Source organism: Pinus tabuliformis, chromosome J, assembly GCF_031772625.1.
Source record: "Pinus tabuliformis cultivar Carrire ecotype Pingquan chromosome J, CPIR1, whole genome shotgun sequence".
In the NCBI taxonomy this organism is placed as follows: domain Eukaryota; kingdom Viridiplantae; phylum Streptophyta; class Pinopsida; order Pinales; family Pinaceae; genus Pinus; species Pinus tabuliformis.
In genome coordinates this window covers 893,850,602-893,922,690 of record NC_142295.1, presented here as the reverse complement: position 1 = coordinate 893,922,690, position 72,089 = coordinate 893,850,602, and positions in this window count along the sequence as shown.

Below are 72,089 nucleotides of genomic sequence, written 5' to 3'. Positions count from 1 at the left end.
TTCATTTCTATAAAATCTTCCGCTTCGCGTAGTCCCAAACATCAAGGTAGTTGCATAACCCATTTTTCGCACAACAACATTTTAATCCAAGCATTCAGAGATTTTACATTCTTACCTCATGGTTCTTTGAAAAACTCTAATGTTGGATCGAAGACCCACCATATTCCAAAAATCGATATGAGGAAGTTTGATGGCAAGGATCCTGCAACATGGATTACATATGGAGCAATTTTTCGATCTCAATAATGTACAAAACACACAAAAGGTACGTATTGCAACTTTATATTTGGAACCAAATCAATTTGTATGGTATCAATGGCTTTGCTCTCGTAAACAAATTATCACTAGGGCAATTTTTACAAAAGAATTGACATCACATTATGAGGATACAAAAAGCAACACTTTTTTTAGCCAATTGATAACTCTCAAACAAAAGGGTTCAATAATGGAGCACATTGAGGAGTTCCAAAAATTGAACATAAGGGTAAAAAATATTCCAGAGGAGCATAGGATTAATGTGTTCAAAAGAAATTTAAAGGATAATATCCAACATGATGTTCACCTTTGGGAACCTGATTCATTTGAGAAGGCATTCAGGTTAGCAAGAAAAATTGAAAGCAAAATTATGGCAACTAGGAAGCATACCACTCACAACTATAAAGATGGAAGTGTTGTTGCCCCTAGCCTTCCACAACCTATAAGGTTGACACCACAACAATTGGAAGAAAAAAGAGCAAAATGGCTTTGTTACAGTTGTGATAGCAAATACACTAAAGGTCATAAGTGTGCTGAGAAGAAATTATTCTACATAGATTGTGAAGAGGAAGAAGAAAAGGAGCAAGAAAGGTCAAAAGAAGAGGATATACTCTAGGAACAAAGCCTAGATAAAGAAGAAATGAATCCAACCATATATTGTAATGCATTGGCTGGAATTACCACTCCTCAAACCATCAAGATAGAAGGACAAATCAAGAAGAAAAAAATAATAGTGTTGATTGATTCAGGAAGTACCCACAATTTTATTCATTGTAAGATAGCAAAAGAATTGAATTGCTTCCTATATCCAGCACCAGAGTGTCAAGTGATGGTTGCAAATGTAGAAATGATAAATTTCTCCGGAAAGTGCCATAATATCAAGCTATCCATGGGAGAATATGTATTGACTAGCCCAATGCTTTCCATTCCAATGGGAGGTGTTGATGTTGTACTAGGAGTCCAATGGCTACAATCATTGGGTACAATAGCTTTTAATTTTCAAGAAATTTTCTATGGAAGGAAAGGAAGTTGAATTAAGGGGTATTGCAAGGAAACCAGGAGAGATAATTAGCTCTAGAGGTATGACAAGGCTTCTAAAAAGGAACAAAGAGGTGTAATTGCACAATTATGTTCGCTAGATGTTTCCACATCGAAATCATCTATTTCTATAGATCTCCAAAAAGTCTTGGACAATCATTCCAAGGTATTTGAGACTCCCAAATGTTTCCCACCTATTCGTGATCATGATCATGCTATTCATCTGATTCTAGGAAGTCTTCCTCCAAAACTCAGGCCGTACAGATATCCCTATGCCCAAAAGAGTGAAATTGAACGTATAGCTATAGAAATGCTAGAGGCGGGTATAATTAAACCTAGTCAAAGTTCTTTCTCTACTCCAATAGTATTGGTGCACAAGAAGGATGGATCATGGCGCATGTGTTCGGATTATAGGGAGCTCAACAAGCTCACTATTAAATATAAGTTTCCCATTCCTGTCATTGATGAATTACTGGATGAATTGCATGGATCAATTTACTTCACCAAGTTGGATCTTCGTTCAGGATATCATCAAATCAGAATGAAGACTGAAGACATTCTGAAAACAACATTTAGAACTCATGAGGGTCATTATGAATTTTGGTCATGCCTTTTGGCCTTACCAATGCACCTTCTACATTTCAAGGTTTGATGAATTCCATTTTCAAACCCACCCTTAGAAAATTTGTGTTATTATTTTTTGATGATATACTAATCTACAGCAAGTCTTGGAAGGATCATGTTGAACATGTTGACAGGGTGCTACAACTATTGGAGGAGAAACAATTATATGCAAAAAGATCCAATTGTTTCTTTAGAGTACAAGAGGTGGAATATCATGGTCATATTGTATCTCATGTAGGAGTTAAGGTAGACCCTAGCAAAATTAAAGCCATTAAGGAATGGAAAATCCCCACATCCATAAAGCATCTGCGAGGATTTCTCAGGTTGACGGGTATTATCGCAAGTTTTTTAAGAATTATGGGAGAATAATAGCACCTCTAACAACATTATTGAAGAAAGATGCATTTTCATGGACTCCAGAAGCAAGGAAGGCCTTCGAACATCTTAAAGAGGCAATGTGCCAAGCACGGGTCTTAGCTACACCGGACTTCACAAAAACCTTTATTGTGGAATCTGATGCTTCAGGAAATGGAATTGGTGTTGTTTTAATGCAAGATGAAAGACCCATTGCTTTTGAAAGTCATCCAATCAAGGGAAAGTTTTTACACAAAACTATTTATGAGAAGGAAATGTTGGCAATACTACATGCACTTAAGAAATGGCGACCCTACCTAATGGGAAGACACTTCAAGGTAAAAACGGATCATGATAGCCTTAAATAATTTTTAGAACAAAGATTATCCTTTGAAGAGCAACAAAAGTGGGTCACAAAGATGTTGGGTTATGACTTTGAAATCATCTACAAAAAAGGGAAGCAAAATGTGGTGGCAGATGCACTCTCAAGAAAGGATGAGGATGTGGAAGCATTGTTGTGTGCCATTTCTATTATCCAACCAGATTGGCTAAATGAAGCAAGGGAGGAATGGAAGAATGATGAAGAAGTGTGGGCACTTATTCGAAAGTTACAACAAGATTCCAGTACATCTGATACATTTAGCTGGCAAAATGATTCGCTATGGTACAAAGATTGCTTATACCTTTGTAAGAATTCCCAACTCAAACAAGAGATTCTTATGGAATTGCACACTTCTCCCTTAGGAGGGCACTCGGGATTTTTAAAAACTTACCACGGGTTAAGAAGGAAATTTTTTGGGATGGCCTAAAATCGGATATTCAAAAGTTTGTGGTGGAATGTTTGGTTTGCCAACAAAATAAGGTTGAAACAATTAAGACCCCGAGTCTATTACAACCTTTATCCATTCCAAGCCAACGTTGGGAGGAGGTTTCAATGGATTTTATCACAGGTTTACCCAAGTCTGAGGGAAAGAGTGTCATCATGGTGGTAGTTGACAAACTTACCAAGTATGCACACTTTTGTGCATTATCACATCCATTTAAAGCCAGTACAGTTTCTACTGCATTTATGGAAACAATTCAAAAGCTACATGGCAACCCAAAGATTATTGTAAGTGACAGAGATCCCATTTTCCCTGGAAATTTTTGGACAAAATTATTTTCTTGTCTTGGTACTCAGTTAGCTCATAGCTCATCTTATCATCCTCAATCTGATGGGCAAACTGAGATAGTAAACAAATGTTTGGAAGGATATCTTCATTGCTTTATATCTGATAAACAGACACAATGGGTCAAATGGTTGCCTCTGGTTGAATGGTGGTATAACACTTCCTTCCATACAGCAACAAAAATGACCCCATTTATGGAACTTTATGGATATCAGCCACCATCCATCACATCATATTTAAGAGAAAATTCTAAGGTTCACGCAGTGGAACATCACATCAAGCATCAACAACAATTCCTCCAACTCTTAAAGGATAACTTGTGTTGGCGCAGAATAGAATGAAACAATAGGCAGATCAACATCGCAGTGAAAGAAGTTTTGATGTAGGTGATTGGGTATTCCTACAGCTTCAACCATATAAACAAATGTCCCTCAAGCAAGCTAAGAAGGATAATAAATTATCACCAAAGTATTATGGTCCGTACAAGGTGTTACAAAATATCAGTACTATGGCATACAAATTGGATTCCCTGCAGCTTCTCGAGTGCACCCAGTTTCCATGTTTCATGTTTAAAGAAGGTTATGGGCGACAAGCTCCCAGTTCAAACAATATTGCCAGAACTTGATGAGGAAGGACAAATTATATTAGAACCGGAAGCAGTCACAGAAATAAGAACTTGACAGCTACGAAATCGATCAATTTCAGAGTATCTCATCAAGTGGAAGAACTTATCCACTGAAGATTCCACATGGGAGGATGATAATTTTATACAGAAGCATCTAGAACTACTCAAACATTGAGGACAACACTTTTTTGAAGGAGAGGGGTATGTTAGGTCCCTATAATACTAGTGATTACCCCATTACTATTGTAGTTGTATCCTTTATTAATATTGTTGTGCCCCTATTGTCCCCATATTGTTATTACTGTGCCCCATAGAATCCCTCTATTGTTATTTTTGTGTCTTTATATTATTATTGTTAGGTCGACTGGGTTATATTGTGACTCTTCAAACTCCTATATAGAAAGGAGGTTTTTCCATTTGAATCATCAAAGAATCATTCATTTGTGTAATGTAAAGGAGGTTTCCCCCTCGATGAGGCTGAATTCTAAGGTGTTGATCTATCTTTTCTATCTTTTTGTGAGCTGGTTTCATAACATCAAGTTTCCACCTTCCTTGTCTATCTGCTAGCTTTGCGATCCACTCATATAGCTCAGTAGGAAAGGAGGTGAAAAATATTTCATGGATCTCCGTACACAAGTATTAGTCCAACCATTTTTCTTTCAATAGTCACGGGTTTCTGTTTTCTTGTGTCGCGAACTCGTGGATCCTTCTGTCCAACCAACCTTCGAATTCTTTCTTAGTTGGATTCTACTAATATGATATCGCACATCTCTTATGTAGATTCTGGTCCCAGGAATGAAACCATTTGTTGGATTGTGCAGGCCTGACCTAAGTTCAGCGTTAGTTAGCCAAACAAATCTCTACACTACTGGCCCTTTCAGCATCATCCCACAGAGCACGGACTGAAGTCTCACCCAAAGCAGTATGGGGGGATGTTGGAACCAAGTTTCCGCACCCTTGAGATGGTTATGATGTCAATTTATCTCGGCTATACTTGCCTTCACACAGGTTGCTTAGCCCTCTATTCCACCCTTCAGTACCTTTGCGAAAGGGTACAATCAGCTTCCGCGCAGCCCTAACCAGGGGCTGATATACTTTTTCACTGCTAGGGCAGCGAACTGCGATATCTCCCAAACTAGGCTAAGTGCCTTTCTTATCTTATTAACAGATATTAGTTAGCTTCACATAAACAGATGTTTTTACTTGCGTTAACTTAACCGATACATTTGCATACATTCACGCATCATATAAGCATTATAAGTTAAGTTCATACCCAATATTACAGAAGCATAAATAGGAAATAAAGACACATAAATTGTAGAATACTTCTCTTTATTGATAATTCCATACAGTTACAGACTCGACCTGTCGTGTGCACTCAGCTACAAGGGTCTTTGCACTCAGCTGCAAACTTCTAGGCCTCTGTGCATTCAACTGCAAAGCCTCTACCTACGCTACGACCCAAACTTAGACTTCTACTCTAAAGCTACTGTTACACAAAAATATCGTCACCATGATTATTTGCAGTCAGTATGGGTCTATCATCACTTGTACTATCCTCCTAAGCAAGTCTCAAACCTCAGCTCTTCAATTCAAGCTTTGGAAATGACAGAAAGACATTAAAAATCAATGTAACTCTGGTTCTAAACTTTCTCTCACTCTCACCTGCGGTCCCGCACCTTCTGTGTACAAAAACTACAGACCTGCCCACTCTGTCCCTAACGATGTAGGTGCAGACCCATGTGAAAGTCAAAAGGCGCAAGTTTTATCTTAAAAAACTCACTTTGGGTTAATTCTAGAGGTTTCTAGAAGGAATTTTGACGTGGATTTTTCACTCTGAGGTGGTTCATGCATCCCAAAAGAGAAGGAGCTAATCCCTTGATGAGAGGAGCTATCCCTTTGAAGGAGGGCTTTATCCCTTTGAAGGAGGACCTAGTAATATCCCTCCATTGCACTATAAATACAGGCATTGGGCTGGTTGCTAGGGAGGTTAGAAGCTGAACATTTTTGAGGGTAAATGGTGGTGAAATCAAGACTTCCTAGTTGAGCTTAAGAGGAGAGATCACATACCTTTTTGGCTTCATTGGGGAGTGAGTGAAACTTGTCAAAGTAGTGGAGACTTCTTGCTGGACCCTGGGAGGAGCTTGTACAGCGTCAAGGCAAAGGTTGTAAAGTTCTTCTTCTTTTGAATTAATACAATCAAACTCATTTTTCTCAACAAGTATCTCATGTTATTTGTTTCATGGACTCCTTGACTTTCATGTTAAATATGTTTTATGCAATTGGCTTTTTAGGTGCTATTTAATTTGTTTGCCTTGTTTGTGTTTGCATATTCACGACAAAGGAGCTCATTTGGATCGAAGGAGCGAGGGCATCCACAAAATTGCATTGGACCTAAGGTAGGCCCTAAAAACACTTGTTTGCCATTCTTTATAAAAGAATATTTAGAGAAGGATAGTGTTTGGATGGTTTGCTTGTCATTAGGACTTCTTTAGATTCTAGGAAGGTCTATCTTGTCTGCAAGATTGACTTATTCCGTGTGACAAAATGGCGACTCCACTGGGGACTTGATTGTTTTCCTTGTTTTTACTTTGACCTGAGAAACTGTGTTTTTGTTTCTGTTTTTGGCTTGTTGTGTGTAAAATTGGGTAGAGTTTGTAGATCTAGGGTTATTTTTTGTTTTTCATAGCTTTGGGAGAGGATCGCACCCTAGCCGTTTGACATAGTGCGTACCTATCCGCATCTTGGCTTTTAGCACAGAGCGGGACCGCACCTGTGTCAACTGTGGGCCTACGAACCCTGTCAAAATTTTGAAAAACCTAAGATTTTCTCTGTTAGTCAGCTTAGTTTTTGTTTAGATGTTATTATCCCCTGCCCAGACCTGCATATAACATGTCAAAAGCTTTCCTTAGGTTAATTCCATTGGCATTCTTGTTTTAAGCTTTTATCAATTGGGTGTTTTGAGTCTCTTTTTTGAGAAATTATTAATTTGATTTCCTTTCGTCATTACTTGGAGGCTTGTCTCAGTATTTTTCACAATTTGTCTTAGTATGAGTGTTAATCGCCATTGAGTGTTTTTATTTTTGATCTTTGAAACTCTCACCCAATTTTCTCGACTTGCACTTGATTGGTTCTTAGATTACATTAGAATCATCTTGTGTATGAGAATTCTCTTGCATAGATCACATTTGCATAATTAGAATTCTCATTTTCAGAATATAAATGAAAAATGTGCATAGATTACATTTGCATACTTTTCAAGTGAATTGTGCATAGATTACAATTGCATAGTTTACATTCTGAAAAATAAATCGTAGATTTAGATCAGCTTTCTTTGATTTGAATTTACATATTTTTATGCTTGTTTTAACACACAAAAATAAAAATAAAAACTGTTTTGGAATTCGTTTGCATTAGTTTTTCTTGATGAAATTAGTGCATTAGAGAATTTGTTATAGTTTCTCTTAGTGATCAATTTTTTGCATTGTTGGAAGTGAATGGAAACTCTCTCCTTACTTTAGTTAGGATTCATCGAATTGAAAAGATTACATTATCATATTCGATTGCATTCAGTATTGAGTCGGGTCATAACACCATTGGTTTCGTATCCATTTACCCCTTTGAGTAATAACAACCTAAATAACACAGTGCTTAATTAAAATTCATCTAGTAATTTTTACATTTTTAGGGCTCTTTCCACCAATTTAGCTTAGGATAGTGTCTTGGAGTAGGAGAGTAATTAACTCTCCAAGATAGTAAAAACAAACAAGTAGTTATATCTTGTGGTAGGGAAGAAATCCAATTGTTGCATTTATGCTCTGGGAAAACTCCTCTTAAAGGATAAGCACGAGATCGTGTCCGAACCAGTGTGGGAATCAATCCTTCCTCATTGGGAACGACGCTAGATATTCACGTATTAAAAACGGTAAACCTCGAATTAACCATTGTCGAGGAGCCTGGGGTCACTTGTTGGTAAACCTTGGATTATGTCAAGGAGCCTTCAAGGGGATTGAGCTTGCTACTCTGCCCTTGCGTGCGTATCGGATCGTAGACTGTTCCCCCAGTTATATTTGTCTCAGTTGGTAACCTTAGTGGCCATATTCTTTAGGACTCTTCCTGAGGTGACAGTGGTGGGAAGATCCCACTGTACCTGGAGCAGACATCGGCTAGACTCACTTGGATTTTCTGGGGGGTTCACTTCACTTGAGACGGTTAAGTGGAGGAACTTGTGCCAGTCTATTCATTAAGCAGGTTGCCGGGGTAACTGTTCCAACCGCCATTTCTGTATTGAACTCTGTGACGTTGGATTTCATCACCAACTAGTGTTTTCAGTACGAAAAGTTACTGTTTGTGTGTGGTTTGACTCCTAGATTTGATAGTGCGTGTTAATTTCTTTGTTTTTACTTTTAGAGACCATAGGTGTGAATTGTGAATTTTAATTGTTAGGTGTGAATTGTGAATTTTAGTTTTAAATTGTTAATAAAATTCATTGAAGTTGAATATAATGGAAAATGTTCCGGAATTTACCAACCAAGGAACCCCTCTTAACGAGGATCCTAGTACTTTTCCTTTCTTTGGAAATGTTGGTCCTCCTTATATGGCTACTTTGTCATTACCTGGATTTACAATAGGTTTACCGATATGGTTATTTTCAACTTCGTTGGCCCCAAATACTCCAATTGTTCCACCTCAACAAAGTTCACCATCTCAACATCACCAACCTTCTATTGACCCTTTACCTTCTTCACCTAATTTTTCTTCCTCCATTTCTTCCTCTTTGCTTGGTAAAAGCCTTGATGCTAGTAACCAGATAGCTAAGAAGAAGAAGAAAGGGAAGAAGAAGAAGCAAGATAAGAAAGAAGTCAACCAACCAACCATGGTTGTAAGTGTTAGTGGTGTTGAGGAAAACTCCAACATGCATCGTAAACCCAAGTACCCTTGCAGGCTTTGTAAGGGTGACCACTTCCTTATCAATTGTCCTGGTATTCCAAAGGTCTTGGAAGTATGGTCAGAAAAATCTCATCAACTTTCCATTGATCCATCAACCAGTGATAGTCAGGTTCCTGGGAAAAAGGGTAAAGTTAAGTTTCCTTGTAAGTTATGCAAAGGGAGTCATCAAACTCACATTTTCCCTCACATGGATGAAGCCTCAAAATTGTTGGAAAACCTTACTGTTCCACAGCAAGAATTTCCAACTGGTTACCGTAAACTTTCTCCCAACCTACCGTCAACTGATGGAGTGATTGATCTAATTTCAAGTATAGTTGATCACACTCTTCCATTGGAGAGTGAAACTCATGTCACTCAGGTTGATGATCCATTAGTTGATCAAGTGGTCGATTCAATTTCACATTCGGTTGATCCCACTTTCCCTTTAGAGAGTGAACTTCATACCGCTCAGGTTCTTTTTGTTACATCAGATTCTTCTATGTCGGGGGGCATTTCACCTGTTTCTATAGAACCCCCTCCAAGTACTGAGGTATTTTCCTTTAATTGGAATAGATTGACAGAACCTTGTCTTCCCTCCTCCATCCCTTTTCAAATCATTGTCAATGCTGATGGTAGGGACATACACCGCACACAGGTAGATGAAGGTGCTTCTGTTAGTATTTTATCCTCAACTGCTTGGAAAGCTTTGGGTTCCCCTCAGCTTGCGCCTATTACGCAGAATCTGAAAGCCTTTAACAGAACCATTAGTGAACCTTTAGGGATCCTTCCTAAGTTTTCTATTACCTTGGAAGATAAAACTATTTATATTGATCTTATGGTAGTTCGAGGTCCCTTGGATTTCAATTTACTCCTTTGACGAGACTATGTTTATGCAATGAAAGCTGTCGTATCGACACTCTTTTGCGTGATGTCTTTCCCTCACAATGGAAATATTGTGACTGTAGACCAGCTTTCATTCCCTAGTCTTGTTTCAACTACAAATAATATGACACCACTAAATGTTCCTGATTCTAAAGTGGTATCTACCCTGCCACGGGTTAATTATGTGGCAACTGATCCCATGTTTTCAGTTACCGATGTAAGTGAGCCTCTCACTGTTTGCTCATCTTCCTTTGATTTAGATCTGGTAATTGACATGGAAAACTCTATGGGATTACTTGAATGCAATGTTCTTATCCCTTTTGAGTCCCTTGACATGTGTTCTTTCCAGAGAACTATTCTTCCTTCTGATGAAGACCTATTGGAAGCCATGATTAAGGTGTGTCCATTGTCATGTCTTTCTTCCAGTTGGAAGCCATGATCAGTGAGTCATGAGGACAGTTTTTTCCTGTATCAACCTCGTTAAAAAATGAAATAGGCTGTCATGAGGACAGTTTTTTCCTATATCAACCTCGTTAAAAAATGAAACAGGCTAGTATGAGGACAGTTCTTTTCCTGTGTCAACCTCGTTAAAAAATGAATCAGTTGGTCAGAGGAAAGTTCCTGTTACTGATTCAACCTCGTTAAAAAATGAATCAGGTATGAGGATAGTTCTTTTCTTGTGTTAACCTCCTTAAAAAATGAAACAACTCCCTTTTCAAGTTAAATCTTGAAAGTAAACCTTCATTTCATCCACCTGGTTGAATGCAATGAAGCTTGGGGGGCATGTACCTCGCTTTGCATCATTATGTTGTGGGCATGCAAACTTCTGGAGCATAGTTCCTTGTCTTGTGTCAAGCTCATTAAAAAATGAAACAAGGAGTCATGAGGAAAGTTCTTGTTACTGAGTCAACCTCGTTAAAAATGAATCAAGTATGAGGATAGTTCTTTTCTTGTGTCAACCTCCTTAAAAAATGAAACAACTCCTTTTTCAAGTTAAATCTTGAAAGTAAACCTTCATTCCATCCACCTGGTTGAATGCAATGAAGCTTGGGGGGCATGTACCTCGCTTTGCATCATTATGCTGGGGGCATAATGAACTTCTGGAGCATAGTTCCTTGTCTTGTGTCAAGCTCGTTAAAAAATGAAACACGGAGTCTTGAGCATAGTTCCTTGTCTTGTGTCAAGCTCTTTAAAAAATGAAACAAGGGTAGGTTATATAGGTAGATTGTAGAGAGTAGAAGCAAGGATAGTTTTGTTCCTGTGTCAACCTCGTTAAAAAATGAGACAGGGTGTTAGAGGATAGTTCCTGTTACTGAGTCAACCTCATTAAAAAATGAATCAGGTAGATTTTAGGATATATAGGTAGATTGTAGAGAGTAGTCATGAGCATAGTTCCTTATCTTGTGTCAAGCTCGTTTAAAAAATGAAACAAGGGTTTTGAGGATAGTTCTTTTCCTGTGTCAACCTCACTAAAAAATGAAACAACTCCCACGAGTCTTTCTAAGTTTTCGAAAGTAAACCTTCATTTCATCCACTTGGTTGAATGCAATGAAGCTTGGGGGGCATGTACCTTGATTTGTGTCATTATGCTGGGGACATGCGAACTTATAACAAGCATAGTTTTTCGTTTCAATCTTGCGTAAACATGAAACCAGATCCTAGCATATTTCTTTTCCTGTGTCAAGCTCGTTAAAAAATGAAACAAATCCTCCTCTAATTGAGTCGAGAGTTTGACTAGATCTCATAAATGTTAAGTTGTATATTTAGGTTAGCTATTTCAGTTTTTTGCATAATTTTCTTACAGTTTTAGGTGGAGTCTTTCAAATGATCTCGCAACTGAACCTTCATTCCATCCAGCTATTAATTAATGTACTTAGTTGAATGAAATGAAGCTGGGGAGGCATGCGCTCTAGCAGTTATGCTTAGGGGGCATCAAGCACTGTTTTCTCTCTGTTTCAAGCTTGTGTAAAAATGAAACTACTTTGAAGCATAGTTTTTCTCTGTTTCAAGATTTTGTAAAAATGAAACCTATCTCGAGTCAATTTCAGTTATTTTCAAGACTCGTTAAACTCATGAAAATCCCGAGATTATTTTGCTATCTTTCATTCTTGTAAAACAAATGAAAATGCCGAGTTCTTTCCGTTTTTCCTGCTCGTAAATTAAATTGAAAGTCGGCCATGAGTACATTTTTATCATTTTTTCGAACTCAATAAAAATTATGAAAAAGTGAAACATTAGAGTCACCTTTAAGCTCTTTTCTGACTCCTAAAACATAAAAACATCGCCGAGTTTTTCTTTTTAAACTCGTTAAAACGGAACTAAAAAGACGGTCCACTTACAGCTCTTTTCTGACCGTAAAAACATGAAAAGATTGCCGGATTTTTGTCGTTTCAAATTCGATATTGGTTATAAAACGACGTGTCATTGATCACTTTTTTACTTTTTCAGATCAGGGGCACTAATTACGAAAAGTACTCCTTGGTCGTAAAGATCAAGCAGTTCTCTCAAGTATTATTTTATACTTTTTCGGGCTTGGGAGACACAAATTTACGAAAAAGGTCAACCCTGGAGTCTTCTTAAGTTTTTTCAGACTCTCTATAATTGAAAAACACCGAGTTTCTCCTATACTAGACTCGTTAAAATTTCACAGTAAAGGACCTGTTCAATTACAAACAGGAACGAACCACTCCTTCTTAGGGTTCAAATTTAAACTAAGTTGGACTCATCCGAAGGATGAGCTTATAATCAAGAAAATGTTATCCTCCTCAAGCTTGTCAAAAATAAAGAGGTACTTGCCAGAAATGGTGGGGGAAAAGAGAGAAAAATGAGCCTGTTTGTCATACTTTGTAAACACTCTTGAACACGACACTTTTATTCACCTGGGTTGGGAAATCCTTTGCCTAACAGTTGATCAAACCACATTGAAAGTCTTCAGCCAGTTTCTGGGTATTAACTTTGGGTCAATTGTCACCAAGCCATCTGTCATGTTGTTATGTATTCAAGAGGTCACTGCCAATAAGCCATTCATCTGCAAAATATCTGTCATCCATCTTGACCATCCCTGAGTCAGTTCTTGCAACTAAATTTCTTCAACTCAATCTATGATTTCGTGTTGTGGGCTTGCCTATGACGGATCGCTTTCTATCGACATCAGCTCATTATCTAGAAAGATGATCTAGGAATCGTCAGTACCTTGAGATTTGCATGCCTCAATGGTAGGTTTCTCACCTTTGACGATAGTTTACATCATTGACTTTCGATCAAAGGATTCTGTGACATGTTCGACATCAACACATTTATTCACATCTCATGGATTGTACTGGGTACTTTGAGAGCCATTGACATCATTGGTGTTTCTCTCACACTTGTTAACAGTTTACATCATTGACTGGTAATCAAGTGGTTTCTACCATGTTCGACATCAACACATTCATTCGCATGGATAGAATCGTACTGTTCTGGGAAGTAGAAATGAAGACCCTGGATCTAGTTCCCACAATCCAGGCTGCGAGGAATTTTGTATTCATTATATAATGGATGATTCATAAACAGATGGCTGCGTCCATACTGTGTCCACATGAGTCTATACTTGTGATGTTTTACAAGATCATTCCTGTATCAGAGCAGTAGTTATTTTTTCTAGTCAGTTTTGATCTGAGTATGGGAATTCCTACCTCAGCGATGATATGATCTCATATATATATCTTGCATTGAATTTTTTTACAGGTTCCAACCAGGCTCTCCACAAGATGATCCTAGAAATGATAAAGTACTTCACTCTTCCTAAATGATCAATGAAATCCTCATCTACTACAGAATTCGCACTTTAGGGGGCAATTTGTTACACAAAAATATCGTCACCATGATTATTTGCAGTCAGTATGGGTCTATCATCACTTGTACTGTCCTCCTAAGCAAGTCTCAGACCTCAGCTCTTCAAGTCAAGCTTTGGAAATGAGAGAAAGACATTAAAAATCAATGTAACTCTGGTTCCGCACTTTCTCTCACTGTCACCTGCGGTCCCGCACCTTCTATGTACAAAAAATGCGGACCTGCCTGCTCTGTCCCTAACGGTGTACGTGCGGACCACTGTGAAAGTCAAAAGGCACAAGTTTTATCTTAAAAAACTCACTTTGGGTTAATTCTAGAGGTTTATAGAAGGAATTTTGATGTGGATTGTTTGCTCTGAGGTGGTTCATGCATCCCAAAAGAGAAGGAGCTAATCCCTTGATGAGAGGAGCTATCCCTTTGAAGGAGGACCTAGTAACCTCCCTCCATTGCACTATAAATATAGGCATTGGGATGGTTGCTAGGGAGGTTAGAAGCTGAACATTTTTTAGGGTAAATGTTGGTGAAATCAAGACTTCCTAGTTGAGCTTAAGAGGAGAGATCACATACCTTTTTGGCTTCATTGGGGAGTGAGTGAAACTTGTCAAAGTAGAGGATACTTCTTGCTGGACCCTAGGAGGAGCTTGTACAGCATCAAGGCAAAGGTTGTAAAGTTCTTCTTCTTTTGAATTAATACAATCAAATTCATTTTTCTCGACAAGTATCTCATGTTATTTGTTTCATGGACTTCTTGACTTTCATGTTAAATATGTTTTATGCAATTGGCTTTTTAGGTGCTATTTAATTTGTTTGCCTTGTTTGTGTTTGCAGATTCGCGACAAAGGAGCTCATTTGGATCGAAGGAGCGAGGGCATCCACAAACTTGCATTGGACCTAAGGTAGGCCCTAAAAACACTTGTTTGCCATTGTTTATAAAAGCATATTTAGAGAAAGATAGTGTCTGGTTGGTTTGCTTGTCATTAGGTCTTCTTTAGATTCTAGGAAGGTCTATCTTGTATGCAAGATCGACTTATTCCATGTGACAGCTATGACTCAGTCCTTCATGATTATTGATTCCTTTTTCTCAAACTACTTAGAGCTTAGTTCTATTTATACAATCCCATGGTCCGCGGACCATGGGTAGATCTTCTGCAACTGACATTACATTTCCAAAATAAGGGCAGACAACCCTATGACTCTTTAACATCTACGCACTCTGCAACCACAAAATGCGGAGTCTTTACATTTGGATTACAAAATTGGACCAAAATATGGGATTTTAGCCCCAACAATCTAAGTGTCATTGTAATATGCATCATGGATATTTTGTCATTTTGATACATAAAAAACAATCTAAATGTATTCAATCATTAATGGAAAATGCTAAGTAATTGATAGTGACAATGAACTCCTACAATAAAAATAATATAACAAGTGGGAACTAGTAAGGGTATTGTGGGGTTTACCTTGACTACAATACTAATTACCCTTTCCAAATCCATGTTACTTATTTGAATTTGAAAACTATTGCCTCCACTTCCCTTTCCCAAAAAACTAATTAATGGGGTAGAGTCTGGTAGTGGGGAAGCCATTTTCCCATATTGATTTAGACATGGGGAGGTGGTTTAGATAGTGACCAGTAGTCAATCAAAGGTATGTCTAGACTATCCACCTCAATTTTGGGTAATTGACCCTGAGTTGATGGGTTTGTAGGGTGGAGTTGAGAATAAGTTTGTTAGTCAGTGAGATTTTTGGTAGTGAGTAGAGGGTGCAGAAGGGGGAAAGTGTCCTGGAAGGCAACTTTCATGTACAAGGTAGCCATTCCTAATTATATTTATATCGACATGTTATGGGCTTACGAAGTTTGAGTTGGCTTCCTAATTCATGTAGAGTTGTTAGAGTCTTATATGACCAAGAGAGAAATCTTGCATTGTTGGGTGAGCATAAGTGGCACTAGTGGGCATACAATTGAGGGATTGAATAATAGGGAAATGATTTCCTGGTGTTGTGGAACCCAACTAGGGAAGTACCTATATTCATGGAGGCCCTATGCTACGTGGGGAAGGGGAGCATGATCTACTATTTCATTTGTTGTGAGTGAGGGTTGACTTCATAATTATCAAATGCTGAGAGATTAAGAATTCCCTTGGTGGTATCATAATTTGGATAGTGGGTGGAAAGATATACAAATACCTATGTGAAACTAAGCCTATGGTTGGGTAGAAAATAGTTCACACACTTTTAGTTGTAGGAATCTACAATTTTTAGATAAATGTTCATACTTGAATCTATGTTATCTATAAAATTACAATATGTGTATATTTGCAATTGGATTTAGTGATATATTTGTGTTAAGTTAATGTTTATGAGGATCTTGAAGTCTTGAATTAATTTTTTCTTCGATGGGGAGGAGTCCCTCATGTATCTTTGAATAGACTGTGTTGGTCTTGTGGACTTGATGATATAATGAAATGGTAATGATTATGGAGGACTCAGGGTGCTAAGTGTCTGATTCACAAGAAGTGCCAAGTCTTAGGATTGGGTTGCTAAGAATTGGTATGCATGCATATTGCTAAAATTATGCCTTTATTTTTGGGAAGGCCAAAGGACTAAGGAAATATCCTTAAGGTTTATATAATTGAATAAGGTATCTTAGTCTTCACAAAGCATCTAAAACTAAAATTAAGTATATTCACTTTTGAAGCATATAACCCTGATGAATGTATGGGATTAAAAGGTAGTATTGGACTATCAACCCTTTAATATAATTTTCAAGATTCATTTTTTGGATTAAATTCATTGTAGACAACTCAATTGACCGAGTAATGTTGATAATGATAACTTGGGTTTAATCCTCGTTAAGCTTTTTTATGGTTATTTGACATATTTTTAAAGGTTATCCCATTATACTCATTGAGCATGAGACAAAATCATGAAATTTTGAAGGTTAAGCACCTATATTTAATTTTTTTTTAATGCCTTAATTGAGTGAATTCCTAAGTGTGAGGACCATGCTAAATGAATTTGTTGAGTGATTCATTATGGGTGTGCTTCAGAACATTACTATAAGAAAGGTGAATGGTGAGTCATTATGAATGGTTTATCTGAATGATGTGCTTGATGGATATATATATATATATATATATATATATATATATATATATAGAGAGAGAGAGAGAGAGAGAGAGAAAGAGAGAGAATTATTCCCACTCTTTAAAGGAATTAAATCATTTTGTTGCATCGAAAAATGGCCATAAGTCAAACTTGGTTGTAATTAACTATGTTTCAAGGCCTTAGCATAGTTAAGAAATTTGTGGGTCATGGAGGAAGACTCTTGTTGGTTGATATAACATGCCCAATGAAATGTCCATCACCAGAAAGGAATACATGTTATGGTGAGATGGAATATTTTCATCACAAAAAGAGGAAAATTTGTATTTATGAAAGAGGAAAGTGTGTATTCGTGACAAGATCTATTAAGGCCTGCTATGACACAAATGAAAAGAAGAAGAAGGGTACGATAAGGGCAAGAGAGACTTGGTGCAATGGAGGAATACATGGAAGATTGTCTCAATAGACATGTGCAAATGCTTATGTGGTAGTGTCGATGGTGGTAGATGGGATGTACTAAAGATGATTTGGGATGATATAAAGGTTTAACTCTCAAAATGATGTCATTGACGATGCTATACCTGCCAACATTCAAGGAATATCCCTGATATGAATTCCTAATCAGACCTCACACCATTTGGTGTATGGGTCCCATCTGGTATAAAGGCCTGATTTCCAAATCCTTCAATATTTTCCTTGGTTCTAGTTGTTAGCACAAGAGAGTGGTGCAATGGTGTCTTTGAAAAGAAATGGGAGTGTGCTTGGTGAGTGCGCAATGTAACTATTTCAAGGTTCTTCTACTCCAAATGGGGGGAGAAAAGTGAGCCTCTAAGTGAGAGGTAATAGTACCACCCAGGAAGAGACACACATGAACCAGAAGGACCCATCTAACACCCAGTGAAATAATCCACAGTGGATCTAATGGTCATTACAACCAATAAACAAGGAATATTTGTCTCGTATCCCACAGAATAATCAACAAGGATGGTACAATGATAACAACTATTACATCATTTTCTCAATAAGATAGCCACTAAAATAACCAAAATAGTTCAACTATATTAGTACATGTGAAAGTAAAAATGAAATACAAACGTCAACAAAATAGTCTTACAAACATTCATAGTCCATGCATGAAGAACATGTTGGCCTTAAAATGATTCTATTATTAAGTAAAATTTCCAAGACACATGTTTACAATGTACATCACTAGCCCGAGTAGTGGGACATTGGAGCCACTCCTTTCTCCTTAAAGAACTAGTTGATCTCTCTAATGCCTTGCAGCACCAAGGTGAAAAGTCCTTTACTCATAAAATGAAGGGGTACATATAACCAAGGGGTGATGCTTCCCCCTTGTTACTCTTTGACTACCCTCATGATTGTTCAACTTCCTATGAATTTTCAACTTACATGCCTCTTCATATTCATGTGTGTCCTTTGGACTTCAACTCTACAATACATTTGAATACAATACACGTGGTTCACAATAGTGATGTGTCACATGAAAACACATGACATGAATTGAAATGACACTGCTAACATGGACTAGATTGATGATGTGGTGATGTCAAGTCATTGTTGCTGCTGAGTTCTAGATGTCTTCTTGGATGTGCTTTCTCTTCTCCTTGCATAGCTTGGTGATGTAAGGTCTCCAATGATCTTAAGTCTTGGATAGTAGTTGCAACTTGGATCCCTTTGCTTGTTCTTGATAGATCCACTTGTGGGTTTAGCTGCAAGAGAGTCTCTAGGCATGCTTCTCTCCTCCTTCTCCTTCTCCATCTCCATCATCTCGCCATGACTTTATAGTTTACTGGTTCCTGCAATTAACTCATGATGGGACGACATCAATATGAAAACTCCCTAGTATAATATGATGCATTATTATCCATGAATTGAGCCCAAGACAAGTCAAATATTGGGAGAAAGGACACATTTATTATGCATTTCGTAGTTCCGTGAGACAAGGAAAGAGTCTGATCACTGAGACTACGCAAAGTGCAACTAAGACTATACTAAGGGATATTCCTACATAGTCCTCACTTAAGAGAAAATTTGTGTAGTTCTAGCAGGAAGTGGAGGTTACGAGATGAATCCTTGTGAGGATAGACATCATAGTTTCAAGAGGCAAGGGGGACTAGGCAACTAAGAGGCTTGGAGATGAGAATTGCGTAGTTTATGGAGGCAGTGAGCTTCGACTGAGAGAATAACACTTGAGGAAGCATATGCATGGTTTTGGATGCCAAAGGAGGCTAGGATTTCTATGCAATTCTAGTAGGCAATGAAAATTCTTGAGAGTTGAAGATGCAAAGTGCATAGTTCAAGGTAAACTGGGAGGCACAACTGCGCAATTCTAGAGGTCAAGGGAGGTTGTTGGAATAAGGAATTACACAGAATATAAGCCCTAGAAGGCAAGGACTATGAATTGAACAGTTATAGTAAGCAAGATCACATCCAAGAGAGCTAATGTTGCATAGTGTGCAACTCAGTTGGGGCCCGGTGAAGCTAGGTTGCCTAGTTGAGAAGATTTTCCAAAAATGGCTAACTGCGAGAAGGGAGATGGACTCTGATGAACTTGAACTGGGATCACACACTTAGCATACTTTGAAGACATGACAACGTATATCATTGGAACACACAAACAAATCATTCCCCTTTGTGTAATTTCCTCATGACAAGATGTGACAAGTGCAACACTTAAGATAGATTTTAGGACGACGTGATGACACTTGTGTGAAAATGCTCAAGACTTTGTGTATGAATGTGACAGATGTTTACATCGTTGGGAAAATTCATATACACAAATACTGGCCTTTGAAACCAATAGAAAAGGCTCGCAAACATTATACAATAGTCAAACATGCCCAAAGACAACAGTTAATTAAAAATGCAAAAGGGGCCAAAGAACTCTAATAAATCTCATGAAATGAGCTTAAGTGTTTGAAAAAATCAAGGAAAAGACCAAGAAGGCTCCAAAATTTGATTGAAAGCCAAATTTTGGAGGGTGTTGTAGCAACTACAACACTTGGTGACACACTGGTTGAACTCCAGCTTCTCTGTCTTGGTTAGTTTCTTCTGTGTAGGGCCTTGGTTCTTCAGAGAGTATTGATTCATCGTGTAGATCACTTTGGCCTTCTCACTTACCCCATGGAAATATGTGGTCCCCTATATACCTTCTCAGTTGAACAAAACATAATATACAACATAATCACAATGTTTCGAGTTGGGAAGGGTAGTTTGGCTTGTGAGCTTAATATTTTTAGAGTATAATTTTTCATCTGTGGTGTTGCTCCGCTGTGAGAAGGACTGGATAGTACCCCAACAGAGTCATGCAGGAATGCAAAAATTGCTCCATTACCAGTGATCCTGGAAAATACCCTGGTGGAGTTGCTTGCTTCACCTACCTACACAGGAAGCCTTTCTCCTCTTTCACCTTTTTTTATTTATCTAAAGAGAATTGTGCATCGACAATTATTTATTTTTTGGTAGAAGATGGATCTAAACTTATTGAGAGCAGAAGAGGTTGCTCCTTTAGAGAAGCATATAGAGACCTGTAATTTTGGTTTGCTCATTTATATTTTCCCCTTATCCGTTTCTACTGATTAGATAATCTTGAGAACACTAGAAGAAAAGACTGAGTACAAGCATGAGGTTTCCAGACTAGCCATAGGTTCATGGTTGGAGCAAAACTCTCCTAACTGATGTTTCATATTTTCCATCAGAATTTCATCAGCCAAAAGATGTAACCAACACAAGGAACATGGATAGAGGGCTATCCAATTGTTGAAGTGTCACAAGCCTCTTGATAGTTTAGCCACACACAATTAGAAGCCTCAAAACAATCATGGAAAACACTTATTCACATAACAAAACCAAAAAAAAAATCAAGCAAAGAAACAAACAACAAATGACTATGTACATAGTGCCAGGCACATCCCCAAGTTTTCATTCAAAATAATATTTTAAGTCTTTTCCATTCATAGGGAGATATTCAATCTTCCTATCAAGTGATTGAGGACGATATGTGTGCAGGCCAACCTTCTCGCGTACCGTGTATGGACCAATCCACAAGGACTGAAACTTAGTGTGTTTTCCTTTGTCCCCGTGGCCTTTATCCCACATTAAGATTAAGTCACCCACACTAAATCTACTTTTTCCTGCAAAATTTCTGTCAAACCACCTCTTGATATGACTCTGGAGGAGTAAAAAAATTTCTTTAGCCTTCAACCTTTCTTCCTATAGCTTGTGCAAAGTGTCCATCCTACACTAAACTAACATACATGGTTTGCCTTGGGACTCTTGTGATAGTTGGAGAGTGGGAAAGTAACTATCTGGTAGGAGGCTGGCTTCTTTCTTGTACACCAAGAATTAAGGGGAGGTTTTTAGGGAAGGTTTTGGCGTGACTTAGTCATCCCATAAGACATTCACCAAAGTAGAGTGTCAATTTCACTGTTCAAAGAATATGGTCTTTTTGATGATACGAATAAGGTTCTTGTTCATTGATTCAACAAGACCATTCCCCTGCAGATAGTAATTAGTTGAATTCTTCAAGATAATACCAATTTCCAATCCAAAATAATATTCTTAACGATGAAAAGTATGTTGGATTGTAAAAAATAAGTGACGTAGGAACGTCGAACCTAGAAATAATGTTATGTTGTAGAAAACTAAAGAGTTCCTGAAATAGTTTGTATCAGTTAAAATATAGTAATGTTTCTTTGACAAGTGCAGGAAAATTTCCCCAATGATGTCCAAGCCCCATTATTGGAAAGGTTCTTCCACTAAAATAAGCTGCAACGAGGTTGCTGGCTTCCGACTTCTGTTGGCACACTTTTGATAGACAAGACACTTGCAGGCATAGGCATGAGCATCTTTTAATAATGTAGGCTAGTAAAACCAACCTGCATAACCTTATGTCATTTAGTGTTTCCTGCAAAGTTTCCCCTAGTTGATTCATCAAGGAGTTCGTGCAATACCTTTTCTTAATCGTGCACCTCCAAACACCTGAGTAGTACTCCATTGTCGTGCCTTATTAACAACACCCCATGCACCAACTAATAAGATAATGATTTAAGTTGGGGTGCCCTCTTCTACCATGTAGAAAACTAAGAGGGAGCTGTCGTGCTCAAGGTATTGGCACACATATATGTACTAAGAGTTTATTTCTCTAGTGGGGGAGGCTCACTCAACGTTATACATCTCAATCTCTTGCTCCCATCCTATGAGCTCCTCTTCTTCCTCTTTCACGTTTATTGCTTCTTCTGCTAATTGGAAAAGACCATGACCCTTGATTGTGTGAACTGGATTGATATCTAGATCATACTATTATAACCAAGTCATCCAGTTCACTCTCCTTTCACCTAGATCTCGTTGAACAAGCAGATACCTGACTACTCGATGTGGAACAAAGATAACACAATGGTTTTTTAACAGATAGGGTCTAAAGTGCTTTACCGCCTTGTACACTACATAAGCATGTTTATCCACAACGGGGTAGTTAAGATTTAGTCTTTGCACACTTGTGCTCATGAACGATATAGGTCATTCATTGTTCAATTCAACCTTATTAGTAAGTACAATAGCAAGAGAGGTATCGGAAGCAAAATCATAGCGAAAGAATTATTTACCAAAGTTTGGGTTATATAACGTGAGTGCTTCTGCTATAGCCTGTTTGATATGGGTGAATTGTTCCTTTTCCCTTTTATCCCATTTGTAAGCTCGTCCTTCTTGCGATTCAAGGATATCCTATACTTGCAACATCACTCAAAAATATTCTTCAAGTGGTGCAGGTGGTTTTACCTCTATTTGGATAATACTGTTATGCCATCAAGATAGACCACTACATTTTGAAAAATGAGCCCATGGAAGGTGATGTCCATTGCACATTGGAATGTTACACCAATGTTGATTAGCCCAAATGAAATTTTTCGAAAATTGAACGTGGCCCCTTCATTCTGAATGTAGTTTTAAGTCTGTCAGGCTTTGCAACCAGAACTTGGTTATATCCTGAATATTTATCAAGCAAAGAAAACATTTCAGAGATTGATATTATTCGCAATATTTGCTCCATGGACAACATAGGGTAGTTATCCTTCTCTAAGGCGCATTTGAGATTCCATAAATATACACACAGGTGGATCTACCCGAACTTCTTCCTCACAGGAACCAAATTTGACACCCACGTCGAGTGTCACACTCTTTATATGATCTGAGCATCCAACCATTTTCTCAACTCCTTCTATATGAGAGGCTCAAGTGTTGGATGAACTTTCCTCAGTTTTTATTGAAATGGCTTGGTCCCTTCCTTGATTGGTATTACATGTTGGATGATTCGCATGTCATAGGTCTTGAGTTCATCATAAGCCCACGCGAAGACATCACAGTACTTCTTGAATAAGTAGAATAGGTCTTGTCACTCTTGTGGTGTGCAAAAAGTACCGAGATTGACATATTTTGGACCCTTCTTAGTTCCCAAGTTGATCTAGTCATGTCACAAAGTGGAATTGTGGATCTTGGCATTGACAGTCCCTAGAAGAGGTTTCTCAGATCATACAACTTCTCGAATGATACCACACCCTTGGGAATGAGGTTCCCTTTAGTTCCATTGGTTTCATCTTGTAGTTCCTTTTCATGCTTATTCTCATCGATTGATGCATCTTTGAACATGTCAACATTTGCCATAAAATACAGTATCTGTTGGTCGTCATCAAAAACAAGTAAATTAGTGATATTATCTAGGACAGAAGCTTTATATATAATCTCAATAGAAACATCATCCCTTAATGGTGACATCCTAGCAACAATGTTTTCAAAGGCATCCACAACTGCATTATGCATTCTTGGAATGAAAATAATATTAAAATCTTGGAAATGTGAGATAAGATGTCATACCTCTTGTTGATAACTTTTAAGATGAGGTGACACACAATGTATGGGGTTACATACCTGTCGCACCATGATTTCTGAGTCACCTACCACTTTCACAATGGTAACGTTGAGGTCAATGGCCTTTTGTAAGCCCAAGATGAGTGCTTCATACTCTGTAGTGTTATTTGTGCATTTGAATTCCAAACGGCTAGAGGTCAAACGTTTTCTCTATAGTGGGTCTATTAAAACGCAACCATCTCGAAAGCCCTTCTGTGTTTTAGAACCATCTAAATAAATAGTCCAAACATTGTATGTACAAGGATCGTTAACTACACTACTACTACTACTACTACTACTACTAATTGTACAAAGTACATTATCACTAGTTGGACAAGGAAGGAGATCCAACTTTGTGTCTGGTGGAACTGGAGATGGCTCCACAAGATAACACCCCAATGGAGATTCCAGAAAGTAATTTTCAAACAATAATTTTGTGAAATCCATTGGATCATTGTGTATGTTTTTTAGTGTGAAAATTATTGGAAGGTGTACCAAAAATACTTCACTTAAGTCACTTGCTGACAAGGGACCCTAACAACAAGTTGATACTTGTTGTCATCTTAGATCTGAAACACAAATAGAAAACCTATAGTCAAAGAAGATGTAACCCAAAACAGAAAGTAATGATATGTATAATCCAATATAATAACCCAATTAGAAATACTTTTTGAATGAAAAAATATTTTATTTATAACACCTAGTGAAGTAGATCTATAGATTTATTTGTAAGTCCCCCTCTATGGGATGGGTCCTTTGATATCCTTGATGCTTAAGAAAATTGATCTTCTCTCTCAATGTGAAAAACTCAAACAAAAGTGAAGAACACAAAATGGGAGCTCAAGAAAAATGACGATAATGTTGACGATGATTATGATCATGGTCAAGAATGAATGAAAAACCTTTCTTTATATAGCGAAGTATGGAGTTAATCTTGAAAATGGAGAATAATAAAATATTATTAACCAAATTCAGATCTAACTACTTGGAACACTTTTTTATATTTATTGGAGTGGGAAAAGGAATTTAAAATGGCTAAATAACTTTATTTGGAAACAGTTGACAAATAAAATGATTTATTAATTATTTTGCGAGAAACAAGAAAGGTGTGAAATCAAAATAATTATTAAATAGTGATTTAATAATTATTCTAATAACATAAATAAGGAAATTCGAATAAATAATGATATATTTAAATATTCCTAAGGGATTTACTCAAATGTGACAAGGAATAATTATTAAATACTGATTTAATAATCATTCCTAGATAAAATTAAATAAGTAATGATTTATATAATTATTCTCATGGGGATTTTTTTATTTAAATCATAAAATAATTTAATAAAATTGGTTTACTAAATTATTTTCCACGGTGAAAGTGATTTTACTATGGTAAAGTTAAATCTACATGTTGTATTTCGATCCACCTAGTTAGAAACAGCTAGGTGATCATTTTTTGGTGATAACAGATTTCCCCCACACGTATGAGTGTTAGGAGAAAATCATATGACCGAAATACATTGTAGATTACACTTCCACGAGACACCAAAAAGGGAGTCAAAGATAGAGAGAGATCTGAAGCAAGTCAAGGATAGATGAATAATGGAGGGGGAGAGACCTACAATACTGACAGAAGTCTCCTTTTATGTGGTAGTACATGATCTCAAATGAGGCGGTGGAGGCATAACCATACCCATCGAGATAATTGTGTACAAAGAATAATGGTGAGCCCAGCAATATGGGACTGAGCTACAAAATACATGATACATGATACACTGGCGTCAATGGGGCAAAAAATAATACAATGGATCCCATATGCATAATGTGCCTTGTGAAACGCAGGCTAGGACTAGATACAATAAAATCTTAGTACGTGAAATAGAATGCCCCTCAATATGACATGGGGAGGGGGGTTCACAACCAAGGAAGCCTTGTTGAATAGGAAATGGCTCTGAATATCTGAATGGATCCTCTGGAAGAGACATGCATGCTGTGGGGCTACAAGCGGCGAAAATCGAACCCATCAAATTTGCGGAATTGCATCAAAGGCTAGATCAACATCTATGGTCATACGCGCATGTGGGGGGCTTCCTGAAGGGCCACCCTCTCATGAGGTATAAAACATCTCACACACACCTGAGAGTCATTGGGACAATTGTATGGATCACCAAAACATCAAGTGTATGAATCTCAATCGTGTGATAAGGAGTTGATGTCAAGCACATGAGAAACAACCAAGTCAAAGGGAAATAATGAGTCCTTTTTCCCAATCTAAGGCACCAAACAAAAATGGAAGTTGGAACCAAGGTATACCACCCTCTAGACCACTCTTCTGGAGTAAATGTGTTGAGGTCAACAAAAGAGAGCCCACCTTAGTTAAGGCAATGAGGAATCCTTAACAAAGGCACGATCGAATATAGTAGATTTATTGATGGACTAACATCAGGGATAATGATGGAAGGAGACAAGATGGATGGAGAATTGATGACTTCCCTTGTTAGGTCATAATAAAAAGTGGTTGACTTGTCAACAACTGGCTCGATTCCAGAGGGGATGGTCAATAACTCAAATGGGGGTTCGCCAAAGATGGAGAAGAAGGACTGGAGGCAAAATATAAGTAAAATGAGAGGAATGTGACATGACAATGAATAAAACAAAGACTCAAATGGGGACTCAAAAAAGACTCCATAAGCATGAGGGTGACACATCTCAGATGCTCTGAACAAGGGTGACTCGTTGATGCTGCCACGTGGGAGAGCCCCAGTGGGGACCATGAAAACATGAGTAAATGATGGTTACTCATAACGAAAATCAACACACGATTCAACCAACGCAAAGTTAAAATGGTACCAGAGTCTGGATGGCTCAAATGAAAATATTTGGTTGTAAGAGGCAACAAAGTGAGACCTCATGGTAAAAATGGCTTCTGGGTGAAGTTTCAAATTACCAAAAACAAAGAGAGACCCATTATAGAACTCGGTGAGATATTTCCAATGGTGTTGTAGTTCATCAAATGTAGCTACAGTTTGGTCGCAACGGGCGATGGAAAAAACTATATTTTTCCTATAGAATGGATTTTTACCTCCAAATCCAATTCATTTGCATAGTGAGCTGTGGAGAATTTTGAGAGGAGGAGAAGACCCTAAATCTTGTGGAGATTGTAGTGGAAAAACCAACTGGAGGAATCTAGATTTGTGACTTTCAGGTAGGTTTCCTTACTTATCTAAAGATGGCCTTAATACTTCTTAGAAGAATGGTTCCTAGTGAAGAATCATGGTAAGAAAGGAATACATGAATGACCTACTATAAAAGGTCTAGGATCATCCCTGCCCACCAAGTCAAACATGGGGACTAGATGGTAAGTGTGGTATCACATACAGTATATTGTTTCAATACATGGTATGAATCATCTATGATATGTGATGTGTATATGGCTCATCGAAGAGGTCGATAGGAAAAACTATCCAAGGAATGAAAGGTTAATCGACCATACCTTGATCGTTGGGGTCTAGGATGAGAATTATGTTTAATCGTGTGAAAAGGTGGCTAGAGGGGGTCATCATTCACCCAAGCATGGGATATTGGACCCAAGCATATGTGATGGAGGGGACTGATCTAGTATGCAGAGGTGGGAATGATACCCCATAGCAGGAGGAGTTTGTGGAGCACCATCATGTTCCAAGTGCTCGTAAAAGGGATTCAAGCATCATGGACCAATTGGCACAAGATACTCCAAAGGATGAGGAGGAGATGAAGGGGAATATGTGCCCCCCAATTTGGTATGGATGGATGAAGCATGCTATGGGCATACCAGATGTATTTAGAGTAGTGGACTCAAAACACATTTTGATGTTGTGGTTCACCATTTGTTTATTCTATGGATGTCTTCTTGTGGGAAGAGTGGACAGATACAGTCAGAGAAAGGAAATGGTGGATTACCAATCTCATTTGGCATTGCATATATGAATCAAATGGGCTGAATTTATGGGTTCACATACATGGTGTCACTATACCAAATAGTGGCTTCAGAGTTAATGAATTGATGCTAACCTAGAAAACATGGCGGTTGAAAAACAAAATGTGTAAGGGACTGGGTTGTTGAGGTAAGATGGAGGGATGAGTAAGTGGATCATCCCAAGAGTGATATGAAGTGATATGAGACTCTAGAGGTTCTTCCAGATGGGGAAGAATGATGGTACTAGAGTTGACACTACTAGATGTACTAGGAGGGTTGGGGAGAATTGCTTCTCCTGGAGTCTCAAAAATAGATGCCCCCTTACCCAAACATTGGGTGGAAATGTAATGGCCACAAGATGGATGTGGTTTGAGTTCATGGATTCAAAGTAAGGGGTTATTGAACCAATCAACCTCAAAGTGGTCGAAGACTTTGAACTACACATCATATTGTTCATGGGTTTATTGTGGAAGGAAGTACGTATGATGGTGCATATCATTGCAAAGGTAATCAGGGGTGGTCATAGATTCCATGATGTCTTCATCAGAATGGAAGATGTGTAGACTGGAGGAAGAAATACCACATGATGCAAAGACTTCCTTAAGCATCTTAATGAGAGACAAGATTCACATATGCATTGTCAAAGGTGGGAGACACATGACTAGTAGATGGAATATCTACTAATATTGAGACCGGTGTGTTCGTCAAAGAAGGTTCAACAAAATCACAAAAGTAGAAATCAAGGGAGTTCCCAAGTATCTATCTCATGAATGATTATAGGTAGAGAACAAGAGCAGAACTATCCATCATCTCGACATCAGGGGGATGGATCACAATGGATGTTGTAGAGACCTCATGTTCTAGTGTAGAAGTGGGATAAGAATCCACAAGTAAAGGATAAGTGGACTCATTACGAGCAACCTATAATTCATGAAGCACTTGAAGTGTATCACGAAAATCTTCAAGACAAAGAGAGTGATGGGAATAGTGGCTATAGTTATCATGCAAAGTGCACAAGTGGTTTGTGCGTAATGATCAGATCTTCAAGGCTGAATCAGGTAAGGTGACATGGACCTTACGAATGTTAGAATCAGGGAAGGTATAAGTGACCACATCCTTAACATGAGGGAGTTGAGGATATTTATTGGTGGCATGACCGAGAACATCACACAAAGCGCAAGGAGGAAGATGCTTCCATGGCTTAGGAGGAGCTAGAGTTGCATGGGGATCCTTGTCTTGAGTTCCATTCTTTTGGGCTTTTCCGCCCTCACTAGATGATTTTGCAACGGGAGTAGGCTCCTATTGAGGTTGTTGTGGAACTGAAGTAAAGGCAAGGGTAGGAACAACCGGTGGGACTAGGGTCAAAGCAGTGTAAGGTTTCAATTTATTAGGTGGATTTTTTGCGGGGGGATCGATGTACCAAACTGGGATCCCTAAGGTAATATTGGGTAAAATCAACATAGCCATGACAGGTGTAGAATAAACTCTAGGGGGTTTGGAATAAGAATTATATCTGACTAAATGGATAATATCCTGAAGGGACTGCTCCACAATGGTTAAGCTTTAGGGAACGGTTCCAAGTGAAAATGGATTAGGAGAGATACTGGGAGAAGGAAGTGATCCTTGGGGAGTTGCACTAGTAGGCGAAGTTGAGTTAGGCACAACATATTGAGGAGGTTCAGACTATTGTGAAGGTATAGCAGACCATTTGAGGGAGGCCCGCAATGCTTGGAGCTCCCAAACACTTGATGAATTAGGCTCAGAAGGAGTAGGCAATGGGCCATAGTAAGCACCAAGCAAAAAGGAATATTTATAGACTCATGGAGAAACAAACAAGAAAGTCTTTTTGTTAGCCATGGAAGAAATTTTGGACTGAGGTGAAGTTTGGGATTTTGGATCATGGTACAGCAACTCATCTATTGTGACAATCTTTCCATTATGGGGAAATCACATCTTAGAATGAACCATAGATGAGACAACTAACATGGCATAAGTATAATTATGACCCAAAATGATGTTATAGTCTAAGGGAGCATCAATGACTTTGATATCAATACAGACGAGCTTGCCAGAAACTGTCACTGGGAAGTTGTGGCATAAGACAAGGGGCTATGAAGGATTACCATCCCATGCATCTAGAGTGATGGTGGACAAAGATAAGTTAGGGGAACCAAGTTGTTTCCAAACACTGGCGCCCATCACACAAGTGGATGCACCTTCGTTAATGATACACCATTGGACAACGACGTTTTGAATGGAAGCTGGAATTTGGAAAGCAACAGATGAAGGTAAGGGAGGGTTATCTGACTTGTCAACATGAAAGGAAATCATCTGATCATTTTGAGGATCCACAAATCCTAGAGTAGATTGTAGATATTTTCATTGTGATGGGCACATATGGAGAACCTCTAGCATTAACATGGCAACAGGAGACTACACTAAGTCATCTACTATGCTATATGTATAGGCGGCTTTGATAGAAACAACATTTCGATGTAACAAAACTTTACGGATCTTGGGAATGACCTCAACCTTAGGTTGAGGGATTTGTAAGGTACCATTGGATGATGATAGAGGCTTGATAGACACTTTGGGTTGGGACTCAGTCACAGACTTAGTAAGTGAGTTGCCATATTGGCGCGATTGAGTCTAGAGGTTGACTTGATCTGTATTTACCTCATAAGAATTCATCATGAGAATTTGATAACCATGTTGACGAAGTGGTGGAGCTGGTTGTGCTGCTTGACCTTGTGTATGTTGAGTAGCTATGTATCCTTGTTGAGGAAAAGGGTTGGTAAGCACAATCGGTTGGGATGAAGCAAGAGGAGGAGGAGGAGTGATGGGTTGTGATCCTCAAGAAGGTGCTTGAGCTTCCCATGATTTTCACATCTGAGGTAAAAGAGGACACTCATGGGTATAATGACCATAGACTCTACAACAAGCACAAGGTTTGTTCGTATGAAGATTCTTGTTCTTCTTGGGTTGACCACCCTATTGCTGGGTTACAAGATTAGGTTAAGTACCTTGAGGGGCATTGGGTGGAGGACCTTGGTTGCCTTGATTACCTTGAGACTTTTGGTTCTTATTACCCTGCCCCTTGTTCCTTGTCTTAGGGTTAGGGGGATTGGTTCCACTATGAGGAGCATACATTTGTCCTTGTGGAGGAGGTGGTTGTTGCAGTGGAGGGGTAGCAACCATTGGAGGTTGGGGCACTGGCGCCGAAGGGGCTAGAGTGTTAGGCTGTGCACACTGATAATAAGGAGATGGGGAACATTGGTATAAGTAGGAGGAAAAACATTTGACCTTGGAATCTAATGATGCAGAGGGCGATATGCATATGGTGCACTAAGACCTAGATAAGGATTGCCTTGTGTAGGATTGGGGGAGGGATAATTGTACATGGAACTGGTCCCTCCCTGAGAGTGACCATAACTCATATGAGGTGGAGCATATGGTTGAGGGTATTATATCATTCAAAATATGCCATTTGCGACATGATATTCCCTCGACGCATTAGCAAGATGAGGTCAAGGCAAATCGGGGATGACAATCTAAGCATAATCTGACTGGGTGTAAATCAGATCAAATTTGATAGCTATTTGGAGTTCTTCTTCCTCAGATTGAGGAAGTGTGATGTGACATATTTTTCAATGGGGGACAACAACTATATAAGAAACCAATCCATATAGAACTAGTCTTTGAAGTTAGGAGATCTACCTATACTCCTCCTTCTATGCCATTCCTAAACGTGGTCAGAAAGGTGGGTGGCAGAAGTTTGACGAAAAGAAGTCAAAAGTTCAGTACCAGTATCATAATAGAGAGGTAGCTATGAATATGAAAGAGAGGTTGTGGTAAGAGTCACTAAAGTGGAATGGGTTGCTATAGGCTAGTCAACATACCACTTAGCAACAACTCGAGTGAGTGTGCATTGGAACAACTGAAGACGAATAGAGTCTTCAGTAATAGAATTAGATGAACACCACATATGGAAGGAGAGAACATGATTAGTTGGATCTTCTCAAGGATTACCTTCAAACTTTCGGATCTCTGAGGGGATTCTAGTAGGCTTTGATGGCCATGTGGGATCATGGAGAAGAGGATCATTGATAGGTTGGTTAAAATTTGGGAGACTTAAACCAACGAAAAAAGGAAGTAAGGGAGTTCATGTGACCACACCGGTTGGGGTTCCTCTAGTGGGAGCACCTTGGTTAGCACCTGGGTTACCACCCTGGGTTCCTACACCCACATTTTTGTCTGACATGATGGCGATATGGGGTTAAGAAGACACAAAATCTGAGGATGAATGGGATGAATTAGTAGAATCAAAATCAGAATTAGAATGATGACTCGATGGAGGACTGGGAGGATGAACTCTAACTCGACAAGGAGGGTTTATATGGCCTAATAGGAATTGAGGGTGAAGCCCTTGAATTCGACACGAAAAATTCCTTGGAGATGTTGTGGTGTCTAGACTAAAGAGAAATGATAGGAATAATAGAGAAAAAAATAGCAAGCAAACACCTAGTGTAGTGGTGCCAAGTGTAAACTAACTATTTAATGATGTTACTCTAATACAAGTAGACTCGTCCTATCAAAAAAAAATACCTCTAGCCTATAGGTGATATAAACCCTCAAACAATCCTAGATCTACTATTTCATATGGCCTCCAAAATAACTTCTTACTTGACAGAATCTCATCCTTGCAAACAGAGTTTTCGAGAGAAAGGTAGGGTAGAGGACCAACTACTTCCCATAGCTAGTCCTATAAGGTGCTTTCGTAAGATTGGTCACTACGATTACCTTCATCCCATCGGGGGTGGTCTATTCTTAAGCTTCTTGGTATTAATCTGCCGCATGAAATTACTTGCCACGGGTTGGGTAAGCCCTGAGGAGAATGGATCACATGATGACCTAGTCTAACCCCCTCTGAATCTGGTTTCTGATGCACTCTTGCTTTGACTGTGGGATGGTGACGGATTTTAATCTCCCTAATATGTCAACTTCTATGTCACAATGAAAGTGATCAATGGGTTTTATTGGAAGCCTACCCCACCGACCCTACACCTACACTACAAATATTATTTGGCCCCTATGCCCAAGTGGGCTTAATCTATGTGTGTTATTTATTAAGGTGTAGCGTTTCAAGTCTTGGCTTGGGGGTGTTAACCAAGCTCACGTTCGCTTAATGTGTGAGTGTGTGAAAATGTTGTGTCAAGTGGATGAGTTAATTAATCATGTTTCATGATGTCATATGCTACTGAAAATAAAATGTTGAAATACTGTAAATAAATTTGCAAATGACAGAAAAATAAATAGTCAATCAAGCACACAAAACCCCACCCATAAGTGCTACTAAGAAACTAAGTATGTGAAGAAAAAAATTCATCTCAGAGACACAAAAACGAGGCTAAGAAGATATAATTTCAAGGGACTAGGATCTAAAGGCTCTAATTTGTTGTGAATGATGCAGATAAATGCTAAAAAATGGAAGTGAAAAATGCTACAAAGGACAGGTGTCAAGCTCAAAGACCCAGGATGCTCAAGGGGATCCTAAGGGGGAAAAGTCAAACCCAAAATCTAAAGGGAGAAAAGGTAAAATAAACCTATCCAAGAGATCTGAAAAGTAATGGATCAGATCTAAAAAACAATGGCTAAAAATGTTGAAAACCCTAGACTCCTCACTCAACAAATCTCTTTCTAATAATGTGGAGTTGTATTCTAAACCCTAGGGGTATTTTTCCTTCCTCAAAGACAAAAATCAAGTGGATCTAGGCCTAAGGGAAACTGAAAAAACAAAGATGAATTACCCAAACTAGTCCATAAACAACACTCTCAGCAAATCTGTAAAAAAATTGAAAAATTTCTGGAAAATTCCCAGAACATAGGTACTAACCTGGAATTGAGGAAAAAGCAGTTTTGGAGGAAAAAAGTGTGCTCTGCAACTCACTTATGGGGCTGAAAAGTGTGTTCTATTCCTGGAGTCTCGATTGATAGATATCGCACAGATTTTGCTTGGTTGGTACCTGTGACCTGCAGAAAAGATCTGAAACCCAACAGAATATAAAAATTTGACAAAATATGGTTTATTACTATAAATAAAATCTAAGAGAAAACAATAGCTAAAGAAAACCCTGAAATTTTCTGAAACTTCAGTCACCCAAGAATGTTGTTATTACACTACTGGATTCGCCATTTGTTGAACGACAAATGTGTAACTAAAGGCCCAGTGGAGTCGCCATTTGTTACACTTTTGAAAATTCTTGGAAGGTGTGCCAAGAATACTTCACTTAAAACACTAGGTGACAAGTTACCCTAGCAAAAAGTTGATAGTTGTTGTCATCTTAGATCTAAAACACAAATAGAAAACCTACAGTAGAAGAAGATATAACCCAAAACTGAAAGAAACAATATAAATAATCCAATATAATAACCCAATTGGAAAGACTTTTTGAATTAAAAAATCTTTTATTGATAACACCTGGTGAAGAATATCTACAGATTGGTTTGTAAGCCCCCCTCCATGGGATGTGTCCTTTGATATCCTTGACACTTCAAAAAAATGATCTTCTCCCTCATTGTGAAAAACCCAAACAAAAGTGAATAAATCAAAATGGGAGCTCAAGAAAAATGACGATAATGTTGATGATGATTATGATCATGGTCAATAATGAATGAAAAACCCTCCTTTATATAGCAAAGTATGGATTTGATCTCGAAAATAGAGAATAATAAAATATTATTAACGAAATTCAGATCTAACTACTTGGAATACTTTATTATATTTATTGGAGAGGGAAAAGGAATTAAAAATGGTTCAATACATTTATATAGAAATAATTAACAAATAAAATGATTTATTAATTATTTCGCGAGAAACAAGAAATGTGTGAAATCAAAATAATTATTAAAAAGTGATTTAATAATTATTCTAATAACATAAATAAGGAAATTCAAATAAATAATGATTTATTTAAATATTCCTAAGGGATTTAGTCAAATGTCAAAAGGAATAAGTATTAAATAATGATTTAATAATCATTCCTAGAGAAAATTAAATAAATAACGATGTATCTAATTATTCTCATGGGATTTCCTATTTAAATCAGAAAATAATTTAATAGAAGTGGTTTAATAAATTATTTTCCACAGTGAAAGTGATTTACTATGGTAAAATTAAATCTACATGGTGTATTTTAATCCACCTTGTTAGAAATGGCTAGGTGATCATTTTTTGGTGATAACACCGTTCAACGGAGTAATCATGTGTTTCATATATCTCTCTGATTCTACCTGGATCTGATTATTTTTTCCCTAGTATGGAAGCCGTAAGTGTGACTAGTCTATGGAAAAGTACCCTTGAAGCTTGCTAGACCAGTCTCTACTTAGTAATACTTCGTATGCTTCCGGAATGTCCACAATCACTATCTTGATGCATTGGTGGACTTTTCCATCAAATGATAAGCAAATGTTGACATCTTTGAGTTCACCAATTTCCTGGACATGATTTTTGTCCAGCTAAATAATTTTTGCATCTGTCATTTCCCATTTAGCATTGATTTTCTTGGTAACAGATAATGGCATGACATTCACTGATGCACCTAAATCAACCAAGCAATTGTGTACATTGAAATTGAATATTTCTACTGTTAACAAGTATGGCGGGAATAGTGTGCTTGCATCCATCGTGAGTGCACTAAGTATAGAGGTGAGATAATTAGGATACTTACTAGATCCCTTGTCCAAAGAGGTAGCACTACCTAAAGAGGTTTGCCCAAGTGCCCATTGAAGGATGTCCCGCTGCCTCGTGATATTTTTGAGTTCGAACATAGAGATGTTTGCATGAACCTTCTTCATATCATCCACAATGTTATAATCCACAGCGAGAACACTAACCAAGATGTTTGGGGGTGGAACTTGTTTTGTGGTTCCTGAAGGGATGGTTCTATCCTTACCATTGTTGGAATCATTTTTCATTTAAACTAATTTCCCGAACTTGCTCTAAGTGTTTTTTTTTGAGTTAGTCGGTGGTTTTATTTTCCTTAACAGGTTTTCTTTGAATTTTTACTTTGACAATTCAAGTATGGTGGTCGGTCCTACTGAAATATAGGGTATGAATAGTTAAACCATTTCTCTGCTTGATAATTTTTTTTATATACTTTTACTTCTTTGCATATAGTCTTTTCTTCATGATGTTATTATTGTGTTATATTTATCAAGACAATTACCAATATGCAGAATAAAGACAAGTGACATAGTATGTAGGCTTGACAGCCAGGCCCAAAACCTGTCACCTCTTTGAGAGGAAAACCTGATCAAAATTATTCTTCTAGATCTTCAATTGATGAGTACGAAGACCATGACAAAGACTCTTGACTCTAATATCCTCCCAAGAACCTTGTCACTAACCTTGATGTTCTGCCTCTTACCTTCCTAGACTTTCTTCTTGATCTCGAACTACTCTCCTTGGCTTCCTCTAGAAAAGCTTGGTCTCTATCCTTCACACTACTTCTTCTCGGCTTCCCTTAGAGAATCTCAGTCTCTAGTCACTAGCTCAGTCACCTCGAAAAAGTACCCTAGAAGAACCCTTCCTTTGTTATCTCCAGAAGAAAATTCACCTTTGCTGACTCTAGAAGAAAATCTCTTTCACTAACCCAGAAGAATCTCTCCTTCGTTGACCCAAAAAAAACTCTCCTTCCTTGACCTAGAAGAAATTCTCCTTCGTTATGGCCAGAGGAATCCCTCATTTTTAATCCCTTCTTCGCACTTCTACTTGCAGCCTCTTCTTCACAGTTTTACTTGACCTCTTCTTTGTACTTCTGTTTGACCAAGTTCTTGTCGATTTTCTTGCCTCTAAGTGAGGACGAGTGTGGCTATATATACACCTCAACACATGTCCTTACACTGACATTATCACTAGTGGTTAGGGCGACTTCTTTTAGCAAGTTCTTCCATTGTTGTAGGCCGACTTGAAGATGATAAGTGACAAGGTCTTGGAGGATACTTTACATGGACATGTTTGACATCTTACAAAGTGTAACATGTCCCCATTACATGACAATGACACTAATATTTTATGACTAGATGAGAAAAAATTCCTAAAGACTCTCAATAGGAGTCTTCATTCAAAAATAAAATCACTTGCTCATGAAACCCATGAAGCAAGCAATAAAATATTTTATTTTTATTCTTTACATCTCATTACATAAAATCATAATTACATGTTATTATGAAGACCGAACCTAGTTACAGTTTTCAACGCTCCCTCTTAACTAGGGAGGTATTCATAATGGTACTTGGTCATTCTCAATCTGAAGAATTTCTCATAATAAGAATTCAGATTGGTAACTCATTTGTATAACATCATATCAAACAACACTGTCACATAGAAAGGGCTTGACTAACAACTCCATCTCTCCACAACATCTAAGCTCAATGCTGGGGAGACTAATGATTTATAGACACTCTCATAATTGTCTCTCTCGGAACATCCCCTACCCAGGTACTTAGGGTGTGTTTCATGAGGACTATTCTTATATTGGAATCCCCATCCATCAAATTATATTGGTCCTCCATGGATACTCTTCTATTGGATGCCCTATTTCATCCTCAAAGAGTATCATATGCTAAATAATTACCGAATCCTCCATTTTGTCTTCCCAGGTGAAGACGAGAATGATGTGTCTAAGTCTCCTTTTTAGATAGGGAGGACATATTCCAATAAAGGAATGTACTAATTCCTACAAAAGGAATGTACCTAAGCTCCCTCTTGGCTTATGAATTCCTAAGTTTTTTCCAAGTAAGAAACTTATTTTGAGGATCCCTCTTAACTTGAGACCTACAACAACTCCTCATGTAGAGATCGTGGAGTAACCAATTTCTTGAAGAGCTCCTTCCTTTGATGTCATAAATTTACTTTTAATTATGGAGTCTTCATCTTTTGGGACTTCTTCATAGGGAAGAAACCATCCATCACTTTCATTCATGAGTCATTCATGTCCTCATTCCTTTCATCAGAAAGTGATTCATTAGTTTTCCCATCTTCCATTGATTCATGTCATGTTTCTTTCTTCATGCCATATTTTCAGAAGGATCTTACACCCTTCTATATGGTCTTCCTAAAGGTCATCCAAATATCTTCCCTTTTTCAGTCATACATAAGCCCATATAGATATTAGTTCAAAAATACAAAATTAACACTTGAATAAAAAATTACCTTTGTGATGGTCTCTAGTCATGACATCTTCTTGTAGCTATCATCATCCTGCATGCATGTTGACACATACCCCAAACATATCCATTGTCAAGGGTCTCCATATTTTTCCTACTCTCATCAGAGTCTTCATATCTTTTTGGGAGATATTCCTGTCAACTCTTCTTGGTCTCTAATGTTGAATGCCTTCTACCTTTGTTGCATATTTTATGATCTATTCCTTTCTTTTCACACACTTCATTCCCAAGAGATTCCAATCAGATTTTCTTAATTGTAGCCAACTTCCTCATGATTCATTTGAGAACATATTATGTAACTTGATTTCACCTAGTGTGACTTATGCTTTTCTACAATCTTTCAGAGGAGTAAATCCCCTTTTCCTTTGATCATGTTTCCCAAGATGGAACTAGTGATCCATATTATATGCAACCATATCACATGACTTTCATAATAATATATGTAGGCATACATACCTCATCTTTCCTTTGGGTCATCCAGAATTTTTGTAGTAGCTTCCTTTGAACGAAAACGTTTTATCCTGATTCGTCGTTATGTCATCATACCATCATCCCTTGAATCCCATGAGTTGGAATTCCCGATGAAACAATTTCTTTCTTTCTAGATCGATGAATCCTCTGATAAGGATTCTATAAGAGAAACTTGAGGATCTTTCATAACCTCACCCAACATATGTTTCCTTATTGAATATTGTATGATGATCCCAGTTGATGATGACCTCTACTTCTTTCTATAAGTATTACTTGAGATTTCAATGAGGTTTCCAAGAGCTCTTATTCTTTAAAATTTATTCTAGACATTCCTTTTGCTTCCCATGTCAAGAGCACTTCCTTCTAATTCTTCTATCACGATGTTATTTTCTAGTTTGATGAATTATATCTTATTTACATTGCTTCCTATTTATAAATTACAAGTGGAGAGTACCTTCTAATGAATGAAATAATCTCAGTTATAGTAGAGATTTGTTACTTCTTCCTTCTTAAGCTTCTTTGCCTCAAGTTATTTCACTTCCTCAGTAATATGGGCTTCTTCCCTATCTCTCTTGTGTTTCTTATGTTTAGGACATTTTCTTCTATAGTGCCCAAGTTCCTGGCATCCATAGCATCTTACCTTGGCCATGTTCTTCATTTTCTTTTGAGGACCAAAATTTCCAAATTTCCCTTTTATTTTTGTCACTAATTGATCCCTTTTATCTAATCTTTTTTCACTTTATTTTTAAACCTATCTGCTTCTTCCTTTCATAGAGACCATAATTTGATGAATGGGATAGCTTCCTCTTCTTTAGTAGATATAAGGTTACCTTGTTCATCAGTCAATGCATTTATAATAACAAAGATCATTTCTTTTTTAGATACCATCTCTCCTAGATCTCGCAATTGACCTTTTATTTGAGATACTTTTGAAAGGCATGAAGATATCCCTTCATCCTTTAACACCTTCAATTTATATAGATCATATCTAAGTGATATGGTATTTTCTATCGTGCTTTCAGAGAAAATTTCTACCATCTCATCATATATCTCTTTAGATGTGTTCAGCTCGGTTACATAGGAAATGAGAGGATTTGTTTTAGACTCCTTAAGAATCATTTGAGCCCTTAAATCCATTTCCATGTGTTCAGATAATGATGGTTCTTCGGATGTTTGGGAGACCTTTCCATGGACATGATCAATGACTTCATTTACTTCGAGGGCTATGTTTATCGTTCTTTTCCATACAAGGAAGTTTGATATCCCAACTAGCTTATGGTTCTCTTTGAAACATGAAGTCATTTTTACTCTAGTAGATTATAAGAAAAATTTACTTACTTATGAAGATAGAATATTCAAATTGATAATGATGATGAACTTTTTGCTTAAGATGATGATCCTTTTAAGAAGGTTCTTACTTCGACGAGGGAAGACTGCCTTCTTTAGGATGATCTTCTCCCAAATGCGATCCTTGCCTCAATAAAGAGAATATTGCCTCTCGGTCTACAATTTATTAGTTTTGAAGAGCTTATACTCCTTTGATGATGTATGAGTGATGATCTCAGAAGTTCTTCTCGGGTTTTGGTCTTTCTTCCTACTTCCTTCTTGAAGATCATTTCAAGACTCTTGTTAGAGTATATTTCTTCAATCTAGGGTTTCGGTATGATGAAGATCTCACTTTGTGTTCTTTGACTTGCTTTGATCCTTCTTTGAAGATAGATTATTATGTGTCTACTTGCTTGAATGCCCCTTATTGACTTCAACACCTTAGCTCTGATACCATGTTCAGAAATATATGGTATGAATAGTTAAAAGATTTCTCTGCTTCATAATTGCTTTTGATATACATTTGCTTGTGAGATACATTATTGTGGTTTTTTCATCAAGAAAATTACCAATATGCACAATAAAACACAAGTGACACAGTATGTAGGCTTGTTAGTGAGGGCCAAAACTTCTCACCTCTTTGAGAGGAAACCCGACTAAAATTATTCTTCTAGATCTTCAATTGATGAATACCAAGACCATGAAAAAGACCCTTGACTCTAGTATCCTCCCAAGAACCTTGTCACTAACCTTTCTTCTCTTCCTCTTCCCTTCCTCAGCTTTCTTCTTGATCTCTAAATGCTCTCCTTGTCTTCCTCTAGAGAAACTCAACCTCTATCCTTCATAATGTGTTTCTCGGCTTCCTCTAGAGAATCTTGGTCTCTAGTCTCTAGCTCGGTCACCTATAACAAGTACTCTAGAAGAACCCTTCCTTCGCTATCTCCAAAAGAAACTTCTCCTTCACTTACCCCATAAGAAAATCTCCTTCACTAACCCAGAAGAATATCTCCTTCGCTAACCTAGAAGAAACGCTCCTTCACTCACCGAGAAGAAACTCTCCTTCGTTATGCCTAGAATAATCATTCCTTTATTATCCCTTCTTCGCACTTCTTCTTGGAGCCTCTTATTCACACTTTTACTTAACCTCTTCTTCGTACTTCTTCTTGACCTAATTCTTCTCGATTTGCTTGCCTCTAAGTGAGGCCAAGTATGGCTATATATACAACTCAACACATGTCCTTTAGGCGGACATGACCACTAGTGATTAGGCTAAATTCTTCTAGTAAGTTCTTCCATCATTGTAGGCTAACTTGAAGAGGATAAGTGACAAGGTCTTGGAGGATACTTTACATGGAAAAGTTTGACCTTTTACAAAGTCTAACATGTCTCCATTACATGACAATGACTCTAATATTTTATGACTAGATGAAAAATAATTCCTAAAGACTCTCAATAGGAGTCTTGACTCAAAAATAAAATCTCTCTCTCACGAAACCCGTGAAGCAAGCAATACAATAATTTTATTTTTCTTCTTTACATATCATTACATAAAATCATTATTAGATGTCACTATGAAGACCGAACCTAGTTACAATTTTCAACAGGGATGGTTGTGTCCTTACTGTTGTTGGAAACAATTTTTGTTGAAACTACTTTCTCGGACTTTCTCTAAGTGTTTTCTATTAAGTTAGTGGTGGGTTGCTTTACCTTAACAGGTTTTCTTTGAATTTTTTCTTCAGAAACTCAAATATGGTGGTCGACCCTTAGGTTATTAGGTTTTATCGATTATTTTTCTTTGGGGCCCGACTGTCACTCAGAGGTTTCTTATCGACATTACTCTTTTTGGTTGTGAGAATGTAGTTAAACATGTTCAGTGCATGCCCAACACTTGGAGCTTCATCAACTGCAGTGACTTCCTCCTTCTCTTCATCAGGCTCAGTCTGCTCTTCAACTATGACTGAATCAACAAGTTGTGAAACCATCCTGCTCATGAGTTGGTTCCACTGTGGGCATATATTTTTTGAATGATGCTCTTAATGAAACATGCATTATGAATCCGTGCCTATTTTATTGATATTTAGGATATCATTGGAACTCTGCAAATACTTTGCCATCCGGTTACAACTACTGCTAGAATCTGTAATCCTTATGAATAGGTACTTAGGGGTCTTGTTTCTCACAGTAGTTTCACCTGTCCTTTGTTTGAGTCATTCCATTTTAGTGGTTAGGGACTTCACGAGACAGGTCAGGCTTTCAAGATCAGTTGGTTCTTTATCTGTAGCCCTACTCACAGAGGCCTGAGACCTCTTATCCGTGTGCTTGGATTATTTTGTTGGTTCATCATCTAAGATGAATCCAATAGAACACAAGTCCTTCTCAAACGACGATAGCCTCTTCGTAATTTTATGTTCATGTCTGTTTCACAATTCGCTTGACAAACTACATAATACTTGCTGGAAAGGCAGAGATTTAGTAATCTATGGGGATGGAGTCATGAGGTTTTTATTTTCCATAAATTTGTTCAAGATTCGGTTAAACCTCTAGTTGAAATCTTTCACTTTTTCCTTTTTATCCATCTTAATATTACCCAATTATTTTAATAACATGGAAGGGGTCTTGTCATCAACAAAATTTAAAAGAAAGATCTTCTTGGACCCCCTCCAATTTTGGATGGAGTTTGGAGGAAGGTTGTGATACCATACAACTTCTCTACCATCCAAGGCACATGGAAAGAGTTTTCATGCAACATCATCGTAATGTATCTCAAGTGTTTGCAGATGTAGGTAAAAGTTATCCAGATGATCTTCATCCTTCACTGTCTTATCAGGGTCATACTTCATTAACAACTTCTCTAAATGCTTTGGAATCTTATGCAAGACACCCAGAAATGTGAGTGGGCCCTGAGTCATCCAATCTAGAGTTTGGTCTACCATGTCTTATTCTTCATTTTCCTCATCCTCTTTGTCAAATTTTGATGGCTCTTGCTCCTCTTCTTCTTCTTCCCTGCCTGTCCCACTGAAAGCTACACCCAGGAGTAATATGTTGACTCCGTTACCTTTGTGAAAGAGTGGAGGCTCTTCCTCCTTTTCCAAAGTGTTTGCTAATTCTTCAAGAGTGGAAAGAACCACTTCTTCAACGGACGAGACTATTATCCCTATGGGGGTGGTCTTATTCTTATCTGGAGAATGTTGAAGACAGATTAATCCCAGAATCAATCCAACAAATTTCACAAATTGATGGGTGACGGGGCAGACTACCCGGATCTGAGTGTATGGAATTTCACGTTAAGGCATGGGTTGAGAAGAGTCATCGACTTCAAAAGAACAAGTAGGGGAGCTAGAATGAATGTTATTTCCTTGACCAGATAATGTAATGATGGGGTCAGTGAGTCTATCAGCCATAAAATACTGACGACCCTCCTTCTAGCACCAAAAATGTTGACAGTGTTGGACCCACCAACATTCAGGAGATCTCCCTAATCTAAAATTCCAATCAGACCTCACACCATTTAGTGTAGGAGTCCCATCTAGTATAAAGGCCCAGTTGCCAAATCCTTAAATATTTTCCTTTGCTCTAGCTATCAGCATAAGAGACTGATGCAATGGTGTCTTCAAAAAGCAAGGAGAGTGTGCCTGGTGAGTGTGCAGTGTAACTATCTCAAGGTTATTCTACTACAAATGGGGGGATTAAAGTGAGCCTCTAAGTGAGAGGTAATACTACCACCTAGCAAGAGACACACATGAACCAGAAGAACCTGTCTAACATCCAATGGAATAGTCCAGAGCGGATGTGATGATCATTACAACCAGTAAACAAGGAAATATTTGTCTAGTATCCTTCTGAATAGTAAACAAATATGGGACATCGATAACAACCATTACAACACATTCTCAATAAGATAAGCACTAAAATAACCGAAATAGTTCAACTATCTTAGTATATGTGAAAGAAAATACGAAATACAAATGTCCACAGAATAGTCTTACAAACATTCATAGTCCATGCATGAAGAACGTGTTGGCCTTAAAAGGATTCTATTATTAAGTCAGAGGTCCAAGACACATGTTTACAATGTACATCACTAGCCCCAATAATGGGACATTGGAGCCACTCCTTGCTCCTCAAAGAACTAGCTAATCTCTCTAATTCCTTGCAGGAGGAACCAAGGTCAAAAGTCATTTGCTCATACAATGAGGGGGCACATATAATCAATGGGTGATGCTTGCCCCTTGTGAATCTTTGACTAACCTCATGACTGTTCAACTTACATGACTCTTCATATTCATGTGTGTCCTTTGGACTTCCACTTTACAACACATTTGAATAGAATACACATGGTCCACAATAGTGATGTGGCATTTGACAACTCATGACATGACTTGACATGACACTTTTGAGATGGACTGGCTTGATGATGTGGTGATGTCAAGTCATTTTTGCTGTTGAGTGATAGATGTCTTCTTGGATATGATTTCTCTTCTCCTCTGCATAGACTAGTGATGTAGGGTCTTCAATGATCTTAAGTCTTGGATGGTAGTTGTAAACTTGGGTCCCTTTGCTTGCTCTTGATAGATCCACTTGTGATTTCAACTCCAAGAGAGTCTCTAGGCATGCTTCCCTCCTCCTCCTTTTTCATCATCTCACCATTACGTAACAGTGTACCTACTCCTGCAATTCACTCATGACAGGACGACATCAATACGAAAACTCCCTAGTCTAAGATAATGCATTATTATCCATGAATTGAGCCCAAGACAAATCCTAGAGTGGGAGAAAGGGTCCAGTGACTGCACATTGCATAGTTCCAAGAGATAGGAAGAGAGTATGATCACTGCGATTGTGCAAAGCACAACTCAGGCCAGACTGAGGGATATTTTTTTGCAGTCCTCACTGAGGAGAAAAAATGTGCAGTGCCCACTGAGGGACAAAATTGCGTAGTTTAAGTAGGTAGTGGAGGCTACAGGATGGAGCCTTGGGAGAAAAAACTCTACAGTTTCAAGAGGCAAGGGGGACTAGGCAGTTGGGAGGCTTAGAGAGTAGAACTACACATTTTCTCAAGGTAGTGAGCTCTAACTGAGGGAAGGACATTGGAGGAAGCATCTACACAATTTTGGAAACCAAGAGAGGTTGTGATTTCTCCACATTGCACAATTCAACAAGAAACGAAAAGGCTTGAGGGTTGAAGATGCGAAGTGCACAGTTCAAGGCAAACTGGGAGGCACAACTACGGAATTGTGTAGGTTAAGGGAGGTTGCAGGACTAAGGAATTACACAAAACAACAGCCCTAGAAGGCTGATACTTCACACTGTGCAGTTCTAGTCAACGAGGTCACATCCAAGAGGGTTAAGACTACAGAGTGTGCAACTTAGTCGGGGCCCAGTGAAGCTAGGTTGCCCGGTCGAGAAGATTTTCTAAAAATGGTTAAGTACGGGAAGAGAGATGGACTCGTGATGAACTTGAACTGTGATCACACACTTAACATACCTTGAAGACATGACAACATAGATCATTGGAACACATAAGCAAAGCATTCCCCTCTGTATGATTACATATCCAAATTTTTCAGCCATTGTGCCCAATATAGATCCTTATTGAATAAAAGATTGCAAAAAGATCCAATCCCATGGACAGAGGATTTAATAGAGGCAGTCAGAAGAATTAAAGGAAAAAATAGGAATATTTCTCCTTTAAGCACAATCAATGAAGAATGGCCTAAAACCATCATTACAGATGCCAGTGATATCGGATGGGGTGCAATTTTCCACCAACATGATCCTAATAAAAATAAAATGGAATATGAAATTTGCCAGTATGCCTCAGGGATTTGGTCAACCACACAAAAAAATTGGTCCAGCCTAAAGAAAGAACTTAGAGTTGTCTGCCTTGGCATTGCCAAATTCAAAGATTTTGTGATCTATAAACATTTTACAGTCAAAACAGATTGCTAAGCCATTAAGTTTGTGATCCATAAATGTGGCTTTGAAGATGCAGCAACGATTAGATGGATAATGACATTGGCCCAGTATCATTTTGATGTAGAGTTCATTTCTGGAGTTAAGAATTCCTTCGCAGATCTTCTCAGTCGGGAATTTTTATAGAGAAATGATGTAAATAATCTCAGATGTAGCATCATAATAAGATTAGAAAATGAGATTCACATTGAATGTACTGATGGTTCTCACACTTTGAATCTACAAAAACCTCTACTCGATTATCAAGCAGATTGGTTTCCAATGAAAGAAATCAAATATCAACATGGCACTGGACAACATTATTTCTCATGGGATGATCAAATGCAAAGAAATGATGAAGCTTTTGAAGCTTTAGGTTTTCTTCAAGATTTGAGAAATCTTGATTTCACATTACACAGAGATGCAGATGAAAATATTATCTGTCGTGAAATCTACATTGATTCCTTCATGTTGCCACCCAACCTTCAGAACTCTAAAGATCATGAATGCCAAGAGAAAGCCTAGTATACAGGTATGTGTTTTGAAAATAAAACTTACTCGTTTTTCTATAATGTGCAGTTTTCTTTTAGATATCATGGGATGCAAGTTACACAAATCGAAGAACAAGACCCCACACCTGAATGGTTTAAAGAATGGTGGAACATTTATGGTATCAGTCCTCTATGTTTTTACCCATTCTCTCTCTGGTTATTACAACTTCCTGGATTTACAGAACCACGGGCACATCAATCAGGAATTTTATACAAAAGGATTTTGGATATCAGCAATATCACCAATTATCACATGCTTGCAGCACTCCGCGCCAATGGATCCTTTCATTGGTTTATTACACGAAATATTTTCTTCAAAAGATTTGGGGGAAATATGAATGGCTCTTCACATGACTATGAGTCATTTCATGCCATGACAGATCCAGATTTAAATCCTTTTAGCGCACTACTTTTTCAGGACGAAGTACCAAAATATGTTGAACTACCAATTTGGGAATGTGAGGAAGAAATTTACTCACAGTATTTTAATCATGACTCCTTGACTAGGTTTAGAGAACATCATTATTCTCGTGAACAACTAGAATATTTTGACATTTTGTAATGTCTTTCTGTCTGACTTTGGTGGCAGACAGGTTTTTTGTAAGGTTCCCTGAAAAAGAATCTCTTACAGTGTAATCAATCCGACGTATATAATTAAATAAACGGATAAGAATAAATATAAAATATTTTATGATTGAATTATTGTGCAGATGTCCTTCGGGTTACCCAAAAGCAGGATTCTCTCATATCTGATGTAAGGATTTGATTTTTATGTAAAGTAAGATATTGTGCGGATGTCCTCTGGGTTACCCAAAAGCAATATTTTTTCATATCTGATGTAAGGATTTGATTGTGATGTAAAGTAAGATTGTCTCATATCCAATATGGAGGTATCACCAAATGAAGAATTGGGAGGATCTATAAATAGATGAATACTAGGGAAGAGAGGCATTCGGGTTTGGAGAAATTTAGAGAGCCTTTCTGCTGGAGAAGTAACTTGGTATTGCTTGAGAAGCAACTTTGTAATACTTGAGTTTTGAACTTCATCAATAAAGATTCCTCAATTTCTGTAAATCTATGTCTCCTTTGTAGATTATTTTGTATTCTATTCCTGAACTTGTATGAGCCTTGTTAACGTTGAAGAAGTTTCAAAGACGCAGAAGTAGATCGTTGGGCCAGAGTGTGTGTTTCGGCACGAGGATATTGTTCAGAAGAATTGTCAGATATTGGAGCGATTAAGCAGACCCGGTATTTATTATGAAATAATACTCTTGTTGGCATTCATATTAAAATATATTCAAAAACATATTCGTGATGCTATATTGCACAATAGAGGAGTCTCTTCCCTCTCTATGATTAAAGTATCAGTTACGAATCTTGTTTATTTCAACATTTCCGCATTCTCGCTTTCACTGTGTGCACTTTGTAGTATTTCGCTGTGTGCACTTTGTAGTTGGTATCAGAGTGAGGTTGAAAGTATTTCTGCTTTCTTCTTGTTGTTAGAAAGTATTTGTTACACTAAAATTTGTCACCATGACTATTTTCAGTTAGTATGGCTCCATCAACTGTCATACTATCCTCCTTGGCAAGTCTTATACCTCTGCTCTTCATATCAAACTCCAAGAAAGAGAGAAAGTCCTTAAAAAGTCAAATAACTCTGGGTACGCAGTTTCTCTTAGCCTTACCTGCGTGTACGCACCTCAAGTTCACATTCCCTGCGTACTTGTACGCTCTGTCTGTAAAGGGGTGGGTGCGTACTCCTGTAAAGATCAAAAGGCGCAAGTTTCACTTCAAAAAAGTTACTTGTGGTCATTTCTAGAGCATTCTAGAAGCTTGTTTGACGTGTATTGAGCGCCTCCAGATGGTTCATGTATCCCTATGAAAGAGGAACTTATCCCATCAAGAGGGGAGCTATCCCATTCAAAGAGGGGCTTATCCCATTGATGGTGGACCTAATTAACTTCCTCTAGAGCACTATAAATACATGCATTGGGCCAGAGGGAGGGGAGGTTGAAAGCTGAACATTCCTAAGGGTAGATGCTGCTGGAATTAGGACTCCCTTATAGAGCTTGAGAGGAGAGATTCCCATCCTTTCCTAGCCTTATTTGGAAGTGGGTGAGCTGATCAAAGTAAAGGAAAACTCTTGCTGGACCCTAGGAGGGACCTGCACAACACCAAGGCTCAGGTTGTAATGGTTTCTTTTGTTTCCACTTAATGCAAATAAACTCATTTTTCTCAACAGATTTTTATTCATGATTTGTTTCATATACTCCTTGGTCTGTATGATGGATATGTATTTTTTTATGAGTTTATCAGGTGCTATTTAATCTTTTAGCTTGTTAGTGAATGCAGGTTTCGAAGAGAAGGAGGAGCTCATCCGGATCGGCGAGGCTGGACTACTACAAAGCGTTGGACTAAAGGTATGATAAAATCCCCTAATTACTTGTATTCTCGATGCATGTTTAGAGAAAGGTAGTGTTTATTTGTCTTGTTTGTCACTAGAAAGCCTTTTCTTCTAGGGAGGTCGGTTGTGTCTGCACTATCGACTCTTTCCGCATGACAAAATGGCGACTCCGCTGGGGAGCTCCATTGATGTGAATGATTTTTCCTTTGTGTGAAACTTTGATTTGAGAAAAGTCATTTGTTTTCTGGTTTTTGGCTGTTTGACTGTGTATTTGGGTGGGATAGCTTAGGGTTAAATTAGATTTTAGTTTTTCTTGGTTTTGCTAGAAGTACGCAGCCTCTGCGTTGAGCACAGTGCGTACCTGTACACACTACAGCTTTGTACATAGAGCGTACCCGCACCTGTGCAAACAGGCTGCCTGCGTACCCCTGTCAAAAGCCTAGAAAATTTCAATTTTTTCTTTTTTATCTTTTAGATTTTGTTTATAGCTTGTTTTTGCTGCCCAGATCCACTGGTTACCTGTCAGAAACTTTCCTTGGTTAATTCCATTGGCATTCCTGCTTTAAGCTTTCATCAATTAGGTGTTTTGAGTCTCTTTGTTGAGAAATTCTTAATTCGATTTCCTTTGGTCATTACTTGGAGGTTTGTCTCAGTCTTTTCACAATTTTGCATCTTTTTGCTTTTGTTTTTGCAAAAAAATTTCCCCCTCATTCGCCGGGGGGGGGGCTAAATTGTGTATGAGTGTTAATCGCCTTTGAGTGTTTTTATTTTTTGATCTTCGGAACTCTTGCCCAATTTTCTCGACTTGCACTTGATTGGTTCTTAGATTACATTAGAATCATCTTGTGTTTGAGAATTCTCTTGCATAGATCACATTTGCATAATTAGAATTCTCATTTTCAGAATATGAATGAAAAATGTGCATAGATTACATTTGCATACTTTTCAAGTGAATTGTGCATAGATGACAATTGCATAGTTTACAGTATGAAAAATCAATTGTAGATTTAGATCAGTTTTCTTTGATTTGAATTTACACAAAAAAAATAAAAAAACTATTTTGGAATTGATTTGCATTAGCTTTTCTTGATAAAATTAGTGCATTAGAGAATTTTTTATATTTTCTCTTAGTGATCAATTTTTTGCATTGTTGGAAGTGAATGGAAACTCTCTCCTTACTTTAGTTAGGATTCATCGAATTGAAAGGATTAAATTATCATATTCGATTGCATTCAGTTGAGTCGGGTCATAACACCATTGGTTTCATCTCCATTTACCCCTTTGAGTAATAACAACCTTAATAACATAGTGCTTAATTAAAATTCATCTAGTAATTTTTACATTTCTAGGGCTCTGAAACACCAATATAGCTTAGGCTAGTGTCTTGGAGTAGGAGAGTAATTAACTCTCCAAGACAGCAAAACCAAACAAGTAGCTCATCTTGTGGTAGGATAAATCCAACTGTTACATTTATACTCTGGGAAAGCTCCTCTTAAAGGAGAAGCACGAGATCGTGTCCGAACCAGTGAGGGGATCAATCCTCCTTCATTGGGAACAATGCCAGATACGCACGTACTACAAACGGTAAACCTCGGATTATTGTCGAGGAGCCTGGGGTCACTTCTCGGTAAACCTTGAATTATTGTCAAGGAGCTGGCAAGGGGATTGAGCTTGCTACTCTGCCCTTGCGTGCTATCGGATCGTAGACTGTTCCCCCAGGTATATTTGTTGCTGTTGGTAACCTTAGTGACTATTATCTTTAGGGTTCTACCCAAGGTGACGGTGGAAGGAAGATCCCACTATACCTGGAGCAGATGTCAGCTAGACTCACTTGGATTTTATGGGGGGTTCACTTCACTCGAGATGGTTAAAGTGGAGGAACTTGGTCCAGTCTATTCATTAAGCAGGTTGTTGGGGTAACTGTTCCACCCACCACTTCTGTACTGAATTCTGCGATGTTGGATTTCATCCCCAACTAGAGTTTTTGGTCCGGAAGGTTACTGTTTGTGTATGGTTTGACTCCTAGATTTGATAGCGCGTGTTAATTTGTTTGTTTTTACTTTTAGAGACCATAGGTGTGAATTGTGAATTTTAATTGTTAGGTGTGAATTGTGAATTGTTAATTTTAGTTTTAAAAAATTGTTAATAAAATTCACTGAAGTTGAATATAATGGCAAATGTTCCAGAATTTACCAACCTAGGAACCCCTCCTAACGAGAATCCTAGTACTTTTCTTTACTTTGGAAATGTTGGTCCTCCTTATATGGCTACTTTGTCATTACCTGGATTTACAATAGGATTACCGATATGGTTATTTTCAACTTCGTTGGCCCAAAGTACTCCAATTGTTCCATCTCAACCGGATGCTTCACCTCAACAGAGTTCACCATATTAACATCACCAACCTTCTGTTGACCCTTTACCTTCTTCGCCTAACTTTTCTTCCTCCATTTCTTCCTCTACACCTGGTAAAAGACTTGATGCTAGTAACCAGGAGGCTAAGAAGAAGAAGAAAGGGAAGAAGAAGAAGAAGAAGAAGAAGCAAGATAAGAAAGAAGTCAACCAACCAACCGTGGCTGTAAGTGTTAGTTGTGTTGCGGAAACCTCCGACATGAATCGTAAACCCAAAAACCCTTGCAGGCTTTGTAAGGGTGACCACTTCCTTGTCAATTGTTCTGGTATTCCAAAGGTCTTGGAAGTATGGTCAGAAAAATCTCATCAACTTTCCATTGATCCATCAACCAGTGATAGTCAGGTTCCTGGGAAAAAGGGTAAAGTTAGGTTTCCTTGTAAGTTATGCAAAGGGAGTCATCAAAATCACATTTGCCCTCACATGGATGAAGCCTCAAAATTGTTGGAAAACCTTATTGTTCCACAGCAAGAATTTCCAACTGGCTACCGTAAATTTTCTCCCAACCTACCGTCAATTGACAGAGTGATTGATCTAATTTCAAGTACAGTCAATCACACTCTTCCATTGGAGAGTGAAACTCATGTCACTCAGGTTGATGATCCGTTAGTTGATCAAGTGGTCGATTCAATTTCACATTCGGTCGATCCCACTTTCCCTTTAGAGAGTGAACTTCATACCGCTCAGGTTCTTCTTGTTACATCAGATTCTTCTACGTTGGGGGACATTTCATCTGTTTCTACAGAACCCCCTCCAAGTACTGAGGTCTTTTCCTTTGATTGGAATAGACTGACAGAACCTCATCTTCCTTCCTCCATCCCTTTCCAAATCATTGTCAAGGCTGGTAGTAGGGACATACATTGTACTCAGGTAGATGAAGGTGCTTTTGTTAGTATTTTATCCTCAACTGTTTGGAAAGCTTTGGGTTCCCCTCAGCTTGCGCCTATTACGCAGAATCTGAAAGCTTTTAACAGAACCATTAGTGAACCTTTAGGGATCCTTCCTAAGTTTTCTATTACCTTGGAAGGTAAAACTGTCTGTATTGATCTTATGGTAGTTCGAGGTCGCTTGGATTTCAATTTACTCCTTGGGAGAGACTATGTTTATGCAATGAAAGCTGTCGTATCGACACTCTTTCGCGTGATGTCTTTCCCTCACAATGGCAGTATTGTGACTGTAGACCAGCTTTCATTCCCTAGTCTTGTTTCAACTACCAATACTATCACACCCCTAAATGTTCCTGATTCTAAAGTGGTATCTACCCTACCACGGGTTAATTATGTGGCAACTGGTTCCATGCTTTCAGTTACCGATGTAAGTGAACCTCTCACTATTTGCTCATCTTCCTTTGATTTAGATCCGGTAATTGACATGGAAAACTCTATGGGATTACTTGAACACGATGTTCTTATCCCTTTTGAGTCCCTTGACATGTGTTCCTTCCCGAGAAGTATTCTTCCTTCTGATGAAGACCTCTTGGAAGCCATGATCAAGGTGTGTCCATTGACATGTCTTTCCTCCAGTTGGAAGCCATGATCAATGTAACGAGGAAAGTTCCTTTTACTGTGTCGACCTCGTTAAAAAATGAATCATTTGTATGAGGACAGTTCTTTTCCTGTGTCAACCTCGTTAAAAAATGAATCAGTTAGTACGAGGAAAGTTCTTTTTACTGTGTCAACCTTGTTAAAAAATGAATCAGTGTGCACGAGGAAAGTTCCTTTTACTGTGTCGACCTCGTTAAAAAATGAATCAGTTGTATGAGGACAATTCTTTTCCTGTGTCAACCTCGTTAAAAAATGAATCAGTTAGTACGAGGAAAGTTCCTTTTACTGTGTCAACCTCATTAAAAAATGAATCAGTGTGTACGAGGAAAGTTCCTTTTATTGTGTCAACCTCGTTAAAAAATGAATCAGTTATACGAGGAAAGTTCCTTTTACTGTGTCAACCTCTTTAAAAAATGAATCAGGTGCGAGGATAGTTCCTTTTCCTGTGCCAACCTCGTTAAAAAATGAAACAGGTGTCCGCGAGGATAGTTCTTTTTCCTGTGCCAACCTCGTTAAAAAATGAATCAGTGAGTGTGAGGAAAGTTCCTTTTACTGTGTCAACCTCGTTAAAAAATGAATCAGTGTGTACGAGGATAGTTTTTTCCTGTATCAACCTCGTTAAAAAATGGAACAGGCTAGCATGAGGATAGTTCCTGTTACTGAGTCAACCTCGCTAAAAAATGAATCAGGTATGAGGATAGTTCCTGTTACTGAGTCAACCTCCTTAAAAAATGAATCAGGTATGAGGATAGTTCCTGTCACTGAGTCAACCTCCTTAAAAAATGAATCAGTTATGAGCATAGTTCCTTGTCTTGTGTCAAGCTCGTTAAAAAATGAATCAAGGATTTTATGAGCATAGTTCCTTGTCTTGTGTCAAGCTCATTAAAAAATGAATCAAGTATTTTAGAGCATAGTTCCCTGTCTTGTGTCAAGCTCGTTAAAAAATGAATCAAGGATTTTAGAGCATTGTTCCTTGTCTTGTGTCAAGCTCATTAAAAAATGAATCAAGGTTTTTAGAGTAAAGTTTTTTGTTAGGTAGATTGTAGAGAGTAGTTATGAGCATAGTTCCTTATCTTGTGTCAAGCTCGTTTAAAAAATGAAACAAGAGTTTTGAGGATAGTTCTTTTCCCGTGTCAACCTCACTAAAAAATGAAACAACTCCCACAAGTCTTTCCAAGATCTTGAAAGTAAAGCTTCATTCCATCCACCTCATTGAATGCAATGAAGCTTGGGGGGCATGTACCTCATTTTGCGTCATTATGCTGGGGGCATGTGAACTTATAACAAGCATAGTTTTTCGTTTCAAGCTTGCGTAAACATGAAACCGAATCCGAGCATAGTTCTTTTCCTGTGTCAAGCTCATTAAAAAATGAAACAAATCCTCCTCTAATTGAGTCGAGAGTTTGACTAGATCTCATAAATGTTAAGTTGTATATTTAGGTTAGTTATTTCAGTTTTTTGCATAATTTTCTTACAGTTTTAGGTTGAGTCTTTCAAATGATCTCGTAACTGAACCTTCATTTCATCCAACTGGTTGAATGAAATGAAGCTGGGGGGGCATGCGCTCTAGCAGTTATGCTTAGGGGGCATCAAGCATAGTTTTCTCTCTGTTTCAAGCTTGTGTAAAAATGAAACTACTTTGAAGCATAGTTTTTCTCTGTTTCAAGCTTTTGTAAAAATGAAACCTATTTCGAGTCAATTTCAGTTATTTAAAAGACTCGTTAAACTCATGAAAATACCGAGATTATTTTGCTATCTTTCATTCTCGTAAAACAAATGAAAATGCCGAGTTCTTTCCGTCTTTTCCTGCTCGTAAATTAAATTGAAAGTTGGCCATATGAGTACATTTTTTATCATTTTTTTTCGAACTCATTAAAACTTACGAAAAAATGAAAACCATGAGTACATTTTTATCATTTTTTCGAACTCGTTAAAACTTACGAAAAAGTGAAACCTTAGAGTCATCTTTTAAGCCCTTTTCTGACTCCTAAAACATGAAAAGATTGCCGAGCGTTTCTTTTACACTCGTTAAAACGGAATTAAAGATGGTCCACTTACAGCTCTTTTCTGACCGTAAAAAACATGAAAATATTGTCGGATTTTTGTCGTTTCAAATTCGATATTGGAAATAAAACGACGTGTCCTTGATCATTTTCTACTTTTCAGATCAAAGACACTAATCATGAAAGTACTCCTTGGTCGCAAGATCTAGCGGTTCTCTCAAGTATTATTTTATACTTTTTTCGGGCTCGGGAGACACAAATTTACGAAAAAGTTCAACCTTGGAGTCTTCTTAAGTTTTTCAGACTCTATAAAATTGAAAAATGCCGAGTTTCTCCTATACTGGACTCGTTAAAATTTCACAGTAAAGGACCTGTTCGATTACAAACAGGAACGGACCACTCCTTCTTAGGGTTCGAATCTAAACTAAGTTGGACTCATCCGAAGGATGAGCTTATAATCAAGCATATGTTATCCTCCTCAAGCTTGTAAAAAATAAAGAGGTACTTTCCAGAAATGGTGGGGGAAAAGAGAGGAAAATGAGCCTATTTGTTATCCTTTGTCTCAGAAGAAGCCTTATCACCACTCTTGAACACGACACTTTTCATTCACCTGGGTTGGGAAATCCTTTGCCTAACAGTTGATCAAACCACATTGAAAATCTTCAAACCGGTTCTGGGTTTCTATCGACATCAACACATTATCTAGAGAGATGACCTAGAAATCGTCAGTACCTTGAAATCTGCATGCATCAATGGCAGGTTTCTCACCTTTGACGACGGTTTAAATCATTGACTTTCAATCGAAGGATTCCGTGAAATGTTCGACATCAACTCATTCATTCACATCTCATGGATTGTACTGGGTACTTTGAGAACCATTGACATCACTGGTGGTCTCTCTCACACTTGTTAACAGTTTACATCATCGACTGGTAATCAAGTGGTTTCTACCATGTTCGACATCAACTCATTTATTCGCATGGATAGAATCGTACCATTTCGGGAAGTAGAAATGAAGACCCTGGATCTAGTTTCCACCATCCAGGCTGCGAGGATTTTTGTATTCATTGTACAGTAGACTAATCATAAACAGATGGCTGCGTCCATACTCTGTCTACAAGAGTCTATGATTATGATGTACTGCGAAATCATTCCTGTATCAGAGCAGTAGTTAGTTTGTTAGTTAAAGTTTTTGATCTGAGTATGGGAATGCCTACCTCAACGATGATATGATCTTATATATGTATTTTGTGTTGAATATTTGCAGGTTCCGACTGGGCTCTCCACAAGATAATCCTTGAAATGATAAAGTACTTCACCCTTCCTAGATGATATGAAACCCTAATCTACTACAGGCTTCGCACTTTACGGGGCAATCTGTTACACTAAAATTTGTCACCATGACTATTTGCAGTTAGTATGGCTCCATCAACTGTCACACTATCCTCCTTGGCAAGTCTTATACCTCTGCTCTTCATATCAAACTCCAAGAAAGAGAGAAAGTCCTTAAAAATTCAAATAACTCTGGGTACGTAGTTTCTCTTAGCCTTACCTGCGTGTACGCACCTCAAGTTCACATTCCCTGCGTACTTGTACACTCTGTCTGTAAAGGGGTGGGTGCGTACTCCTGTAACGGTCAAAAGGCACAAGTTTCACTTCAAAAAAGTTACTTGTGGTCATTTCTAGAGCATTCTAGAAGCTTGTTTGACGTGTATTGAGCGCCTCCAGATGGTTCATGTATCCCTATGAAAGAGGAACTTATCCCATCAAGAGGGGAGCTATCCCATTCAAAGAGGGGCTTATCCCATTGATGGTGGACCTGATTAACTTCCTCTAGAGCACTATAAATACAGGCATTGGGCCAGAGGGAGGGGAGGTTGAAAGCTGAACATTCCTAAGGGTAGATGCTGCTGGAATTAGGACTCCCTTATAGAGCTTGAGAGGAGAGATTCCCATCCTTTCCTAGCCTTATTTGGAAGTGGGTGAGCTGATCAAAGGAAAGGAAAACTCTTGCTGGACCCTAGGAGGGACCTGCACAACACCAAGGCTCAGATTGTAATGGTTTCTTTTGTTTCCACTTAATGCAAATAAACTCATTTTTCTCAACAGATTGTTATTCATGATTTGTTTCATATACTCCTTGGTCTGTATGATGGATATGTATTGTTTTATGAGTTTATCAGGTGTTATTTAATCTTTTGGCTTGTTATTGAATGCAGGTTTCAAAGAGAAGGAGGAGCTCATCCGAATCAGCGAGGCTGGACTACTACAAAGCGTTGGACTAAAGGTATGATAAAATCCCCTGATTACTTGTATTCTCGATGCATGTTTAGAGAAAGGTAGTGTTTATTTGTCTTGTTTGTCACTAGAAAGCCTTTGCTTCTAGGGAGGTCGGTTGTGTCCGCACTATCGACTCTTTCCGCATGACAGTATTGGTTATGGATAATTATTCTCCAACACGAAGTTCTCTTCATGAGTTTAGTGATAAAAGTTTTGATGAAATTCTTAGAGAAGAAGAAGAAAGAGAATGTAATGAAAAAATACAATCTGGTTTTCACATTGTCGTCCATGATAAATATATTACATTATTAAATTAACAGAGAGTCTGGTTCTTGGTCTTTACCAAAAATAGACCCCAAAGATGTCTATACAAATCTGGGATTATTAGACACTATACAATACTGGAGATATAAGGTTAAAGAAGAAATTCTACAAACCTCTAGTAATAATCGTCTGCTTCAAATAATGAACATTTTGAATAAATCTAAGTTTATAGCTGCACTAAAAGCTGGTCTCAATTTTGCTCATTTTGGTCATATCCAAATTGGAATTCAACCACTACATAGAAAAGGTCAAGACATTGTTGTCTTCTCTTGTGTTTTTTATCGTCGATGGAAAACTTTTCTTAAAGCTTTAATTGGAGGATGTCAAGGAACATTAGCCTATGGTCCAATTTCTTGGTCCTGTGTTCCTAATTTTTCTATTTCCTTAGATGATTCTAATCCCATCAATGCTCTAATGCTTGGCATCCAAACACATGGATATGATGATTTTGAAGATAATAGCAATAACGTTGCTATTCATTGGTGATGTGTCATCAAATTTTATAAGAATACCACTCCTTCTATTGTCCAACAAGTTTCTGAAACCTCTAAGTTCACTACTCTAATCACTCATGACTATGGCTTAAATTTTTTTTCTCCTAAAATGATATCTTGTCGAGATCTTAAACCGCCAACAAAATGGGTCACAAATTGGGCTTCTATTCGTACTTCTCTTTGTCCATAGCCTATCACTGCTCAAACTTGTATTCGAGAAGAAAATGGCCTTGTTCGAACTCGTTTCTTTTCCCAATCAAAGTATGCACAGTCTAAGCATGGTAGACCTCCTCCTCCTCTTGTTATACAAAACCCTGTAAAAATTGAAGTCACAGTAAAACCACAAATGTCCTCTATTGCATCTATTCCTGAAGGATCACCAAGTCCTTCATATGATCTTACTTTTGACCCAAACTTCATGCATATTTTATAAAATATGATTGCACAAACTCTTCAGTCTCTGCATTCAAATATTATTCCTCCTAGAACAATTAATATGCAATCAGCATTCCAAATTCCACAATTTCCACAACCATCTATATGTAATCATCCTCATTGTTCTCCTAGCTTTTGTCAGCAAACTCCTAGTCTTCCAAAACCCCATGAAAAAGAAGAACGGGATAAAAATAGAAGAAGAATAAACATGATTCATTTTGTTCCAAGTTCTAGAAATCAAACACAGGAATATACAAAGTGTACTCCTTTTTCAACTCATGAAGAAATTTTTCTTCAATCAGTAGGAAAATCTGCTACAAAAGGCTTAGGATATCCAGAATAAATCCCCGACTACAGATTGGATCCTAGGAATAAGATTCCTAGTAAAATACAGCTTCCTTCTGATGAAGAAATCATTCAATTTCTTAAGATATACAAAGGAATAAGTCCTTGTGATCTCTCAAATGAATGGTATAAGAAAATTTTTAACTGGGATCTGTATACTCATCAGCAAGAGTATAGCTACTGCGAAGAAATGAAAACCTATTCAAAGAAAGATAGGTCAACAATCAACAAAGTAAACAATAAAAATTGGAAAGCTTGGATGGAACAGAATAACCAATGGATTTCTTTTTATGAATTTTATTATCCAAGTACAAATGAAGTAGAAATGGCTTTGGTCAAAAAATTCAAGAATCTATCTTGTGAAGATATAAAAACAAAGATTAAGGAAAATCCAGTTGAAATGCCTGGACCTCTTATCATCCCTCACATAGATGATAAATATAAAAATATGTTGCAAAAATCAAATGTTCCGAAACATTTACAATCTGTTAAGATGAAAGGGCAACTTTTGTTAGAACACATCTATCAAACCCTTAGAGTGAATATGATCCAAGGGTTAGCCTTACAAACAGAAGTTCCACAAAACAAATGGGAATTAATAGATGGCACTATTCTTAGCACTGAGACAACAATTCCTCCTTGGAAAAATCTTGTTATCAGACAGGAGGATAAGATTTTTAAGTTACTACCACTTCAGTCTGACCAGTCTCATCTTTCAGATAGGGAATCGGTTGTAGCAAAAAACTAGACAAATCTTTCTCTAGATAGTTTGATTAAACATCTAGAAAGAAATCATCAATATGCAGCCAAAGAAAATAAAATGCTCCAAGAAATAATTGATAAAATTCTTCAAAAGGTAGATTTTAACATAGATCAATTACTAGATGGAATAAAAACTCTTGGATCAAATGACTTGCATATTGCTAAAACTATTGATGTTTTAGAAAAAGGGATTAATGATAATTCCAAATGGATTGGCAAAGTACATTTAGTAGCAGATAAGAATCAGGATATGATGACAAGCTTAAAAATTCCACTTGAAGTAGTAAAGAAACAAGTTTGGGTTGTCTCTACTTCTGTTGAAAGTCTAAAAAAGAAAAACACTCCTGATCCTACTTTTAAAGATACTACTTATTTCTGAGATCCTCAAGATCAATTGCCTTTCCATGTTGTTCCTACTACTCTTCAATCAAAAATGAAGAATCCTGGTGATATCATTTTTCCTAAACCAAAAACTACCTTTGTCTATGCTCCTATGGCTAATCCTGACATGTTTTCCAGTCTAAACTCTTCAAGCCCTGGACATAAAATGACATTTTCTGAGTGGTTGAGATTAGGAGATGATCCTGATAATCCTTCCAGTTCTGATATAGTACTTAACAAATTTGAAGCAGCGCCCTTTGCTCCTACTCTAGAAGATTTAGAGTTTCTTGTGAATAATTTTTCTCCTCCTTATAAAGAAACTTTTCAGATAGCAAAAGACATTCCTGATCTAATTTCATTTTCTGATGAAGAAGAACCCAAAGATACAACTGTACATAAAGTTATTGATAGAAGTTCTTGGAATTCTTCTTGTTCACCTGCTCCTGATAAAAGAGATGTCATGAAATCAGAATATCATAAATATTGGTCTCCTTCTTCCACATATGCATTGAATATTGGCAATTGTTCTGAAGCAGAAATAATGTCTACATTGAGTTCCATGTTGGTTTGCTACCGCACATATTTAGCATATGAAATTTCTCCAATAAATGCAACCAGGAAAATCATCAGTGGATTCGAAGGACTCCTTGATTCTTGGCTTAAAGTAGAAATTCATTATGATCATGTCCTCATTCCTTCTTGGGAAACATCTATGGTAATGAACCTAGATAATACTACATATGTGGATCCACAGAATTCATTACCTATGAATAACATGATTGGTTGCCTAATGCATGGCATTCTTGTCAATTTTTGTGGTTATCCTCAGATCAATAATGAACTTGCTGCAGTCACACTTACATCGATGAAGCTTACTAATATGCAGCATTTTGATGAATATTTTATGGAATATCTCCATCGTCTGCATACTCTTTCTTCTGACATGATTCTAGATCCCAAATGGAAATAAATATTCATTGCTTCTTTACCAAATTGGGTAACTACTGCCATTTTGAATAAGCTTCCTAGAAATATTGGTGCCTATAAATTTGGTGTTATAAGACAAGCTATTAAGGTTGTCATTGTTGAACTCTGCTCTCAAATGAAAGTTGCTCGAGCTACCACCAGGTCCACTAAACCACATAGTTATCAACAACTATGTAAACAATGGCATTTACATGGCTCTAAAATTTTAGGGGGATATGATCATCGTCCCTCTAAAAAGAAAGCTTACTCTAAGAAAACTTTTAGATCCACAAAAACAAAAACAAAAAACCAAAAAAAAAAATTAATAATAATAATAATAATCATTCATAGAAGGCCCCCAGAGAATACAAAAAAACATGCCAGTTTCATCAAAGGCCAAAACAGAAGCAAATATTTTTCTTCCATTGCAATGAGAAAGGACATATTTCTCCAAATTGTCCAAAACTAAAAAAAGACAAACAATAATCTGGGAAGAAGAAACAATTTAGCTATAAGAATAAATCTGGCAAGGTAAATATTATTGATCTCCCTTCTAGCTGTGAAGAATTAACAGACTCGGAAAATTATTATGATCTAAATGACCAAATACATGTTGTTTATGAAGAAGAAGATTCTGAAGTTGAATATTGCAAAGATCCACACTGTAATGAATGTTTTGAAGAACTTTGTGAATGCAGTGATCTTGACATTTGCAAATGTAATGCAATCATGATGTTCAGACCACTATCAAATGAAATCTTAGATCATGATGAGCTTTCTAGAAATTATTTTACACAAATGGTTAATGCTGATGATCCAAAACTCAAAGAAATGTATAAAGGATTGCTGATGAACCATCTTCAACAGTCCAAGTCACAGCAATATCAAGAACAGCAAAAGTCACAGATATTGTTGTGACACAGCTATATTCCTTCTGTAGCCTTATTTTTAGTTGATGGTCTAACAAGACAATTCAAACAACAAACAATTGAAGATGATCTTCCTCAAACACTTCCTGCAATTAGTCAAGCTATCAAAGATCTCATAAAAGAAGTCAAAGAGAATAGAAGGCTATGCATTGAAGCACATCAGGGGCACAATATACATTCTTTACATGCACAACCCACAAAAGGAGAATCTTTGCAGACAGAACAAAAAGAACCAGAAAGACAGCCTGATCCATATCATGATCCAATGAAAGGGGTTTTCAAATCTGAAGACTTTGAAATTCCAGATGAAGAATTTGAAGATCCTAGATATAGATTAGGAATGAATGAAATGAACACAGATGTAATGTACTACGTAAAAATGAAAATCAGAATTAATTCTTCCATAGAATGGTGGAAGGTTCTAATTGATACAGGTTCAAGATTGAACATAGTAAGCGGTACTGTAATTACCTATCCTCAAAGACAAAAGACAAAGTGTCCAGGAGTTGTTACTGCAAGCGGAGAAATCAAGACAAAGGAAGAAGCTATAATAGATGTTTTCGTTTCTCAATTTGAAGGAATTCAAGTTCATGCTCCATTAGTCACAGGGTTTGATTGTGCTATGTACTTAGGAACTCCTTTCCTGAGAAATTTCAAAAGACATGGAAGCACTTATGATGAAAAATCACAGAAATGGGGATATTTTCTTCTCTTCAAAGGTATAGATTATTTCTATCCTTTTATTCATTCCAATTCTCCTAATAGATTGAGCAGAATTGATAGGTTATAGAACACCTTGGCAAAGATGGAGAAGAAGAAAGAAATGCTCAAGATTGATGAAAATCTTCTGAAAGGCAAATTTGAAAAAGAAATAAGTGAGATCTCTCAGAAACTAAAATCTTGTTGTTCTAAAGATCCAAATGCCTTTTGGCATATTCATAAACATGAAGTAGAATTGCCTTTGAAAAAGGAATTTCATGGAAAACTCAGAAGATCAAAAGCAATACCGATGAATTTTGAACAACTCAAGTACTGTAAAGAAGAAATAAAATCCTTACTGCAAAAAGGTTTGATCAGAAAATCTCATATCCCTATTGCTTGTTTTGGATTTTATGTCAACAAAAATTCAGAGATTATCAGAGGAAAACCAAGATTGGTAGTAAACTACAAGCCTTTGAATAATATTCTTGATTATGATGCTTATCCCTTGCCAAAGCCCTCAGTGCTTTTGTCTCAGATATCACAGTCAAAAATCTTTTCCAAGTTTGATTTAAAGTTTGGTTTCTGGCAAGTAGGGATAAAAGAAGATAAGTGGAAAACAACTTTTTCAGTACCAGAAGGACATTTTGAATGGAATATTATGGCCTTTGGACTAGTAAATGCTCCATCCGCCTTCCAGAGGATTATGGATGAAACTTTTGAAGGTATGGATGATTTCTTGAAGAAATATATTGATGATGTTCTAATCCATTCAGTAGATATTCCCTCTCATATAAAGCATCTTAATATATTCTACAAGAGAGTCAAAGAAAAAGGTATAGTTTTATCATATTCAAAAATGAAGTTATTTCAGACTATGATAGATTTCTTGGGATATGTGATTCAATATGGATCATATTACATTATGCAACATAGTCTTGATTTCATAGATAAATTTCCAGACAGAATCACTGATAAAACTCAACTACAAAGATTCTTGGGTAGTTTGAATTACATCTCCAAATTTGTCAGACATTGTGCCCAAGACAGAGTCTTATTGAATAAAATATTGCAAAAATATCCAATTCCATGGACAGAGGATTTAACAGAGGCAGTCAAAAGAATTAAAGGAAAAATTAGGAATATTTCTCCTTTAAGCACAATCAATGAAGAATGGCCTAAAACCATCATTATAGATGCCAGTGATATCAGATGGGGTGTAATTTTCTGCCAACATGATCCTAATAAAAAGAAAATGGAATATGAAATTTTCCAGTATGCCTCTGGAATCTGGTCAACTACACAAAAAATTGGTCCAGCCTAAAGAAAGAACTTAGAGTTGTCTGCCTTGGCATTTCCAAATTCAAAGATTTTGTGATCTATAAACATTTTACAGTCAAAACAGATTGCCAGGCCCTTAAGTTTGCTATCCATAAATGTGACTTTGAAGATGCAGCAATGGTTAGATGGATAATGACATTGGCCCAGTATTGTTTTGATGTAGAGTTCATTTCTGGAGTTAATAATTCCTTCGCAGATCTTCTCAACCGGGAATTTTTACAGAGAAATGATGTAAATAATCTCAGATGTAACGTCATAAGAAGATTAGAAAATGAGATTCACATTGAATGTGTTGATGGTTCTCACACTTTGAATCTGCAGAAACCTCTACTCGATTATCAAGTAGATTGGTTTCCAATGAAAGAAATCAAATATCAGCATGGAGCTAGACAACATTATTTCTCATGGGATGATCAAATGCAAAGAAATGAAGAGTCTTTTGAAGCTTTAAGTTTTCTTCAAGATTTGAGAAATCTTGATTTCACATTACAAAGGGATGCAGATGAAAATATAATCTACTGTGAAATCTACATTGATTGCTTCCTATTGCCACCCAACCTTCAGAACTCTGAAGATCATGAATGCCAAGAGAAAGCCTGGTATACAGGTATGTGTTTTGAAAATAAAACTAACTCGTTTTTCTATAATGTGCAGTTTTCTTTTAGATATCATGGGATGCAAGTTACACAAATCGAAGAAGAAGACCCCACACCTGAATGGTTTAAATAATGGTGGAACATTTATGGTATCAGTCCTCTATTTTTTTACCCATTCTCTCTCCGGTTATTACAACTTCCTGGATTTACAAAACCACGGGCACATCAATCAGGAATTTTATACAAAAGGATTTTGGATATCAGCAATATCACCAATTATCACATGCTTGCAGCACTCCGTGCCAATGGATCCTTTCATTGGTTTATTACCCAAAATCTTTTCTTCAGAAGATTCGCGAGAAATATGAATGACTCTTCACATTACTATGAGTCATTTCATGCCATGATAGATCCAAATTTAAATCCTTTTGCCCCACTACTTTTTCAGGACAAAGTACCAGAATATGCTGAATTACCAATTTGGGAATGTGAGGAAGAAATTTACTCACAATATTTTAAAAATGACTCTTTGACTGGGTTTAGAGAACATCATTATTCTCATGAACAGCTAGGAAATTTTGTCATTTTTTAATGTCTTTCTATCTGACTTTGGTGGCAGACATGTTTTTCGTAAGGTTCCTTGAAAAAGAATCTCTTACAGTGTAATCAATCCGACGTATATAATTAAATAAACAAATAAGAATAAATATAAAATATTTTATGATTGAATTACTGTGCGGATGTCCTCCGGGTTACCCGAAAGAAGGAATCTCTCATATCTAATGTAAGGATTTGATTTTGATGTAAAGTAAGATACTGTGCGAATGTCCTCTGGGTTACCCAAAAGCAGGATTCTTTCATATCTGATGTAAGGATTTGATTGTGATGTAAAGTAAGATTCTCTCATATCCGATATGGAGGTATCACCAAATGCAGAACAGGGAGGATCTATAAATAGATGAAGACTAGGGAAGAGAGGCATTCGGGTTTGGAGAAATTTAGAGAGCCTTTCTGTTGGAGAAGTAACTTGGTGTTGCTTGAGAAGCAACTTTGTAATACTTCAGTTTTGAAGTTCATCAATAAAGATTCCGCAATTTCTGTAAATCTATGTCTTCTTTGTAGATTGTTTTGGATTCTATTCTCGAACTTGTATGAGCCTTGTTAAGGTTGAAGAAGTCGCAAAGATGCAGAAGTATACTGTTGGGCTAGAGTTCGTGTTTCGGCACGAGGATATTGTTCAAAAGAATTGTTAGATATTGGAGCGATTAAGTAGACCTCGTATTTATTATGAACTAATACTCTTGTTCGTATTCGTATTCGAATATATTAAAAAACATATTCGTGATGCTATATTGCACAGTAGAGGAGTCTCTTCCCTCTCTGTGATTAAAGTATCAGTCACAAATCTTGTTTATTTCCGCATTTCTGCATTCTCGCTTTCGTTGTGTGCGCTGCCTCATGACAAGATGCGACAAGGGTGACACTTAAGATAAACTTTAGGATGACCATGATGACACTTGTGTCACAGCGCTCAAGGCTTTGTGTATGAATGTGATGGATGTTTACATGGTTGGAACAACTTATATACACAAATACCCACATTCGAAACCACAAGAAAAGGCTCGCAAAAATTATACAACAGTCAAACATGCCCAAAGACAACCGTTAATTCAACATGCAAAATGGGCCAAAGAACTCTAAGAAATCTCATGAAGTGAACTTAAGTGTTTGCAACAATTAAGGAAAATACCAAGGAAGGCTTTGAAATTTGAGTGCAATCCAAAATTTTGGAGGGCATTGCAACAGCTACAACATGTGGATAGGACCCATGTTGTAAAATCCATGAAATTTGACATGGACTATGCGGAGAATCATGTGGATAGGACACATGTGGTAGAATCCATGTTGGTAAGGGCAAGAGGCATGCAAATAATTAAAAAATCAATGGCTTAGATTAAGTCCTTTCCATGAGATGGGTAGCTAGGATGTCTATCAATGCTTTAAAAAAAAGACATTCGTTGTTGTTTATAAAAAAGTTTCCATGGATGCTTTGGGAATATATCTATATATATATATAAAGAGAGAGAGAGAGAAAGAGAGAGAGAGATTTTATATTGAACATGAACATTGAAACACTTATGTTAACTTTTTCCTCTATACAATTTTATATGAAATTGATATTGAAATAAATTAGTTAACATGGATATTCAAATGATTTATTAAGCCCCATGTTAAAATAGTTTAAAAAATAAAGGAATTATACATCTTCTTCATTCTCAAAAGTAAAAATATAAGACTTTTTATTTTTATTAATTAATTGTGTTATTTTTCTCTAAATTTAATATAAATTATATTACTTCTAAATATTTTATTTATGGCTATGGCTAAGAGTAAGAATGAAATACTTTTACCACATCTCCATAGTGAATTATAATGTCAACCACAAACAATTGAAACTATTGATGTTTGTGAGAGATTTTTTGGCGAAAATCACATGGAATACCATTTGTCGACGCGTTTCGAACCAACTAGTGTTGTTCATCATTAGGACAAGTTGAAGAAACAGATCTAGCCTAGCAAGTTAAATAGTCTGAGCAGAGCCTCCAACGGCTAACTTGACCAACGGCTAGTTTGACTCGAGGACCGGGGTCAAATTTATTTTATTAATTTAATTAGTAATCTGAGGGATCAAGAAAAATTTAATGGGTATTAGTTCAAAAAATATTATAAAAATTATAAGTTAATTAGTATTTAAAGGAAATCTAGGACCTTATAATATATGAATAAATTGAATAAATATATAAATGAATTTTATTTAAAAGAATTATTAAAAATTATAAGTTAATTAGTTACATAAAGGGCATTATAATATCATAATAAAATAAAGTAATATCAAAAGAATGTTAGGTTAGTTAGAAAATTATTTAAAAAGTATAAGTTGATTAGAAATTAATTGGAAAATTAGTTACGTAAAGGACATTAAAATAAAATTAGTACCAAAGGACCTAATAAGTTATAAAAAATGAGAAAATTAACACTCAAATAAATAAATAAATAAATAAGTTAAAAAAAAAATAAAAAATAAATAAAAATATAAATAAATAAATAAATATAAATAAATAAATAAGTAAGTTAAAATAAATAAAAATAAAATAAAATAAATTAAAAAATTAAAAAAAAAACTATCCAAAGCTTTTAATTAAAACTATCCAAATATATCTATATTCATTTTCGTTTTTTTATAATAGTCTTCATTATTTTTTATTTAAATAATTAATATAAATGATTAATTTAAAATTTAAGAATGAAAGAAAGACAGATTTCCTCATATCACACATTCCAAAAAGAATGGTCATTCCCTCATATCACACTTCAAAATACACCCTAAAGACAATAAAAATGATTTTAATTTTTTTTAAATATTTTATTTGATTATTTTATTCATCCAAGCTGTAGAGGTCTCAAAAGATTAGAAATGTATTTTAGTAATAGGATCTTGAGCCATTGAACCAACTATATTAAAAAAAATCGCTATTTGATTCGTTTATAAATTTATATTATCCATCTGCGAAGTTCCAATGATAGTTGAGTAAGTGTATAAAACGTCAAGCGGAGATTGAATAGTAGGAAAAGTCCATTGGAGACTAGGCATGTGAATACCATATCCACCGTTATTATTTTATTTTGATTTTGGTCCACGAAATTGGGATCCTCTCATAGTTGTCAATTACATATCAATAACCACATCAACAACAGGAAACGTCCATACTTACCAGTCAGCATTTTAAACCAAATAAAAGATTAGTGGGCAATAAGCAATTGCATTCTTTATATATATATATATGTTTTTAAAATAATTAAATGTTTATAATATTTAAATTTATTAATGCAATAAGATGTTTATTAATATAATTTTAAGATATTTTATATTTAATTATATTATTTGGTTAAGGAGAATTTAATAAAATTTAAATAATTTATTAATAATTTATATTTTTTAATTGTAATTAGATATTTTAAATTTTTTTAATTATAAATAATTAATTTTAATATTTTAAAATCATTTCATTTAACAAAATCTTATCATAGTTAATTAGTTTAATTTTTGATTGATAAAAAATATGAATACTAAATTTTAATTATACTTTAAATTTATAACTAAGGAAATATATATTTTTTAAAACATAAGAATAAATATATAAACTAATATTAATAAATAAACTATTCTTTTGAAACATAAAAACTAGCATAGATTTATTTAAACTCTGGATCTACCAAAGCTATGAGGGATCAAATCTCTTAAGATGAAAATCTCTTTTTCAGTAAAAAAATTTGAGGAAATGTTTGCACCTCAAGAGATTTGATTCCCCTAAGCTCTTGGTACATCTAGAATTAAGATGTATGGATGCCAACTTTGAGCAACACACAACTAAAATATTTTAATTATAAAAATTCTTTTATTCTCATTTATTTTATATAATATATACATAGTTGATTTTTCGTTTCTTATATATATATATATATATATGGTTGTAGATCCATTTTTTTGTGAGGAACAATGTTGGAAATCTTTTATTTGGACATATATGGTGAAATTTTTTATTTAGATTCCACATTAATTTTTTTTCAATAGAAAGTGAAAACAAAAGAAATTTTTTAATTTAATTTACTTTATTTTCATTGGTGAATATAAAATTATCTTATTTAATATGGATATGAAATATTTTTTATGGTAAGCTCATTAACATATTTTTCTATTGTTAATATATTATTCTTTTAAATATTTGAAAAAATATATATATATATAAATTATATATCATGTAATATCAATAATAATATGTTTACATGTTATTTGTAAAAAAATATGTTTTAAATAAATATATATTTTTTTCAATTATTTTATCAAGTAGAAATTCAAATAATTTATTAAAATTTTTAATTTAATTTACTTTATTTATTTTTGTCTCTTAATATAAAATTATATTATTTAATATGGATATGATTTTTTATAATTAGTCCACTAAAATATTTTATATTATTAAATATTTTTGTTTTAATATTTGCAAAACAAAAAACCAAAAATAAAAATAAAAAATAAAATATTATACACCATGTAATATCAATAATAATATATTACTTGTTAAATAAATATATATTTAACAAATTATATATCATGTAAAAAATTACTTGTTAAATAAATATATATTTTTTCAATTATTTTATATATATATATATAGATATATATAAAGTAGAAATTCAAATAATTTATTATTAGCTGAAATAGAAATAATAAATCAATAATACTAATGATAAATTAACTTAAAGATAATTGGGATCTACTTAAAGATAATTGGGGTGTATTTGTGTGTAGACATAATAATCATTAATATTATTAAAAGGTATTATAATAAAAAATCAGAAGCAAATCAATTATTTTAAACTTCGAAAAGACCATTGGTAGATAAGGCAACAATGAGTTGTGTTAGTTTTTCCAAGTGTGTATGTATTTTGTAAGGGTAATCTATTAATGAAAGGAAAGCGTTCAACCAAGTTTTTTTGAGTTTGGATAAAATAACCTGTGGATATGAAGTCAACTACAAATTTTATTAAGCGCTCAGCCAAGTTTTTTGGAATTTGGATAAAATAACCAAATTTTATGCACGTGAAATCAAAACAAATTTTATTGCCTCCAAATTGGTGGCTTCCAATTCCTAAAATTAATTAAAGTCCCTCTAGTTGTAAAATTAAACAGGTACAATGATTACATATTTTGTCGGGGGCTGGGCACGTTCCATGAAATGTGTGTTGGAACCACGGACTAACTGTAGATAGTGGTCCAATTGGTTAATTCTGAGATGCTCAAACATTTATACATATACTCCAAATAAATCAAAAGTCGTCGAGAATCGTCTTAAGCGTTCTTTTCCAACATTTTCTTAGGGGATTTAGTATATTTAGACTTTATATATATACTCAAAAAAATGAAAAGTGGTCCAGAATCATCTTAAGCGTTCTTTTCAAACAACATTTTCTTAGGGGATTTAGGATATTTACACTATTCCTCGTTTACGATGAATAATGATGGGATTATTTATATATATATATATATAACCAGGCTTATTAATATTCATTAAGAATATTGGGAGAATCAGTTATTATTATAGATATATTTTATAATAATAAAGTTTTAAATTTAGTTATAATATTTTGTAAAGGTTTTTTTGGAGAATTGATTATTACAATAGATATAACTATTTCATAAATGTCACAATAAAGTCTTGAATCTATTTATAACATTTCTATAGAGATTTGAACCCACATAGTTAGGTAAACAAATTGTTCAAAAAACTACTCACACTAAGATCTTTCAACTTTACATTATGGTGACATGGGGATGGACTTTGATTCACTTATGCGTGCACGGGTAATGAAAGCTAATGATATCCCAAGTTTTGTAGCTTCCACACATGAACTGCAAAACCATAAATGTTGATATAGAGCGCACAATTCGAGACATTTGTCTTTGGTTGTTTTGTTAAATTAATTCAATTAACTAGGTTGCAGAGTACAAATTAAGGGTTATGTAAAACCAATCACGAGAATTCAAACCAGAACTCAAATATATGTATTAATTTAAAATTTGTTGTTACGTACAACAACTTAGGTCTGAGAATGGAGCCCTAAGAGTGCTTACAATTTGTATGTTGTAGCACATTCATGCCCCGTAATAGATAAAACACCTTTACCAAATCGTCTAGAAACCAAAAGCCCCTTTTCTCCTTTGTTCTTGTAATTTATTCCCCACGTTGCTAACCTCTTTATGTTCGAAAACTGAAACAATTCAATTTCCCATGTTGTTGACCTCTTCGTGTTCCAGAACTGAAACAATTCAATTTCTCATGATGCCAACCTCTTCGCATTCTGGAACTAAAATGATTTGATTTCCCATAGTTACATGGAAAAACTGAAAATGTGTGACTTACATTATGTTCTTGTAGCATGTCTAGTAGCAATTACCTGCAATAACAACTGTCAGTTTGGGTGGGTCAACAACTCCATGTAATAGGTGTATTAGCAAAAGGAACCTGCAAGTGTCAACTTAAAAATAATGACCGCTTTGATAAAATGCAACTACAAGAGTAGCAACAACTATCGACTGGGTGTATCAACAACTAACATAATATGAGTGTCAGCAACTCAACATACATGGGAGTTGCAACACTTATTTTTCTACATTATGAACTCAAACAGATTTTTCTTTTTGTTGATGAGGATTTCCTGAGGCCAAAGATTCTCCTCCATTAGACACCCTTGGTAAGAAAATATGAGCTACTAGCTCATGTGGTAATTCCTTCAAAGATTGAAGTGTCTTGTAGATGTGATAGCTCTTGTTTAGTCACCCACGTTGCATCTTTGAATCCTCTGCTTTTCCATTTGACTAAATACTCCAGATACTCCTTTCGGTGAGTCTTCTTTCCAACCCTTGCAGCTAAAATTCCCTCCACTTCTTCAACAGGTTTGACTAGCAATTGTTCCTTCCACCCAACTGGTGCACCTATCTCATCACCATTTTCCTCTCCATGGAACTCATACAGATGAGCCTCATTGAATATCAGAGAGATATCCAAGTCTCCCGGCAACTCTAACTTAACATTTTCAGAAGAAAAAAATTCTAAGAATTCTGCATGGGCTTATTATCTTTCATTTTAGTTTGTTGTAAGTACCCTTGGGAAACCTTCTTTCTGCAAATGTGCCATTACAATAAATTTACTAATCAAATGAGAACTGTAGCCTCAAAACAAGAACTCTAGCAAAAGACACCCAAAAGAAATGGAAAAATAGATCGAAAACGAAAAGTTTGTATGTTGGAATGACACCCTTTTATTATTATTATTATTATTATTATTATTATTATTATTATTATTTTCAAGGTAAAATTTGAACATTTTTTAAAACTA